Here is a 68462-nt window from a genome sequence, read left to right as displayed (position 1 = left end):
TGGCCCCAGCTCAAGAAGAAGCCATGACCCACACCAAAACCTGGTACTCACTCTATTACGTGCCTCCTTCCCCCCAGGTCTAAGCAACGTTCTTTTTTCTGGAACTTAGTTTCTGTAGTGGGTTGAATGATGGAAACCAAAAAGGAATGTCCATGTCTTAACCCCGAGCCCTCCAGAACCTGTGAATATGGCCTCACTTAGAAAGGGGGTCTTGAAAATGTAATTAAGGATGTCTGGACGAGATCAACCCAGATTACTGGGTGGACTGTGAAGCCATTGGCAAGTGGCCTTATAAGAGACAGAGAGGAGGGGTGATGTGCAGCTGAGGTAGAGGAATGCCTGGGGTCACTAGAAGCTGAAGAGGCAAGGAAGGTACTTCCCCCTAGAGCCTTCTGGGGAGCCCAGCCCCACAAACACCATAGTTTTGGGCTTCTGGCATCCATGAATGTAGGAGAGTACACTTCTGTGCTTTAAACCATCAAGTCTATGGAAACTTGTTATGGCAACCTGAGGAAACTAATTCAGTTTCCCATTCTGTGAAGTCACTAGGAGTCCTGAGAGTCTCCAAACTGAACTTCATTCAGCAAGAAGGGGAATTCTAGATTCGACCAAAAGGTATGTTTTTTAACTCACCACTGCCTCCTTCCAGGTCAAGGATAAATCCTTTCATGGGGGTGGGGGCAGCCAAACTTGTCACCTCCTGCCCCTCAGAGGGGTATAAGAAGGGAATCTCCTGTCCATCATCCCTTTCTCCTTTGCCCAAAGCTAAGCCACTCCATCCCCAGTTACAGGCAGGTCCAAAAGGCCAAAGCTGACCCAGACCATATCACTAAAAGCAAGGAGCTTTTTAAATTCAGGGAGCCTGCCTTTCCCAATTCCTCCTACAAACATCATCCCTTCAGACCCAGTGCCTCCCTTCCTCCTTTCCTGTATTCTTGGGGGTCAAGATGGATACCTCTGAAACACCGAGGAATGGAAGGCACTCTCCCACCCTCCTTCCTCCTTCCAATGACACAGCTGGAGGGGGGAGGGGAGGTCAGCAGGGTTCATAAAGGCCAGATGTTAAAAGAGCAGTGCCCACCCCACGCCCACCCACCCCACCCCCACCCTGACCCCCAGGGAAAGAAAAATGAAAGGAGACAGCTTTGAAAACACACACAATTTTGTGGTCCAAAACACTTTTTCTCAAGAATCTGCTCTATGCAAACAATAAAAACTTTTTACAAAGCATTTTCACAGAAAAGGAGACAAGTCCTTCCCCAGTGTTGTATGTGGGAATTATTCCCCCTTCACCCTGGTTTTGGGGGAAGAGGGAGCGCTATTCACCAGCGCAATATGGGCAGAAGGGTCCCACAACTGCCCCTCACCTCAGCCAGGAATCACCCTGAGACCTGGACTCCTCTGACCTCACCTGGGTGGAGGGGAAAGCGTTCATTCCATCCCTCTACGACTCCAGGGAACCCTCGGGGCTGGGGCGTGGCCCAGGCCTATCTCTCCCCTCCGCCTGGAAAACAGAACCTCTGACCTCAAACCTAATCCCCTGGCCCTGCCCCCTTCGGATCCATCAGATCCCTGACAACTCCCGAAATGCCTGATGCTAGAGGAGGAAGAAAGTACCTCAGCCCAGGTCCCATCCAAACCCAAACTTTCCCCTTCGAACCGCAGGAGACCCTAGGGGTTAGGCCAAGAGCCCTTTCATTTAGCACTCTGTAAAAAACTGCTTGTTTTGTCTCCATCCTTTAGGGGGCTGTTTGGATGTTCAAAGAACGGAATCAGGCCAGCCCTCTACTTCAATCCCCCTCCCATCCATGAATTTGTGGAGTGGACCTCGAAAGGCAACTTGTTTGGTCTGACTTTATTGATTTCTTCCACCTTCCATTGCTTTCCCTGGGACAGTCCCCAGCCCCTTCCCCAGGCAAACTCCTCAATGGGGCGTGGTCCCTCAGCACTGCCCCTCTTCCTATGAAGAGCAACTTGGGGAGAAGGCCAATTTACCAAGGTGGGGGGGTGCTCTTTCACCATCAGAGTTTATGAACAAAAAGCAAAGAAAAACTGAAGAAACTCCAAAAGTGGATAAAAGGGAAAGGCTGGTGGCTGATATTGAAGATTTCACCAATTAAGGGGTCACTCCAACTTAGGGGGCCCTAGGAAGGAAACAGGAAGGAGGTGATTTGCCCCCCTTTCCCTATCACAGATCTGGTGGCTTGGGAAGGCCGGTAGGGAGTGAAGGGTTAAAGGCCTGGGCGATGGGGGTGGGGATGCCCCCGGGGCGCTGCCAATCACCTTCCCACCCCTATCACAGAACCCACACCCCCAGGCTAGCCCTCCAACGCCGAAACAACCGGTTTGTCCATCACCAAGGTCTCCCCCACCACCCCCCTTTTTTCCCAGTCCAGAGCCAGCCTCCTTCTCTCCCCCCTGGGGTGTGAAGGCCCTGCCCCAGAGAGCCGAGGTGGAGGAGGGATTGGAATCTGTGTCATTCAGCCTTAAGGGGTCAAGCCTTCTCCCGACTCCAGCCCTCGGTTCCTCTGCAAAAATGAGTTGGAGGGAATCTCACCCCGACCTCTTAGGTGCTTAAAGCTCACTGTCATTTGAGGTCTCTCTGCCCACAGCCCAAGAAACCTAAAGGAAGGGAACAGGCAAATGTGGGAAATGAGGCGGTCTCCTCAAGCCCGCAGTTTGGCAGTAGCCCCAATTTCCCAAACTTGGCAGAACAGATCCCACGCTTAGAGTTCTTCCAGGTTTACCCCCCAGAATTTGAGGCTAGGAGGCTCAGGAACGGCGGGTCCCCCTATCTGCCACCTCCATAAGGGGTGGGCAGGCGGGGGCTTAGCGTCTCCTTGTAGGCGAAGCGAAGATGCAGGCCCTAAGTCTCCGTCCTCCCCCACCACCAGGGCCGGAGGGCAGGGAAAGGCGTCCAGAAGGCTGAAGGTGCTGTTGGTGGGGAGTGTTGGTGCAGGGCGGCGGGGCTGCGCGCTGCGCTGGGGCGGAGGTGGCCGCCGGCGTTTCTTGGCTGCTCCCCGGGCCGACCCTTTCGCTGGCGGCCGCTCGGGACCCCGGCGCAAACTCGGAGTGTCCAGGGCGAAGCCCTTCGCATAACACCAAAGTTTCGACCGGCGGATCAGACGATCGAAATGTTCCTGGCGGAGATCGCCTGGCGCGGCCGGAGCTGCGCTGGCCGTCGAGGGACTAACGGCTGATGCCTCGGGGGCCGCCAGCGGGGGGTTTTCATCCACTGCAGCCTCCTGGCCTTGCAGGGATGGCTCGGGAGCCGCCCCGGGACATGCGGGCTCGGTGGAGAGGCCCGCAGGTGGCGGCGGAGGCCGGGAGCCAGGATCCTGAGGCGGGCAGGCGGCTGGATCAGGCTGGGACTCGAGACCCTGGTCTGGCCCAGGCGGAGCCGAGGCGGAGCTGGTCGAAGATTCCCGAGGACGCCGGGGCTCCGGGCAGCGACCCGGAGGTGCGTCGGAGCGAGCGCCGAAGTGCGGGAAGCTGCCTCCTCCCTCTTCCTCCTCTCCGCCGCCCGGGCACACCGCGACACCGGCATCCTCGCCCGCCGGGTATTTTGGATCGCTGAACTGCCCGGCCTGTGCCCCGAGGTACTTCAGACCATCCGGGGCCCAGCCGCCGGTGCACAGGGAGGCTCGAGGGCCCCGCACCACCGGGGCCCGTGGCGCCAGCTCCCCAGGCCCCAGGCCCAGAGAGGACGCCCGGGGTTTGGCAAGGGCGCAGAAGGCAAGGGCACGCAAGCACAGCGGAGAGAACTCCTGTGTCCCCCGACGCGGCTTCCGGGGTGTAGGGGAGCAGGGCGACCCTCGCGGGGACGCCGGCACTGCCAGGCGGGGAGGGGGACACAGAGTCTCCATGGAGCAGCCTGAGGGGGTGCCCACTGAGGGGGCCCTGGTCCCAGTGGCGGGATGCCCTGGCTGCCCGAAGAGCCCACGGGCGAGGGGAACATCGCCCCCCCTCGACGGGGAGGTCTGTGCTCACGGGCGCCCCGAGCCCGCTACCCCGGCCCGCGGCGCTCTGACTCCCTCCTCGATCTCGTCACGCGGCCCTCCCGGCGGCCGGACTCCTGGGTCCCTGCGAGTCCCGGCGCGGTCAGCCGCCCTTCCTGCCGCAGCGTTCTCTGCGCAGCCCGGGCGAGAGCCCTCCCAAGTCGCCCGAAGCGCTGAGGCGGGGAAAACAAAGCGGCCGGCGGTCGCCGGAGGCGGGAAGGACCCCGGCCCGGCACCCGGTGCCCGGGCCCAGGCGGCGGGGAGGGCGCCTTCCGCCCGCTCGGCTTCTTTCTTCCCCGCTGGCTCCCGGAGACCGCGTTATAGAGAACTGCCCCCTCGCTGCCCCAATACCAGCGCCGGGGCCGCGAGCCCGCCGCTGATTGGGTAGCACTGTCCGTGACGTTAGCCTCGACCCCACCCCTCCGGCGGCACCGCCCCCGTCCCCATTCCGCACACAGACACACACACGTGGACCCGGCGCGGCGGCGGCAGGGAGGGAAAGAGCGAGCGTGCGCGGGTGGGATCGCGAGGGGCCAGATGCGCTGCTGCACGTGGCCCAGTGGCGTCCTGGCATTTAGTCATCGCAAAGCAACTCGGGTTTTTTTCCCTTAGCAGTCATACTTTTCGCATCTGCAAAATGGGAACGTTCATTTCTGCCTTCTTGGGACTGATGGAGAGCTATGTGAGTCAACAGATATGAAACTCACATACAATGTTAAGGGAAGAGATAAATGAGGCGATGGTGGTTTATAAACTGAGCAGTAAGGATTCCTATAGGCAGAGAATTTCCAGCAGCAAGGACAGTGCCTGGCACACAGTGGACTCAAAAAATGTTGAGGCCAGACGTCGTAGTGCACGTCTGTAATCCTGAGGCAAGAGGATCCCAAGTTCGAGGCCAATCTTGGTACATTGGTGAGACTGTCTCAAAACATTAAAATGGCAGTGGGTGTAGCTCAGTGGTAAAGCGACACTGAGTTCAGTCACAATACTGGAAAAAATAAATGTTTGTAGAATGAATTCAGTATGCACAAGCAAGATGCATAAAGGAAAAAATTAATTTGTGGGGTGTTATTACACTCATGGAAGATGATAAATAGGTTTTCTCAGTACCTGTTTCCATTTCTCTAATGCAGTATCTTAAGTATACCCCACCTCTTAACAGAATTACAAAGGGCTTGCTCTGTAGCCACCCCTAAAGTTATACTCTGAGTCCTGAACTGCCAAAATGAATTGAAGAGGTGGCTGAAGGGACACAGACCCTCACTCTCAGCTCCCTCAAAGAGTGTAAAACAAGGAAAAAGTGAATTCCCACTAAATACTTTGATCATTCAGCACACAAACCTCAGCACATTCCATCCTTTTACCCTTCTTTAGTGTCTGCACAGCTTACTATTATAGGAAAGTCTGTGAATGTGTTTGTTCCTTGGTGTGTCTCTCCCATTAGTCTGGAACTGAGCTGATGCCCTGGCTGCCCGGAAGAGCCCACATATGAGGGAAACACTTTGTCTTGATCACTCTATATCCCTACTGCCTAGATCTGTGCGCAGATGTAAGAGGAACTCAATGAATATTCGTGAATGAATAAATGAGTGAGTGAATGGAATCTCTCTCTCTTGATAAAAATCAGGTTGTTTGCATATGGCTGTTCCCATCTGCAGAAAAGAGAAATTGGTGTGTTATGGGTTGGAGGAAGAGGGTGGGAAGATGCTGGGGGAAGGGGGGACTTAAGGAAAAATATCTCATTCTGGAGCCAGGACAAAAAAGAGTTTCTGTCAAATGATGCAGAGTGCATCCTGGCCTTCCCAGCAGTGACCATGGGGGCATAATTTTCCTATATGACATCAAATAACATCTGAGAAGAAAGGGATAAGATGAGTCTAATTCCCCCACCTCCCTTTATCAGGATCTAGAGGTGAAAGGGAGGCCAGGGTTAGAGGGATGAGGCGGTGTGGTGTTTTATTGCTCAAAACAGTCATCCCCTAAGTCCTCTGCAGAAGACATCTCCAGGGCAGCTGTCATGAGGGAAATCCATGGGTCCTGCCAGGTTACTTGGCTAAATTTGATCTAGTCTCCAGAATTCCTGACTACCTCAAGAACCGTGACCCAAACACATACATACATACACACACACACACACACACACACACACACACACACACACACCACTACTTGAGGAAAGTTCTGGAAGGAAAGATGATGATATTCACAGCTTGGGGGGGTCGGAGCAGAGCAGAGACAGACAGCAGTGCCAGATTTCTTTTGCTTGTGGGGCAAAGGGCACCTGCTTTGATCCAGCTCTTCTCTATTCTCTGGCTGAGATGCCAGAAGAGGATTGGGCCCATATTCAGGCCCCTGGACTCCAGAGTCCCCCTGTCCCCAGGAGTCTTTCATATTTGCATTCCCGCACCTAGCACAATGTTGACACAGGCAAGAACACCCAAGAAAATCTTCTGTATGAATAAATAGTGAATATTACATAACAGTGAAGATCTTCCTTCTCCCACTCCAAAAGCTGCCAGCGCTCCAAATTTGAAGTTAGCAGCTTTGGCTTTTAACAAGGGACCAGTGCTATTGAGAGTCCTTCCATAGAGGATGAATCCCCTCCGCTTCTACTTTCCCTTCGTTCCCTTCCTTTAATCAGGCACCCCAGCATATGGTCAGAGGGCACTGAAGCAGGAGTCAGAGTGAGTTTCTCTAGCTGCAATGGCCTGGGGTCATCAATCCACCTTTCGCAGAAGCCTTGAACTGGGGACCAGCTGTGTACTACTGGGCAGATCATGTAGATACTCTGAATTGCAGCATCCCTCCCAGTGAAAGGGACAACTGCGGCTTCCTCACAATGTTTAGGAGGGCTGAAACACGAAGTGAGTGGTCACCATTACCCAGGCGGACCAGCTCACCGGATGCAATTCCCACTGCCTACAGTAGAGGACACTCGACCCCGTTCTCAGCCTATGAGATGAGGAGGGCCACCACCTTCTCACACACCAAAAAAAATGACAGACACAGCTTTTTGCTGGGTCCTCTATGAAACCTCCAGAATAGAGGCAGAAAGGGACCCTGGGAACCTGGATGCCAGCCCTTCCCCTTCTTTGGTCCATCAAGGATTTGGAAGCAAAGGACCTGCCTAGCTGCACTTTTCCCATAGAAGGCACCTCAGGGAACTGCTGCAGAAGTCAGTTCTATAATAATAACATTTGCTGCACTTTCTGCATGCCAGTCTCTGTTCTAAAACCTCTGATATTTAACCCCCATACCAATCCTATAAGATGCTGTTTTTTAAATGGACATACCATACTTAACCCACTGTCCAATTCAGCAATTTTAAGTAGATTTAGACTTATGCAACCATCTTAATAACTCACCTTTAGAACTTTTCTTATGAGATTCCTCATCCCCATTTGCAGTCAACTTGTGTTCCCAATCCCATCCCCTGAGACTAATCTACTTTCTGTCTGTATAGAGATCCCTTTTCTGCACATTTCATATAAATGAAATCATGCAATATGTAGTCTTTTGTACTTCTTTCACACAAGCTAACTTTTTTGAGGTTTATTTGTGTTCTGATATGGATTAATAGTTTGTTTCTTTTTATTGCTCAATAATATCATATTGTATGGATATACCACATTTTGTTTATTCAGTCACATTTGAATTGTATTCACTTTTTGGTTATTATGAATAATGCTATTATGAGCATTTTTGGGGGTGGGTAGTGGGGATTGAATTCAGGGACACTTGACCACTGAGCCACATCCCCAGCCCTGTTTCGTATTTTTTTTTTTTTTTTTTTTAGTTATCAGCAGACACAACATCTTTGTTGGTATGTGGTGCTGAGGATCGAACCCAGACCGCACGCATGCCAGACGAGCGCGCTACCGCTTGAGCCACATCCCCAGCCCCCTGTTTCATATTTTTATTTAGAGACAGGGTCTCACTGAGTTGCTTAGCACTTCCAGTTGCTGAGGCTGGCTTTGAACTTGTGATCCTCCTGTCTCCTATTGAGCTGCTAGGATTACAGGTGTGTGCCACTGTGCCTGGCTGCTATTATGAATTTTGACAGACCATTCTTTGTGTGGGGCTGGGAGTGTAGCTCAGTGGTAAAGTAGTTGCCTAGCATGTCTGAAGTCCTGGGTTAAATCCCCAGTACCACAAAAATGCCCGAAAACACCAAGTCTTTGCAGGGACATAGGGGATATTTTTAAGTGCTCGTTTTTATTTTCAGCACTGGGGATTGAACCCAAGGGCATTTTACCACTGAGCTACATCCCCATCCCTTTTTATTTTTATTTTATTTTTTAAACTATTTTTAAAGATGTTGATGGACTTTTATTTTATTCATTTACTTATATGCTGTGCTGAGAATTTAACCCAGTGCCTCACTCATGCTAAGCAAGCACTTTACCACTGAGCCACAACTACAGCCCCCCTTTTTATTTTGTTTTATTTTTGGTACTGGGAATTGAACCTAGGGGTGCTTAACCACCCTAGCCCTTTTTAATATTTTATTTCGAGACAGGATTTCACTGAGTTGCTTAGGACCTCACTAAATTGCTGAGGCTATCTTTGAACTCACTATTCTCCTGCCTCAGCCTCCCAAACCATTGGGATTACAGGCATGCACCCCCCCCCTCACTCCCGGCTTATCTGGGTTCTAAATAAAGATACTAAGGGAGAGAAATGACCTGCCTGAGTCATGCTGCTACCAAGTGGAAGAGCCAGTACTCAAATCAGGACAATCAGGTACTAAGTTCATGCTGGTAGCCACAAGTTAACCTGCAAGGAGGAATCTAAGAAGGAAGACATTTCTTGACCCCATCACACCCTGGCCACCACCTTGTTACCTCTTCTTGCTTCCAGAATTCCCTGTCAGACTCTGCTCAGGTCCAGCAGGGCTGCTTTGCCCCCTAGCACAAGCCCACACACTGCTCTCTTCCCCTGGGAAACTGGCCCCATGGTTAATAGCTTAAGTTCTGGACTCTGGGTTGTCCACATTCCAGACTCATCACTTTACCAGCTGTGTGATTTCAGAGCAAGTTACTTAACCTCTGGAACTTTTAGTTTCCTCATCTGTAAAACAGAAATAGCATCTTCCTTCATGCAATTAAAAATGTGTTTTATTATGGAAAATTTCAAACCCACACAAAACCAAACAATAGAGCATAATAAACCACCACGTACCCAACACCCAGCTTCAATTCTTACCAATTCATGGCCAATGTTTTTTCATTCCTACCCCAACCAGCCCCTCCCCTGTCCCATTGTAAAAAAAATAAAACAAAATAAAAATCAAACTTCAGGCTGGGGGTATAGCTTAGCAATAGAGCACATGCTTATTTGTAGGAGTCCTTTGGGTTTGATTCCTGACAGCACATTTTCATTACTTCTTAAAGGCATAGACAGGGGTTTGTTTAGGAAAGTAGATATACACTCAAGGGAGAAAGGGATGGGGGGCAGTCTCTAAAGAGAGATGCCTTTTGGGTAAAGCAAGGAATACACACTCAAGGGAAAATGCAAGCCATCCCCAGAGGGAGAGACAGTCCCCAGCAATTGAGATATGATGTATATTCAATAAAATACACATTATTATTATTATTTCATTTTTTTAATTTTATTTTTGGTATTAGGTGCACTTAACCACTGAGGCACATCCAAAGCCCTCTTTATTTTTATTTTTGGGTACTGAGGATTGAACTCAGGGGCACTTGACACTGAGCCACATCCCCAGCCCTATTTTATATTTTATTTAGAGACAGGGTCTCACTGACTTGTTTAGCGCCTCACTAAATTGCTAAGGCTGGCTTTGAACTAACAATCCTCCTGCCTCAACTTCTTGAGCCACTGGGATTACAGGTGTCCTGGGCCTTATTTTTTAATTTAAGACAGGGTCTTGCCAATTTGCTTAGGGCCTTGCTAAATTGCCGATCCTGGCTGTGAACTTACAATCGTCCTGCCTCGTCCTCCACAGACACTGGAATTACAGGCATAACTGTGCCCAGCTAGAATGCACATTTCAGGTATACAGTTTGAATAGTTTTTGTTTGTTTGCAGTGCTGGGGATGAAACCTAGGGTCTTGCACAAGTACTGTATGCTGAGCTACACTCCCAGAATTTTGAGTAGTTTTGATAAAGGAATGCACCCCACAATTAAGGCAGAGCACTTACCCCATATTTTTTAAAATATATTTTTAGTTGTAGATGAACATAATATCTTTATTTATTTTTAAGTGGTGCTGAGGATCGAACCCAGTGCCTCACACGTGCTAGGCGAGCGCTCTACCACTGAGCCACAACCCCAGCCCTATTTGTTCTTTTTAGATACACATGACCCTGCACTGTTTTGAAGCAAATCCCAGACATCATATAATTACATTCCCAAATCCTTCAATATATATTTCTGCAAGATGAGGACTCTTATTTTATTTTATTTTTAAACAATTGACTTTATTTATTTATTTTTTAATATTTGGCAGACACAACATCTTTGTTTGTATGTGGTGCTGAGGATCAAACCCGGGCCGCACGCATGCCAGGCGAGCGCGCTACCGCTTGAGCCACATCTCCAGCCCCTCTTGTTTTATTTTTATTTTTTGGTATTAGGGATTGCCCAAAGTCACTTTACCACTGAGTCACATCCCCAGACCATTTATTATTATTATTATTTTGAGACAGAGTCTAATTAAGTTGCTGACACTGACCTTGAATTAGCAATCCTTCTGCCTCAGTCTTCAGAGCTACTGGAATTACAGGTGTGTGCCACCCTTGGATGAGAACTCTAAAAGTAAACATAACCCCAAGCTTATTACTAAGCCTAAGGAAAGTCCTTTAACATCACCAAGAAGCCAGGCAGTGTACACACTTCTAAGTATATCATAATAGTTTTTCTTTACAATTTATTCAGTTTATTTGAATTAGAATCCAAAAAAAGAACTCAAATGGTTAGTAGGTCTCTTAAGTCTCTTTTAGTCTATAAATTTTTCCTTTATGGGATGGGATATGGCTCAGTGGTAGGGGATTTGCCCAGCATACAAGAGTTGGATTCCCATCACTGAAAAACAAACAAACCAACCCTCTTTTATCTTTTTAAAGAATCTTTTCCTTTTAACTTATTCATTGAAGATATTAGATTGTCTCCTCCATTTCCGTCTTGAATTTACTGATTGCATCTCCTTGGTATCTTTTAATCAAGCAATGTTATTCCACACTATTTATTAAGTACCTACTATGTGCAGGACTGCCAAGAGTAGCACAAAGAATGCAAAACATACCTATACTAGGCTGGGGGTGTGGCTCAGTGGCAGAGTGCTTGCCTTGCATGTATGAGGTACTGGGTTCGATTCTCTGCATATAAATAAATGAATAAAATAAAGGTCTCTCAGGGCTGGGGATATAGCTCAGTTGGTAAAGTGCTCTCCTCACATGCACAAAGCCCTTGGTTTAATCCCCAGCACCACCAAAATAATAATAATAATAATAATAATAATAATAATAATAACCTCTTAACAAAACACACTTATATTAGACAACTTGTTTATTGTTTTCTGTAATTCAAACTCAACTGGTTTGTAATTCAAACTCAATTGCCTTTTGTCTGGCAACCCTTCATGCCAGTGCTATTTTAGAATTGGAGGCACAGAAGTGAGCAAGACAGATAACCTCACCTCCGAGATCACATTCTGGTAAAATTGGGGATCCAGGTCATACACAAGAGGACCAGGGGTATCCTTCTGGGGATATGGAAGCCCCTGGTCCACAGAGGCCCTTGATACAGTGTCTTGGCAGTAGCTTAGGACCCCTTTCCCCTTTTCCTGGGATTCTCCTCTTTCCCCACATTCCTCAGAAATTATTCCCAGCTTGTCCTCCTCTATACTCCTCCATTAGTCTGAAATAGTTCATTCATCTATTCACCCAACAGCTTCCGAACGCCCACCGCAGAGCAAGGCTCAGGCAGGTCCTGGGGACACTGGAGTGATGGATGTAGTCTAGTAGGGAGATGGACAGTACAGGATAATCTGAGAAGCAGCATCAGAGGTCTGAGTGTGGTCCTGGGAACCTTAGAGCAAAGGTCCCTAGAGGAAGGATGTCTTTTTCAAGAAGGTAATTATCCATCTGGGTTCTGAAGGATGAGTAGGAGTACACAAAGGAAGAATTTCAACCCAGGAAACAGTGTGAGCAAGAAACAGAGGCAAGCAAGCCCCTGTCCTGAGCGCCCACAGCTCCCAAACGAACATCTTGGCCTCCTGTTATGTAGAAGGGTGCCCTGGCTTTGGCCCTTCCCAGCCACCCTTGAAGAATCATCTCTGATTTCTCTTGCAGAGCCAACAAATCTCCCCATGAGCATTCAAAGACCAAATCTGGGCTGGGGAGTAGCTTGGTGGTAGAGCACATGCTTATCATGCCTGGATTCAAGCCCCAACACACAGACAGACACATACACAGACAGACACATACATACACACACACACACACACACGTTAAGTACACAAAAGAGGCAACTCTTCCCTTGACCCCAGAGGCTTAGCCCCATCCCTCTCTCCTCTTCACAGCCAAACTTCCCTCAAGAGCTGTCTGCACACGTGGTCTTCCTTTTCTCACTTCCCACTTACTCCTCAACCCACTTCCATCTGCTTCTTCCCCCACCTGCCACCAAAATAGCTCTTGCCGAAATCCCAGTGGCCTCCATCTCATCGAAACCAGCAGGCTTTTGTCCCTCCTCTTGACCTCTCGGCAGCAGTCTGCAGTGTCCGCCTCTTCCTCTTTCTAGAAAATTCCAGTCACTGGCCTTCTAGGCTTCCATGGCCCTGCTGTCCTGCCTCGCTGGCTGCTGTCTCTTGGTTTTAAGTGCAGGTTGATTCTCCTCTCCTCAGCCCACAATATTAAGGGTCCTCAAGGCTCATCCCAGAACTCTCTTCTTTCTGTCGATCCTCTTCCATGACCACTTTGCAATCACCATCAGTCCACCAGAGCTCACGCTGTCCTCAGTTCCCACACATCCCACTGCCCACTCAGCTACCCTGGGCATTTCCAAAGCCTTCACACTAAACCTGTCCCAAACCATTAGTGACCACCATCCTGCCACTGCCATGAGTTGCACACCTAGGGACAGCTGTCTCAATGTATGGTTCCCCTATCCATCCACCTCCACAGCCAGAAACCAGTCACTGTCCTGACACCTGAGTCAGTACCTCAGGAAGTCACAACATTGTTAACAACCCAGGTATCTTCTCAGAGCCACAGACTGGTGTGTGTTATACCTCTTCTCAAAAATCTTTCTTCTTCTTAAAATTTATTTTCATTTATTTTTTTACGGTACTGGAGTCACATCCCAGGGCCTTGCATGTGCTAGGCAAGTGCTTGACTACTGAGCTATAGCCCCAGCTCTGAAAAATCATTTAATGGTCACCTAAATTTTCTTTTTTTTTTTTTTTTTTTCAAAGAGTGAGAGAGAGTGAGAGATTGGGAGAGAGAGAGAGAATTTTAATATTTATTTTTTAGTATTTGGCGGACACAACATCTTTGTTTGTATGTGGTGCTGAGGATCGAACCCGGGCTGCACGCATGCCAGGCGAGCGCGCTATGGCTTGAGCCACATCCCCAGCCCTCACCTAAATTTTCTTATTTATTAAAATAAGATTGTTCGTAATAATTTTTCAATAAAATCTAATGGTTCCCCATCTCTCCCAGCCAAGTAGGATTACCTAATGACAACTTTATACACAGTTCTTCCTGGGAGGGACAGGGGTTCCCCCACCAACCTTTTCTCCTGAGATGTTCTCTTTCCTTTCAACCACTTGGTCCTTCTTTAGTGTCTAAAGCAACAGGCTTCCTCCTTTCTTCCCTCCACGCCGCCGGCTCTCCCTTCTTCTCCTTTTCTCTGGCCAGTGTCTGCTCCTACCCAGAGCATCGTTGAGTCATCCCTTCCTTGAAGAAAAGTTTTCCCCACCCTCCCCTCCCAGTCCTGGTCAGTTTCAGCCATGTCCCATCCTTTGAGAACTGTGTACATTCCCTTCAAAGCATTTTCACCTGCTTCCCTTCCCTCCCACCACACTGTTTCATGGAGACAGAGACCATATTCAGTGTTGCCTTAGCTCTGTGATTGGCACATAGTTGGTACTCAAATACTTTTTTTTATGGGCTGGGGTTGTTGCTCAGTGTTAGAGCTCTTGCCTAGCAAGTGTGAGGCACTGGATTTGATTCTCAGCAACATATAAAAAATAAATAAATAAAATAAGGGCATTATGTCCATCTACAACTAAAAATATTTTTTAAAAATCATTTTTACAGGACTGAGGTTGTGGCTCAGCAGTAGAGCACTCACCTAGCACGTGCAAGGCACTGGGTTCGATCCTTAGCACCACATAAAAATAAATAAATAAAATAAAGGTATCGTGTCCAACTACAACTTAAAAAAAAATCAAAAAATCATTTATACAAGTCTGGCACAGTGGTGCACACCTGTAATCCCAGGGCTCAGGAGGCTGAGGCAGGAGGATAGAGAGTTCAAAGCCAGCCTCCGCAATTTAACAAGGCGGTAAGCAACTCAGTGAGACCCTGTCTCTAAAAAAAATACAAAATAGGACTGGGGATGTGTCTCAGTGGTCAAGTGCCCCTGAGCTCAATCCCCAGTACCAAAAAAAAAAAAAAAAACAAACCATCTCACTTTTACTATGCACATTTTTAAACCTAAAAAGAAATAGCCAAATCAGATATACTGGCTCATGCCTGCATGCTGGCAGCTCAGGAGGCTGAGGCAGAAGGATTGCAAATTCAAAGCCAGTCTCAGCAACTGAGCAAGGCCCTAAGCAACTTAGTGATACCCCAACTTAAAATAAAAATCAAAAGGGCTGGCTCAGTGGTATAGGAGAACCCTTGGTTTCAATCCCCACTACCAATATACACACAAAAGTACTCTATAGCAAAATGAATTCCCCTATATGCTCATTACCTAGATTTACTAATTAATATTTTAGTATACTTTTCATTTTTGATGAGATATTTTGAAGTGATTTAGAGTTTGCAAGGCAGTTCACCCATACATACTGCAGATAATTTGCTCACTACAATATTATAATCCTAACTCACAATGTTAACAATTCTTCCTTAGTATCATCTAATACCCTGCATACTCAAATTTAACTACTTGTCCCCATAATGTGAGCTCCAGCCCCAGAATATGCTTTTTTATTCCATTTGGTTAGTTCCAACCAGGATTTAAATAAGATCTCACACTGCATTGTGTTATGTCTCTGAAGTCTCATTGAAATCTAGGATAGGGGCTGGAGATGTGGCTCAAGCGGTAGCACGCTCGCCTGGCATGCGTGCGGCCCGGGTTCGATCCTCAGCACCACATACAAACAAAGATGTTGTGTCTGCCAAATATTAAAAAATAAATAAATAAAGTCAATTGTTTAAAAAAAAAAAAGAAATCTAGGATAATCTTCACTGACCCATGCCATTGATTTGTTCAATTGCTGAATATTTTTTTTAAATTTTTATACCTTTATTTATTTATTATTATGTGGTGCTGAGGATTGAACCTAGGGCCTCACACGTGCTAGGCGAGCACTAGCCACTGAGCCACAACTCCAGCCCCAATTGCTAAGGAATTTTAAGTAAATTACAGACATCATGTCCCACCTTCCAGATTTCTCTGATTGCTTCTGTGGGATGTTGTTTATCCTGTAAACTGAAACTTCCAGCTTCGGGCTTCATTAGATTGAAGTTCACTATGGACAAGAACACTGCAAACACTTCATAGGCAATGCTCCCACTGCATCTTGCACTAAGATGACCTCAGGATGTCTTCAATGCCTGAGTCCCAAGGGTGACAGCCAATCCCTCCATCAAGAAGTTGCACTTTCTTCCTTCACAGTCTTTGGCATGACTGTGCTTTAAAGAAATGTATAAAGGAGGCTAGTGTAGCTGAACCACAGGAAGGAGGACAGGCAGGAACTAGAACTCAAAAGGCAGAAAGAAGGCTTTTTTTTTTTTTTTTTTTTAACCTTTTTTGTAGTTGTAGATGGACAGCATGCCTTTATTTTATTTGTTTATTTCTTTTTTTTTAAATATTTTTTAGTTGTCAATGGATCTTTATTTATTTATATGTGGTGCTGAGAATCGAACCCTGTGCCTTATACATGCCAGGCAAGTGCTCTACCACTGAGCCACATCCCCAGCCCTTATTTGTTTATTTCTATGTGGTGCTGAAGATGGAATCCAGTGTCTCACACATGCTAGGCAAGTGCTCTGTCATAACCCCAGCCCGGCAGAAGGCTTTGTTAAGAAATTTGGACTTTGTCTTGTAGGATGGAGAGTTACGGACCATTTTGAAGCGATGGAAGTGGTTGGATCAGACTTGGCAAGGGGAGAAATTAAGGAGAGGGAGTGAGAAGGGAATGGGGACCAGCACTTGCTAGTTTGAACTCCTCACTAGGCTTATTTGGCACACTCCATCTCAGCTAAATCTCCACTGTCTCTAAATAAAATACAAGGTAGTACTGGGGATGTGTCTCTGTGGTCAAGTACCCCTGAGTTCAATCCCCAGTACCATCACCCCCCCCCAAAAAAAAAGAAGAATCCAGTTTTTCCATAAAACAGAGGCTCTGACTTGTTCAGTCACTCACCCAAGGCTGCAGCCACAGATGGTAAAGTCCTCACACAGCAGGTACTGGCCAAGGATTGGATAGGTATTTGAGGGAGAATCATTATACCTGTAGCCTGTTAGCTTTGGGGGGGGGAGCAGACTCCTGGCTCAGGCCAAAGTTTCCCCCACATCTTGGGTGGGACAAGAAGACAGAGCCAGTTGGAGGGGAAGATAATGAGCTCGGCTCCCTCCCAGCTGCCCAGATGTCTTCAAGCAGCTCTCTGGAGAAATGGTGTTTATAACATGACAATGTCTATAATTTGGCTTCCGGCATGACTTGATAATTAGCTTAAGTTGTCCCTCATTGGCGTTTCATTCAAAGCAAGGACACTCTCCCATTCATTCTGAGGAGGCCTGCGTTCTGTGAGTGTGAAAGGGTAAGTGTGAACCTGGACTGTACTTCTCTCTCTCTGGCTGAAGTGGGCCAGACATTTAAGTCAGGGGCCCGTGAATTCTCTGAGCTGCCTGAGGAGGGGGTCCTGGGGCCTGCACATTCAATGCTCAAAGGAAATGTGATCCAGAGGTCAGTTTAAGTTGCTGCTTGGAGGAGGCGGTGACAAGGACAATGGGAGACAGCTGCAGAGGTCTGTGACAATAATGATTGGGCTGAATGAGGGTTGTGCTTAGGGAAAGCAGGGCCACTTTCAGATTGAAGCAGGGACAAGGGAGATTCTATGGGACTTAGTGGCTAGTTAGGAGGAGTGAGAAGAAGAGTTGGGAAGGACCCCGTGGTTTTTGTCTTGGGAGGCCATGAAGACAGGTGGGACCAACAAGAGGAAGGGAGGGGGGAGGTACACAGTCAGTGGTGGACTCAGGGCTGTGGCCTGTAGAGACCCAGGAAAGGGGGTCTGGAACTGAAGAGCAGTCAGGACCAGGTCACAGGCATCCAGATCAAGGCCAAGGGGTCAGGTATGGAGAAACTCTTCCAGGGAAAGCTATGTAGACCCAGAAGAGGCCCCTGAGGGATGGGCAGGGAGAGAGGACCCTCACAGGGCAGAGGAGAAATGTGAGCAAGGAAGGCTGTGAGGGAAGAGGAGCAAGTCTGCAGGGGAAACAAGCATCCTGGGGACAAGGGCCATGGAGAGCTCAGGGCGGACAGTGATTGAGGAGTGAGCAGCCTGAGTGGTTCTGAGACTCAGAAGACCCTGGATGGGTAGCAAAAGCAGAGATATGAGAGAAATCACCTAGACCTGCAGCCCGGGGGCGGGGGGCAAGAAGCAAAAAGGACAGGAATAGGTGCAGGACAAGTCACTCATGGGGTGCTATCAGCAAAGCCATCAAGAGTGACTCCCAGCCAGGCTGCACACAAGCCCATGTCTATAATCCCAGCAATTTGGAAGGCTGAGGCAGGAGGATCACAAGTTCAAGGCCAACCTCAGCAACTTAGTGAGACCATGTCTCAAAATAAGATGTGAGCAAGGGATGTGGCCCAGTGGTAAGGCACCCCTGGGTTCAATCCCCAGTACCAAAAAAAAAAAAAAAAGAAGAAGAAGAAGAATATGCTCCCCTGCCCCATCAAGAGAGCAGAGCACAGAGGCTTAGATGAGCCCAGCTTGTGTCACATGCCCACCTTTTGGGCATGTGTTCAGGGGATGAGCTCAGAATTCCTTAAGTCCTTTCTGTAAACATTTATTGAGAACCTACTATGTGCCAGGCACAGTCCTAGGCCCTTGAACACAGCAATAAAATCCATAAAGATCCCTGACTTCATGGCAGTTACAGGTGCCAGGTAAGAATAATAAAAAGACATACATACATGAATACTGTGGAAGATTAAGGACAAAGAAAAAGTACAATGAAGATGGAACATGTGGGAGTGGGGGCAGGGTGCACTTTTAAATAGGCTGGACCAAGAGAGCCTAATCAAGAAGGCAGGTGTATGGTGGGGAACTGCCAGGAAGCCAGGTGTCTGCAGCCTCGTGGGTGGGGAATGGAGGAGCCCTAGTTTGAAGTAGGACCTTGTAGGCCCTGTAAGGACTTGGGCTTCCCTGTGAATGCAATGGAACCCCTGGAGAACTTTGAACCTTGGTGGACATGGGGAACCTGATCATCTCACAGTGGAAGAGGATCAGAGTAGCCATGGTGTGGGGATTGATGGACAGAGGCAGGGAGGGCAGCTAGGAGGCTACCACAGTAATCAAGCAGCAAAAACAAGGGTGGAGATGGTGGGAGCCATCTAATCTGTACATATCTTGAAGGCAGAGTTCACAGGATACACTGACTTGAGTGAATTTGGGAAGGGAAGCAGGAATGAATCCAAGGTTTTCAGTCAGATCAACTGGTGAGATCAAGTTGCCATCAAGTGAGATGGAGAAGGCTGTGAAGCAGCTGGTGTGGGGTGAAAGGGGGAAGAATGAGTAGATGGAGATCTAGGGCAGCAGGCATGGTGGTTCACACCTATAATCCCAGCTACCAAGGAGGCTGAGATAAGAGGATGGCAAGTTCAAGACCAGCCTCAGCAACTTAGTGAGACACCGTCTCAAAATATTAGAAAAGTTCAAAAGAGTTGGGGATGTAGGTCAGTGGTGGAGCACTCCTGGATTCAATCTCCGTATCACAGAAAAAAAGGAGAGAGGAGAGATCTAGGTTACACCATCCAATGGTGCATTCTCCTGAAATATGACAGGGGCCACTGGACAGCCACATCCTCTAGAACATGTCCCTGACAGGGGGTTACTGGTGACTTCTGGAACAATTTCACAGAAGTGAGGTAGAGTCAGAGGCTGAACTGTGCATGTGGTTAAGAAAGCAGAAAAGGGATGGGACAGAGGTCTGGGGGACCAGACCAAGGGGGATGGTGGCCTGAGTCTATCTGCAGGCTGAGGGGAAGAGCAAGAGAAGAGGCTGCACATCAGGACCACAGGCTCCATGAGAGGGAGAGGAGAGGGAGAGGAGATGGATCCCAGCTGAGGCTTGGCTAGAAAAGCAGAGGGTCGGGATCAAGGCACTGAAGGCCTGGACCAGAGTCAGAGAACACAGGGAAGTTTCCAGAGATATTCCACCAGAGGAGACAGGCAACCATGACTGCAGTGTGGGAGGATTTTGAATCCCAACTCCGATCTTCATCCTGAAGACTCTCTGTGTCCACCTCTGGGTCCTGGCCTCCTTATCTCCACAGCACTGAGGGGTACAGGGCCCAGCCTGGCCTTGCCATAACCAAGGCTTGCTGTATCTTGGGATCCTCAGCCCTTTGAGCTCAGCCTTATCCTTGATTCCCAAATCCACCTGGCTGTATTCTGCTTCTGCTAAAGGCCAAAATCAAGGACACTGTTCATTTGCTGTCTCTGTCCTGCCTGGTCCCTCTTATCCCACAACCCTGTGGGGTTCCCTCCACTGCCCTCCTATGGAGTCCCCATCTCAGCCATGGTTTTGTTTCCTGTTTTACAGAGAAATTACATGGCTGAGCAAGAGATGTCAAACACAGAAGAGCATATATCATATATTCTTATGAAGTTCTAGGACCAGAAATCTCACCTATTGTGCAGTAAGAGAAATCAGATCAATATCTTCTGGGGCTGAGTAACTAGTTGCAATGGGATTTAAAGGAACTTCCCAGACAGATGGAAGTGCTCTATATTTCTATCAGGGTGGTGGTTACATGGCTGTATAATTTGTTAAAAGTTACTACCTATATGCTTAAAATGTGTGCATTTCAAGGAGTGGGTGGTATAGCTCAGTGCTAGAACACTTACCTAGCATGGGAGAGGCCCTGGGTTCATTGCCAGCACCACACACACACACACAAATATAAAATATTTTACTGTGTATAAATTATACCATAATAAAGTCAATATTAAAAAATAGAGAATTAGCCAGTTGTGGTGACTCACACCTCTCACCTCAGCAACTTGGGAGACTGAGGCAGGAGGATCACAAGAATGTGGCCAGCCTCAGTAACTTAGCAAGACCTTATCTCAAAATAAAAAATAATACGGGTTGGGGATGTGGCTCAGTGGTAGAGAGCCCTTGGGTTCAATCCCCAGTACCAAAATAAAATAAGTAAAAAAACAGTACTTTTTTTTTTTTTGGTACTGGGAATTGAATGTAGGGGCCCTTTACCATTCAGCCACATCATCAGTCCTTTTTATTTTTTATTTTGAGCCAGAATCTCACTAAATTGCTGAGGCTGACCTTGAACTCTTGGCCTTCCTGCCTTAGCCTCCAGAATTGCTGGGATTACAGGTGTGATATGGTTTAGATATGAGGTGTTCCCTAAAAGCTCAGGTAAGACAATGAAAGGTGAAATGATTGGGTTATGACAGGTTTAACCCAACCAGTGAATTAATCCCCTGGTAGGGATTAACTGGGTAGAGACTGCAGGTAGGTGGGATGTGGCTGGAGGTAGGTCACTGGGGACATGCCTTTGGGATATATATTTTGTATCTGGCGAGTAGAATCTCTCTCTGCTTCCTGGTGGCCATGTCCTGAACTGCTTTTCTCTGCCACATTCTTCTACCATGATCTTCTGCCTCACCTCAAGCCCCAAATAATGGAGTCGGCCATCTATGGTCTAAGACCTCTGAAACCATGAGTCCCCAAATTAACTTTTCCTCCTCTAATTCTTGTCAGGTATTTTGGTCACAGCAGTGAATAAGCTGATAAAATAAGGAGTGTGCCACTGCGCCTGGCTTAGAGAAGTGGTTTTTTAAAAAGAGAAAATATAGACCATCAAGCAGAAAAGACACACACACACACACACACACACACACAGACATTCTGCATCCATCCTTCCCTCTGGGGAAGCAGGCTGCCCACTGTGGTCCTCAGCCTGAGACTATTCCCACTAAAAATGCATGCCATGCTTCCTTTGACCTCCCCGCCACCCACCCCCGCCCGCTGTCCCCTCTGGGATGGACTGTGCACCCCACCACCACGAAGCAGCTGCATCTGTCAGCTGAGCCACCTGCCCTGTGGGGCCACTCCCTCCTTCTTTTCTTTCCTCTGGGGTTCCCAGGACCTTAGTCTCTCTGGGTTCTTCCTCCATCTCTCCATGCTCCTTCTTCATGCTCCTTGCTTGGCTTCTCTCCCTCTTCCCCTCTTCAATGCCAGGATCCCTGGGCCACTGGCCTTGGCCTTGTGTTCTCTGCACCTGCAGAGCCTCTCAGCATGATCTCACCCATCTCAGGGCTTCATTTACCATCTATTGCTGACAGTGTTCAAAGATATCCTCGGCTATTTTTTTCAGAGTATCGAGGATATGTGAGAAGAGGTAGACAGAATATGACACACACCTCAAAGGCATTTTACAATTTCTAATGCTACACACACACACACACACACACACACACACACACACACAGGGTCCTCTTCGAGGTCAATCCACTACAGCACAAACTCAGTAAGCCCCAACCTGAATTAATCAACTCTCTGCCAATTGCTGCTTCAGGATTCCAGTTAAGATCCACACCCAGGACTCAATCTCCAACTCTAGGGCTCAGTTGGTAGAGTACTTGCCTTGCATGCACAAAGTCCTGGGTTCAATCCCCAGAACCACACACACACACACACACACACACAAAAAAAAAAAAAAAAAAAAAAAAAAAAAAGAAGAACCTCCAATTCTCTCACTACCAACAATTATCCTCTTCTCTTGACTTTACCCACTATGGATTCTCTCTCCATCCCTATCAACACTCCCAGAAGTACAGAGCTTCTTCCTCACTCTCAGAGATATTCAATCAGTCACTCACTCATTTACCTGACAAGAATTATCTGAATACCTACTATGTGCCAGATGCTGACCCAGGTGCTTGAATATAACACATAAAACTACTACCCTATGGAACTTACATTCTAGCACTAATTTACATAAAGCATAATTTCAAGTCACTCTGCCTTTTGCCTTAACCCCCTGGGCACCAACTCTGGGCAGCCATGGTGAACTTCACAACATAAGCATCTGCTCAGTATCTTCCAAGGGACCTCATCTTCCTTGGGTCAAGTCTGGGCCAGGTGTGAGATGCCCTGATCCCTTCCCTCCTGTCTGTTCTCACCTCCCCTTCCTCACACTGGGCATGTGCACCCCCTGAGCATGGTGGGGCTCTCATGCTGGCCTCATGTCCTGGTCTCAGCCTGCTAGACTCTCTCTCCACCAGTTATCCAGCAAATTCTGGTCACCTTCATGTCGCAATTGACACTGCCTCCTCCAGGAAGCCTTAGCTAATGTTCCAGGCAGAGTCTAGAGTTCCTTCCCCAGGGCTCCCTCTGGACCTGCCATTCCCATAGAATGGAACACACCACACAGCATGGTGTGCCTTGAAGCAGGCAAGGACTCTGTTGTCCCCCACACCTGCTCTTATCCCTGGTGTTCATCCTTGCCTCTCTGTTCTCCCATTGCCTTAGGGCTGCTTCCCACTGTTTCTTTCTTTCTCACCTCCTAATTTGTCAGGATGCACCCACCAGTGCCAGAAACTTTCCAGGCTGAGGTCACTAGGCTTCCTCCTTAGTAGAACACTTCCCTCCCCTTGACCTCTCGATGGCATGTGACCCTGCTGCTACTTCCTTTTTTTTAAACCAGAGGTGCTTAACCACTGAGCCACAATCCCAGCCCCACCCCCTACCTTTTTTTTTTTTTTTTTTGATTTTGAGACTGGGTCTTGCTAAGTTGCTGAGAGCCTAGCTGAGTTGCTAAGGCTGCTTTGACCATGTGATCCTCCTGCTTCAGCCTTCAGAGCACTGGGATTACAGTCGGGCTCCAAGGCACCTGGCTGCCTCCTTCCTAATGCCCCTCTCTTGATTTCCATGACCACATCCCTGCTTCCCAGGACAACCTGCTGGCCCTCACTCTTGGTTTGGAGCCCACACTGTCTGCTGAGCCAGTAAGTCACTGTCTCCAGAGCATTATCACCTCAGCTGCCACATGTGGCCAATGTCAGCATATCCAAAGTGGCTCCATAACTAGCTCCCCCCACAACCCTAGGTTCTACCACTGAGAGTATAGGTGAGAACCAATCATCAAATCCCCTTGATTGCACCCCTGGGAGTCACTCATTCTCTTTGTGTTGCCTTGCCAAGCAGCCCCAGTCCCATTCCTAACATCCCACCTTCTTGGGCTGAGGATGTGGCTCAAGGGTTGAGTGAATGCTTGCCTGGCATGCATGAGGCCCGGCACTGGGGGGGTGGGGAGACAATATCCCTCTTTTTTCCTCTCTCTCTCTTGTTTCTGGGGATTGAACCAATGAACCCTTTACCACTGAGCCACATCCTCAGCCTTTTTTATTTTTTATTTTGAGACAGGGTCTCCTTAAATTGCTTAGGGCCTCGCTAAATCTCTAAGGCTAGCCTTGAATTTGCAATTCTCCTGCCTCAGCCTCCAGAGTCTATGGGATTATAGGTACATGCCAACCTTTGTGGTGGGCACATCCCACCTTCTTCTTCTTCTTCTTCTTCTTTTTTTTTTTTTTTGGTGCTGGGGATTGAACCCAGGGCCTTGTGCATGCAAGGCAAGCAGTCTACCAACTGAGCTATATCTGCAGCTCCCTACCTTTTTTTTGGGGGTGGGGGTACCGGGTTTTAAACTCAGGGGCACTTGACCACTGAGCAACATCCCTAGCCCTATTTGCTGAGGTTGGCTTTGAACTCGTGATCCTCCTGCCTCAGCCTCCTGAGCTGCTGGGATTACACAGTACATCATGCACCAGCTATATGCCACCTTCTTAATATCCTCACACCCAAACTTCCTTTCACCTGCTGCCACTAGAGTTGAGCCCTCATTTTGCACATGAACCCTAAGAGGCTAACCCCATGCCCTCTTTGGATCAGCCACACAGCCTCATGTGGGGGCTTTTTAAAAATAATGGTTCTCAGACCCCACCCCAGACCTGCTGGATTAGAATCTGCATTTGAACCAGACTGCCAAGGACTTAAAAGGTTTGAGAATTGCTGTCCTATCATCTCCCAACCCCAAGCCTATCCCAACCCTATCCAACCCCTCATTTGACGACCCATGTGTTAGTGGGACCACGCACCCTTTACTTAAAAGTCCCACAGCTCCCCATTTCCCTAAGGATTAAGCCCAAACTCCTTGGCAAGACATCCAAGGCCCCTCACTGTCACCTTCCTGCCATTCCCCCATCCTTTCTCCTGCCACTCAGACTGCCATGTGGTTGCCACAATACAAAACTCTAGCACACTAACTTTATGGTTCCTGCCCCTGTGCCTTTGACTATGCTGTTCTCCTCCACCGGATGTTCTTCTTCCCCACATCTGCCAGTAAACCCTTGTCACCCACTGGGTCCTAGCTCAAGCCTTTCCTGATCCCACAAATACAGTTACTCTACTCCCTGACCATGTGGGCACTGTTCATAGCCCTTACCATCTTAGTTATTTCTCTATGTCTGATACCCCCACTAGCCTGGGTGTTATCTGTGTATCTTGCATGGTCAGTCCAGTGAAGTAATTACTAAAAGACAGTAATATAACTTTTTCAACTTCTGTCCTGATGGTTAATTATAACAAGAGGAAAGATGATTAGATGTCAGGAAGAACTGGTAGAAAAAGAGGAACACGGCAAGGCAAATGCACACTAGTCATCTGTCCCCCGCCCCACCCCCCAAACTTCCCCAGGAGCACAGTCATCACAGTTAACTCCAAGAGGGCTTTCGAGATTTTGTCACCCAATCAAATATCAGAGAGGGTAATTGCTTTTCTCAAGATCATATTGCTGGGAGCTTTGAAGTTTAGGTAGACGGCTATCTCCTCTCTAGCCCTTCTTCCTCTCCTGCCCAACCTAACTCCCTAGAAGTCTCTGATGCTTTCACAAGATCAAGGGAACTACTGGGCCTCACTGGAAGCTATTAAAGCACCTGCTGGGACCCTGGCAGGAGTTGCCATAGTCCTACAGATTGGAGGAGGGTATCCAATGGCCCCCATTTTACAGTTTGGCAAACCAAGACTGCTAGCTAATGGCAGAGGCAGGATTTGAAACTAAGTATGGTGTTCTTCCTGTTGAGGAATCTGTGAAAAGCCAGAAACCCCACATGTGCAGAGTCACTACAGTAATCATGACTATGGACCGCCTAATGCCTGGGGAATCCCCTCACTCCCACTAGTTCCTCTTTAGATCAGCCTTTATCTACCATGAACTGGGGGGTTTAACTTAGGAAAAAACCTCTACGTCACCCATGCAAGCAGACCAGGCCTACTAGATGGACTGGACCGTCACCAGTCATAACCTTTAAGGGGAAATCACCTTTCCCTGGGCCGGCACTTGACAGTCAAGGTGGCCATGTCACCGCTGATTGGTACTAATAGCCTCAGATGGGGAAACTGAGGGTCCTTGATAAGGCATTAGGGTAGGTTATAATCAGTAAGTGACAGGGCTAGGACTGGAACCTAGGTCTGTCTGATAGTAGAGCGACCTTCCTGGCTAGCGGTTCCTCCAGGTCACGCCAGGTTCCCACCCAACCACCTGAAGCCTCTCAATGGCTGGATTACCTCGGGAAAGGAACTTAACCTCTCCCAACGCCCCCAAGGTCAGAAGCTTCACTTTGAGGGCAAAGGAAACGATATGCAAAGGAAACGCAAACCCGCGGGCGCCGGCGCAGTCTCTTCTTCGAGCCTGGGGCTGTCTAATGGCCCAGAGGAGAGGTCGCACCCCCGGCCCCCGGGACCGGCGAAACCAAACGCCAGGCTGGCTAGAAGAAGCGAAACCGCAACACACTCCGGCCTTCCCCGCTCGGTTCCGGGAACCAGCGAGCCAGACTTCGCGGAAACGCGCCCGGCAGTAGGCGCCTCCGCCCCAGGACCGCCCCGACCTCAGCCGGCAGCCCCGGCAGGGAGGTGCGGGGGCCGGCGCGGTCGGGCCCGAGCAGCAGCACGAAGCGCGCTTCCGCCCCGCTCGGCTCCGGCGGCGGCCGCGGCGGCCCCACAATCCCCTTCTGGCTCCGGGGACGGGCGGGGCGGGGCGGGGCGGGCCGAGCGGGCGGAAATAATTTTCTGTTTGGTCGTCTCTGCCCCAGTCCCTTTGCCGCCGGACGCGCGGGGCGGGAAGCGGGAACGCGAACGCGCTGCTCTGGCCAGCTTAGCTCCGCGGGGCGGGGAGGGGATCTTCAGGAACTGAGCACCTACTGTGTGTCCTAGCGCTTTGCAGAGGATTTTCGTTCAGTTTTCCCTACAGCCCTTGCCAGAGGTTATCAATACTCCACTTTCAGAGAGACAGGCTGAGACTAGGAGAGGTGAAGTCACTCGCCGAAAACTGCACAGCCAGGATCTGCGTGACACCTCAAATCGTGATCCCTCACACCCCAAATAGCACAATGAACTAGAAACCACTTTTCCTAGTCTTGCTCTTGCCCCACATTCGTGAGTCGGCGCATAGTGGGTACTCAGGAAAATAAATGTTGGCAACTGAAGAATGAGCTTGACAGTTCAGCCTCGAGTACCTGCGGCGAATGTAGCCCACCCGGGGGGCGGGGGGCGCTGGCCTGCCCCGGACCTCGGAGGGAAACCGTGGTGGATGCGCACATAGAGGAGAATTGGGCACCCCCCGCTCTGCACAGGCACAGGAACAATACGTGGTGTTGGAGCCCCAGCCCTAGCCGAAGACACAGCGGGTTCGAATCCTGACTGCTCGGCTGCTTTCAGGCTGTGTGTTGTTGAGCAAGTCATTTTATAACGTGGAAACCTTAGTTGCTCCGTCCACAAAGTGGAGCCATTAAAGCCCATCCTAAAGGATTAAACGAAACAATATTCCTAAAACATTAAACGTGTAAGTGTCGTCAGCCGTCCATCCCACAAGCTTCAGGGGCACACCGGGCACCGAGCTGATCCAGGACAAAAAGGCCTCCCGGCCCTGTCCCCAGGTCGCCCATCCCTGGTCGCAGGGACCAATGAGTCTTCAAATGACTCCAGTTTGGCGAAACCCGAATGTGACTACCATGGCAGTGGTGAATCCCGAAAGCAAATATTCAAATATTCTGAAACTGGCGCATGGTTAACACTGGCATTTTCGCGTTTTTCTTGCAATTTTATTCTTGCTAGTAAAGATAATTCGTTAGAAACTCCTAAATAAGGTTTCTCCTCTGAGTCTTGTTTGACTTTTCGTATGAGCGAAGTTCACAAAACTGACCAAGAAACGGGAGTGCAAACGTCCTGGCTGGGATCCCGGCCCTCGGACAGGCGTTGGATAATACCGGGGCTCTCGGCTCCTTCCCTCAGGCACGGAAGCCGCCGAAAAGATAGACGGCTCTTCGTCCCGGCAGCCCTCCGAGATTCCCCGTATCCACGCTGGAGCGAGCAGGGGTTGGGGGCTGCAGCCTGGAACTCAGCTTCCCGGATCTCCCCAAACTCCCGCCTGGCCAGGATTAAGGGAGTAAATCCCTGACGCCACCGACCAGGTCAAGGACAAGTTCTCCCCCGGCAAGCCCTCCCCTCCTGGGCGGGGATTCGCTCCCCCCTTGGCCCGGATGAAAGGTACTAAAGAGAGCGGAGGGGGGAGCGGCGGCCCCGGCCCCTTGATGTTCCGGTTGAACAGGTGCTGGTGAAAAGGAGGCGGACCCGGCGGAAGAGTCTGCCAGGGGGGCAGTGCGCTGAAGGGGGGCGGCCTACTCCATCCCCAATCCCCTGGCCGGCCTTCCCCTCTTCCCTCTCTCGACCCCTCCCCCTCAGGAAGCATTCCCGGCCGAGAAGTCTTTGAAGTGTCGCTGAAGCCCCCAGGGCTGCCTCCTCCCCTCCACCACCCCACCTCCTGCTGTGGGGGAGGGTGACCTTTAGTCCCCCCGGGCGCCGACCCCCCTTTAGGAAATGTGTGGGAGTCAGATCTCGTCCTCTTTCCCCACACTAGTCTTGGGGAAGAAATCTTCGGGCTAATGTCCCCTCACTTCTGACCCGAGACCCAGTGTTGGGAACTTTAGCCCTTTGGAGGGAGCTGTGTGCGTGCCATTGTGTTTGTGTGCGTGCTTAGCGGTCAAGGGTAACTTGTTCGTGACAACCTCCGTGGTTGCGGTCTCTAGCGCGCGTGAGTCTCTCCGGCGCGCCAGCGGAACTGGAGCTGGGCTTGGGTCTCCAGCAGGGTCAGGTGGTGTTCCTGGATGAAAGTTGCGCGTGCCTCTGTGCGCCTTGGAGGTCTGGGTCCCGGTGTGTGCGCGTGTGTCCGTGACAACGAAAAGCTCCTCGAGGGCTTGTTCGCTACTCTCCTGGCGGCTGGCACATACTAAGCGTTCAATAAATATCTGTTTAATGAATAAGTGACTGCACGTGCAAAAATGTCTACCCTCCAGAGTGGCCTCGGAGGAAAGGGCCCGTGCGCTACCGTCCAAAGAGACCCCCAAACACTTAGAAGCGAGCAGCCCGCGTCGCTCCTATTCCTTTCCGCGTCCCTGGTCTTCACCTCCAAATTTGAGGTTGAAGAAGTGACGCAGAGACTGATACCCGGGCGTAGCGGGTTGGGAATCGGACACCCCCGCACGAGATGGAAGGCAGGCAGAGGGAGGGCTCGGGAGCGACAACCAAGAGCCAAAAAACGAAAAAGAAAGAAGGAAAAGAAGCACGGAGCGAAGGAGCGAAAAGCTCCCTACCAAGCCAGGCTTTGTTCCCTGAACCTAAGACTTTACCCGGCGGCGGGCGGCGGGCGGGCCGGGAGCGAGCGAGCGAGTGAGCGGAGGCGCGCGGCCATGGCTGCCGCGGCGGGGCAGGGGGGCCGGGGGGGCGGCGCGTGAGCGGGCGGCGCGGGGCGGGCGGGCACCCGCGATGTGCCACTCGGCGCCTCCCCCGCCGGGCCCTGGCTGCGCGGCGGCCGGGTAGCCGTGGTAGCCGGGCGAGCGGCGCGGAGGGGGCGAGCCCGGCGCGCGAGTCTCATTGTTGGGGGGGGGCCGTCGGGGCATGAGGGCGAGAGCACGGCGGGGGGGGCGGCCAGACAGAGCGAGCGAGGAGGAGGAGGAGGACGCCGAGGAGGAGGAAGGAGGAGGCAAAGAAAAGAAGCGGCGGCGGCGGAGGAGGGGGCGAGGAGGCGCGCGGCCCCCCGCTCCCTCCCTCCCCCCCTGACCCCCGACCCCCGCCGGCCGGCCCCCCGCCCCAGCCCCGGAGGGAGCTCATGGGAGTATGAAGGAGATGGTAGGAGGCTGCTGCGTATGTTCGGACGAGAGGGGCTGGGCCGAGAACCCGCTGGTCTACTGCGATGGGCACGCGTGCAGCGTGGCCGTCCACCAAGGTACGGGGGTAGCCCGCGGGGGGGCGGCGGGACCCCGGGGGCGGCGCGCTCGGGGCGCCCCCGGCCGCGCCCTCCGGAGCCCTCCCGGGGCTCGCGCTCCCCTCCCCCACCCCACCTGAAGGGAAGGGAGGCGTGGGGACTCCCCCCGCCCGGTCCTCCAGGACCGGGTCAGGCATTGTTTTCTTGCCTATTGTTCCAGTCCCGCGCCCCCCACCCCAAGTTGAGGGAGTTTGGGGAGAGTCCAGGGAGCGACGAGTGAACTCCCTGCGCCCCGCGCCGCCCTTGTCGGGGCTGCCGGGGGAATGTTTACCTGCGAGGTGTCCCCTCCCGCCCTGTTATTTTGGTCCGGGGCTCCGAGAGGAAGAGGTCAAGGGGGGGTCATCCCCCCTCGCTTCCGGATACTGGGAGGAGCGGAATTGGGAAGGGACGAGAAGGGTCCCAGGGGAGAAGGGACTCCTAAAATCCTCCGGGGAAGAGCTGAAGATAGGAGAGCGGTTGTGCAGGGGGCCGGAATGGAGAAGGGAGGTTTGGAGTTTCCCCCAGCAGCACATGGTTCGGGAGTTAACTCCTTGAGGAATCTTGCCGAGGGCGCAGGCTGGCATCTCCCGCCTGTCTGGCACAGCCAGTTGGGCCCCCACTTCCTGGGACAACCCTTAGTACTGTGGCTGCGGGCAGTTCCCGCCACTCTCCTCTCCTTTACCTGCACTGCACCTGCCCTTAGCCTTGACTTTTGACCTGTACCTGTGATAGTTAGAAGCTGAAGATGAGGTTCCTGGACCCCCGACTTCCCTGCTTGGTCCCTTACTGGCCCTTTAAGAAGCACCCCCCCCCCATAACAACAAAACGTGTTTGACTATCGCGACTGTTGTTTCTTGTTACTGATGCCAGGGGACTAGTCCGGGACTGGAGCTGGGAAATGAGTCCAGAAAGGGCGTGGGGTGGGGAGGATCTTTCAGAAGTTTAAGGTCAAGGACTCAAGACTTCCCGCCCCTGTTTGTAGTGCTTGGTTGTGTGATCAAAGGCTGGCCTTGTGCTGTTGGGCATTCCTTGTGGTTCTGCTGTTTAGAGAGTGACCCCCAGACAGGGGGAGCAGCCCCCCCCCTGCTGGAACCAGCTCTGGTTCTTCAGAGTCACACTCCCTTCCCCCTGTTACTCTGGGGAAAAGCGCTGGCTGACAGCTTTCCTCAATGACTCCTCCCCCACCTCTAGCTTGCTATGGCATCGTCCAGGTGCCAACTGGACCCTGGTTCTGCCGAAAATGTGAATCTCAGGAGCGAGCAGCCAGGGTGGTGAGTTCCAGCCTCCTCCTCCTGGCTCCCCTCCCCCTTTGCACACACCTGAGCATCTCCTCTGGTTGAGTTTAGGGACTCTGAGGCTGAGGCTAGGGTGGGACTTAGTTCTGTCATGCAGGACTTCCTGTTTCCTGCATACCTATCACCAACCCCATCTCTCCCTCAGCTCATCCCTCACTGTGCCCCACCTCAAGCATGGAGACTTTGTTTGTTTGAACTTTTTATTATGAAAAGTTTTCAAGGCTACAAAAGCTGGGAGAATTCAATAATAGACCCCAGGTCCCCATCATCACTCAGTCTTCAACAATTATCAGCTAGTGGCCAAACTTCTTTCCTCTACACCACCCCACAATGGATCTTATCATTTCATCTTGGGGCCCTTTGAATGTGTTCAGGGAGGGCCTGGCTCAGCAGATCCCCCAACTCCCTGTGCCCCTTGCATTGGCAGAGGTGTGAGCTGTGCCCACACAAAGACGGGGCATTGAAGAGGACTGACAATGGAGGTGAGGGGGAGCCCTGAGCCCCTGAGGTCAGCAAGTCCCCCAGAACAGGTCTGGGAAGGCAAGAGTGGGTGGGGTGGAGGCTGGGTTTCCTTTCCCTGGCTGGCACTGGAATCAGATGGGAAGGCTGTGAAAAAGGGGACAGTCTGCAGCCTGGGGATGGGAGGGATGGGAGGGATGAGGTGTCAGGCTCACCATCCCCCTGAGGCTGGCCCCTACACTCTCCCAGGCTGGGCCCACGTGGTATGTGCCCTCTACATCCCCGAGGTGCAGTTTGCCAATGTGCTCACCATGGAGCCCATCGTGCTGCAGTATGTGCCTCATGATCGCTTCAATAAGGTCAGCAGTCCTACTGTGCCCCATACTGTCCGTTCCCTGGCCACCCATACTTGTGTCCCTACAATGCTTTCTTATTCTGGTGTAGCTTGATTCTGTCCAATGAACACTTTCAGGGAACTTGAAGATGGGTAGGTACCTACCACTGTTAGATACACACTCATGCTCTGGAACTCAGTGAAGTAGCACTGTCAGAGGGGAGTTTTTAGCTAGTAGTTCATTCATTCATTACTGGGACACATTTTATTGACTGCCTACTACGTGATAGACCTGATGAAAGGTACTGGGCATACAGTATTCTGTGTTGATCAAGACAGATGTGCTGTTTGCCAGTGGAGTTCATGCTCTTGTGTGGGAAGACTGTAGAAATCAATAAACAGGCAAATAAAGTAAATGTAATTTGTGATAAGTGCTGTGAAGAAAATAAAAAAGGAATTTAAATAAAGAGTACCTAGTGGGGTGCTTACTTTAGATAATGTGGTCAATGAAGAAGACATTTAGGTAGAAACCAAAGCATGAGACAGTCAGCTTTGAGAATGTTGGGGTCTTAGGTTCCAGTTACAGATTGCATGTGCAGAGGCTCAGAGGTGGGAATAGGCTCACCAGGGAGCAAGATAGATAGTCAGCAGCCTTTCGGAGCTCACCAAGGATAGTCCTTTCCAATATAACCACTAGCTACATGTGGCTTTGCAAAATTAAAATTATATAGGATTTAGGATTCAAGTCCTCAGTCACACTAGCCATACTTTAAGTATTCCATGTGACTGCAGGCTACTCTCTTGGACAGTCTAGGTTATAGAAGATCTGCATCACTGCAGAAAGATGTTAGCATTAATATGGGATGGTGAGGAGAGGATGGAATTAAAGGGAGGCCAAAGGATCCCTCAGCTTGCAGGACAGGGGCTCTGTGGAAGACAGGACGAGTGTGCTGTGTCCTACAGACGTGTTACATCTGCGAGGAGCAGGGCCGGGAGAGCAAGGCAGCCTCAGGAGCCTGTATGACCTGTAATCGTCATGGATGTCGACAAGCTTTCCATGTCACCTGGTAAGATCCCTGTTCCCAACCCCTTCTCTGAGGTTTACATGGGTGGCTGCCGAGTGGGCTCATTCTAGCTTCTGTTTCTTGGGTGATGGTGGCAGTGGCTTCCTCGGATAGTCTTGGCTTCACTTAAGTAGGGGTCTAGGAAGGGAAGAGGAGGTGGCTGCTCTGGTCTGTGGCCACTCCCTTCTCACCTGACCTCCCTCGGTTAGTGCCCAAATGGCAGGCCTGCTGTGTGAGGAAGAAGTGCTGGAGGTCGACAATGTCAAATACTGTGGCTACTGCAAATATCACTTCAGCAAGATGGTGAGTCCCATCTGGTCTGCCAGCACACAAGTTGGTCTGTCAATGGAGGTTTAGAGGGTGTGGGCTCTGGGCCAGGCCCCTGCGTGGTGCTGGGAGGTGGAAAGAACCCAGTCTCTGCCTTTGAGGAGCTCCTCTTTTGATAGGGAATAATTTACAGTTGAAGGGGTATGAACCAGAGCTGAACCAAGTAGTCCATTCTAGAAGACAGAGTTCAAACCTTGCCTATCCACCTGGGTGGCTTCAAAGACAAGGGAGCCTTTAAGCTGAGTGGAGCTAGAAATAAAAATAAGAGCCACAGATTGTGTGGGAGTGAATATCTACTGTGCCTGAGCCTCTGTACCAAGTTCTCCACATGGGATATTGTTTGTGGTCCTCCCAACATCTCTAAGTACTAGGCATGCTGTATTGTCCCTATTTCACAGATGCATAAACCAAGGCTCCCCAAAGTCATGTAACTTACCTCATAGCTGGTGGATAGATTTCAGAACAGGTAGTCTGATCTAAAAGCTCCTTCAAGAACCTGTCAAACAAGCACAGGAAGAAATGAGGCCCAGGCAGAGGGCCTGGTGTGGACAGAGGTCTGAGATGAGACAGAGCATGTATGAACAGCAGAACAGAGTGCTGGATGGGACCAGAGCAGGAGATGAGAGCTGAGTCTGCTTCTGCCCCAGGCTGGAAGGGTACTATTGCATGTCTATGGAGAGATTTGCATGTTCCAGAAGCTGTGAGGTGTCTGCAGAGCCAGGCTGCTGCTTGGGCCACTCCTCCCCCCAGGCCACAGGCTTGGAAAGCTTGTAAGTGGAGAGTAACATGATCAGATTTGTTTTTTAGGAAGATTACCCTGGCAGCTACCTAGAAGCTGGATTGGAAGGGCCAAAGCTGGAGGCAGGGAGACAGCTGCGAGGAGGGGGGATGGAGGGATGAACCTGGAAGCTAGAGCCATTCTAGGTAGACTCCCCTAAATGTGGGGGTGGCTAAGAAGCAGGAAGTAAGGTTGACACAGGATCCAGGCTCTAGACATTCAGTAGCTAGAGGCACCTGGGGGTACCTTGAAGGTGGGATTCATCTGGCCTTTGTAGAGTGAGTGTGTGTCCTGGTTTGCTCCAGCCAGTTTTGGTTTATGCCTGTGTTCTAGTATAATGATTAATAGCTACCCTTGTTCATTTCTAGAAATGTCCTTATTTGGGACATAAATTATATGGTCACCTTGTTTTCAGAGTTTAATGATGACTTAGGACAAGGTAGGTTGGTTTTGTTTGCACAGGTGTTAAGTGGAGACATTCAGGTTTGCTGGCTGTCAGACCCCCAGCAAGATAGTAGAGACAGCCTGGGTTTATAAGGCTGGGGCTAGAATTTCCAAGTTATCCGTGGGAAGAGTAGACCAAGATGTGAAGGGAGCCACAGGGGAGGGTACAGAGTTTGGCAGGAGAGGAGCCATGCCTAGTGCTGGGGAGCATCGAGCAGGACTGGTGAGGCCTGAAGTTAGCCCTAGGATTTGGCCATTGGGAGGTAATTTGTGACTTTAGAGGGAGCAGCTGCAAGCCTGGGACCAGGCAAATGAGAGTGCATTAGTAGGGAAGGGAGGGAAAGGCACCCCTGGCTATGAGGAGAGGCAACATGAATGTTGTTTGGGTTTTGTTATTTTGGGGGAATGCATATCTGGGATTGAACTCAGGGACACTCAACCACTGAGCCACATCCCCAGCCCTATTTTGTGTTTTATTTAGAGACAGGTCTCACTGAGTTGCTTAACACCTTGCTTTTACTGAGACTGGCTTTGAACTCATGATCCTCCTGCGCCACCACTCCAGCTAGTTTGGGTTTTGCTGTTGATATTTTACAGATTAAAGCAGCATATCCCTTGCACAGGAGCAAACCCTGTGTTTGGTGGAGGGGAAGGGCTAGGAGCAAGGGAGGAGAGGCGATGGCTAGAATGAAGTATGAGGAGGGGAGGATGGGATGTGGAGTGCAGGGGAGCAGAGGTTTCCCACAAGGGTCCCTGCACAGCTTCTACTCAGGGGAAAATAGAAGTGGCCTGGGGCTCAGTTTGTCCAAGACAGGATGAGAGGGTGCCAGGAAGGAGGTGGGTAGAAAGCATGAGGTCCTATGTTCTGGGCCCCAGGCCACCCCCACCAGGCCCAGCCAAGGAATCCCTGCCTTTTTGGAATCTCAATTGTTGAATCTATATGTTGGATGAGCCAGCCGGGAAAGTTCTAGGATTTCCAGACTGAGCAGAGCAGCACGGAGGACATCAGGTCCTCTTAGTGATGACAGAGCAGATGGGACTGGCCCTGGATCATGTGACCTCCAAGAACCTTTTCCTAAGCTACTAAGAGGAGAGTTTGACAGTTATTCTCAATTTTCTCCCCCAGAAGACATCCAGGCACATCAGTGGTGGAGGAGGAGGAGCAGGAGCAGGAGGAGGAGGAGGAGGAGGAGGAGCAGGAGCAGGAGGAGGAGGAGGAGGAGGAGGAGGTGGCAGCGGTGGTGGTGGCAGTGGAGGTGGCACAGGGGGAGGCAGCAGTGGCTTCATCTCTGGCAGGAGAAGCCGGTCAGCCTCACCATCCACCCAGCAGGAGAAGCACCCTGCTCACCACGAGAGGGGCCAGAAGAAGGTGAAGTCTTCCCCTCCACTATTTCACCATACACATTCACAAACACATGCCTCTTTCCAGAAGCTACCACAGGTGTCCCCAGTTCTTGGATCCTGCTCCCTTCCTTCCTCTGAGGCCACTGAGGGGGCTGAGGAAGTAAAACGTGAGGGCCAGAGAGAGCGAGATGGGACCTGGCTTCCTTGTGCTTTTTGTGTTTGTATGATTCTTCCTTGTCCTTCCCATGACATGACTGTGACCCCAAAGCCCCAGGCATGTGGCCCTGCACATTTGCACATTTCCACAGTCTAGCCATGTGCTAGCCCAGTTAGTAAGTACACATGCCTGTGTCCCCTCATGCCACATATTACAGGGCACCCGTCCCTCTGCACAGCTTTGTGTCCCTGGTAGACACCCTTGCATGAGCATGCTTTTATATGTACATGGTGCTCTGTGTCACTGGCGTGATAATGGGACAAGCTATTTTTAGCAGGCAGGGAGCTTGAGGGGGAGGGGCTCCAAGCACTTAGAGAACCTTGCTCAAGTCACTCCTGTCCATCCAGAATGCCCTATTCCTCCACAGGGGAAGTTGACTCCCAATAAGTCCCATCCTTGAGAGGAGATCTGTTCCCCACACACACAAGTCATGTTTATCCTCCCCCAGGTGATTCCCCAGCATCAATATCTGATTACTTTTCCCTCCCCAGAGTCGAAAGGACAAAGAACGCCTTAAACAGAAGCACAAGAAGCGGCCTGAGTCCCCTCCCAGCATCCTTGCCCCGCCTGTGGTCCCCACTGCTGACAAGGTACTGCTGTCCACATTCAGCAGGGATGGCATGCTGCTCTTGGATGGCAGTGAGTGGGAGGGCAAATGTGAGGACTCAGGGTGAGCCAGGGACCTGCCTGGGTACCTTCTCCTAACTTCTGGTTAAAATCCCATCCCTCCACTCCCTCTCTAGACTAGAAGGGACCTGAACTCCTGCTCCCCAAGCACTGACCAACCATGAGGGTGAGGTTAGGTTCATGTCTGCTTCAGTCCAGAAAGAGAGCCTCAGCACTGGGCTCTTATATACAGAGAATCAGGGTACAACACTCAGGTCCATTCTACAAGTTCTGGGACCCACCCCTCCAGAGGTAGGCAGAGGGCCCCTCTACCATTGGAAGGGCACCCAAAACCTTTTGCTTCACCCAGATTCCACTCCATGCAGGTTAGAAGGGCTGAAAGCGCCGACTGTGGGGACAAGGAGGGCAGGCCCCAGGAGAACGCCCTGAGATCCTCATTCATCCCACCCTTCCCAGCAGGGGCGTGGTATTCAGGCCTGTCTCCAGAAATGGACAACATCTGGATAAGCAACAGGCAGATCCTACTCTAAGCCAGGGAGTTGCTAATCCAAGCCAGAACAGCCCTCCTGGCTCTCCCTCCAATCTGCCCTTCCCATGAAAGGAGAACTCTGGGGGTCTGGAGAAACTGCTTCTTCCTGTCCCATTATTGCCAGTCATCTCCACCCTACCTCACATGGTTGGCAGAGCTCTGGGCATCTTAGCAGGAGGCTCAGGTATCAGGTTTCCAGGGTGATGTTGCTGTAGTAACTGCCCCAGTAACCCTCTCCCCTCCTGCTTCCCAGTGCTCACCTGGAAAAGCTTGTCATTCATACCCTCTGACCTTTCCAGGGGCCCGCAGGCAGGTGGAAAGATCTGGGGAGTTCCTCCAGTAACTGGGTGTCCCTTGGACATGCCAGAGATTTTTGCCCATCCCCCTCTACCCGCCCCAACATTTCATTTCCCCTTCCCCCCAGCCCCTCTCTTCCCTTACTCTCAGAACCACATCTGGCTCCCTTCAGAACTCCAGCTGCTGAAAAGAACAAAGAAGACAGAGACCAGGGCTCCACCCAGGGAGGGGCAGTGCAGGGCGGCTCTCATTTTCCCATCAATTCTCCCTCTAGCATTTGTTCATTTAGCACTGTTTACTGAGTATACCTGGTCTCTATCTGGGAGGAAAAGTACCTTCCCCAGCAATAATACAGAACATGAACTCAGACATGCCAGGTACTCTTCTAGAACTGGGAGATGGAAGGGATACATGGGAGTGCTTCATTTAATTTAATCCTCAAGTAGTCCAAAGAAGTAGGTAACTTGCCTAAAAACACACAGTGAGTAAGTGTCAGAGTCAGGTTTTGAACCCAGGAAGTCTGATGTGGAGGCCCATGCTCTTACCCACCACATAGCACTGTCTGTGCAAGATATTAATAGCAGCTGCCATGGTCATTTATTGACCCCCATCATGTCTCTGGCATGGAGTCCCTCATAACTCTCCAAGTATGCATAATTTTGCCCTGTGAGGGCACTAGAGCTCAGCGAGGTTGAGAGACTGAATGACATAACGTGGCAGTAAAGGGCAGAGCCTGCCAGGCTCACCCCCCCCCCCTACTCCAGGGCCCACGCTCTTCCGGTTGCCATCCTGCTGCCCTCTGAGGTTACTGGAGCCTCAGACATTGGATAGCTATCTCAGTGCAAAATGGCAACTGTTGACATGTGAATGTAGGCACGCAGTGCCCTGGAAATAAGGAAGCAGAGTGACTTGTTCCACCTGTGTGTTAGGGAGATTTTATAGAAGTAGGAGCTTCTGAGCTGGAGTTTGAAGGAAGAGCAGTTTCCTGTGAAGAGTGAGGATAGGCTCTCAGGGAGAGGGTTCTGTCTGCAAGCTCAAGTTGTCTTGTAAGAACATGAAATTGTCAAGAGAATGGGGCAAAAACCAGGTGACTGACTTGTGGGGGACAGGGAGGGAATAATAGCAACTGGAGCACCTAAGGCTGGGTCCAGAGAGGTCTAATCTCCTTGACCTCTTCCCTGCCTATACCACTTCCAAGCCTGGGCAAGTCCTCTCAGGCCCCAAAGTATTTGCATGAGTGAACCTCCAGTTGAGCTGGCCAGTGTAACCACAAATCCGTTCTCTCCTTTGCCCCGTCTTCCTGCCTGAAGTGAAGGACAGAAACCTTCTTGAGGTCACAGTGCTCTCCTCTATCTCTTGGGAAATTCCACAGCTGCCTCCCCTCTCCCTGGTTCAGGGGTACCTTGAAGTCCTTCCTGAGGTTGACTCTGGGATCTCTCAGCTGAGCTCAGAACCTGTCCCTCCTGCCTCACTCCCAAGTCAGGGTGAGCCCAACTGGGCGGCTGGCATTGAGTCTTCCTCTCTCCTCCCCTCCCTCAGGTTTCTTCCTCAGCTTCCTCTTCCCACCATGAGGCCAGCACGCAGGAGACCTCCGAGAGCAGCAGGGACTCAAAGGGGAAAAAGTCTTCCAGCCATAGTCTGAGTCATAAGGGGAAGAAGCTGAGCAGTGGGAAGGGTGTGAGCAGTTTTACCTCCACCTCCTCTTCCTCCTCCTCCTCTTCCTCCTCTGGGGGGCCCTTCCAGCCTGCAGGTGAGTGTGGTGTCCTGGAGCAGGCTAGGAGTGGGGACAGCTTCTTGCCCCACACTTTTCTAGAGAGGGCCTTTGTACTGGTATAGTTTTAGAAACTGGTGGTAGGGGACCCCTACCCAGTGACTCCTCACCCAGCCATCCATCCCTCTCACCTTCCCTATAGAAATGGAGCTCTCCTTCCCTTCCTCAGGGAAAGGCTGCCCTCCAACCCCACAATACTCAATATCCCCCACACTTGTGCTGCAAGGGGCTATTTTTTAAAGCACCAATATTCGTATTATTTCCTGAAAACTGCGGGTATCCAGTGAGGTCATTGGGGTGGGAGTTCCTCCCCTCCCGTTGTGCTATCAAGGGGAAGGCTGGAGGGTGGGGACGCTCATCTCAGAACACAGAGATGGGCTGAGCTCTGCCAAGTAGCTAGACTTTCCCCATTCCCCAGTCAGAGCTCTCCTCACAGTGTGAGGTGCATGTGGAGCAGGAGGGAGAGGAGAGCTACAATCCAGCCATAACTCCCTTTCCCTCTACTCACAGGTTCATCCCTGCAGAGCTCCCCTGACTTCTCCACATTCCCCAAACTGGAGCAGTCAGAGGATGACAAGTACTCCAAACCCACAGCCCCTACCCCGTCAGCCCCTCCCTCACCTTCAGCTCCTGAACCCCCCAAGGCTGACCTCTTTGAGCAGAAGGTGGTCTTCTCTGGCTTTGGGCCCATCATGCGCTTCTCCACCACCACCTCCAGCTCAGGCCGAGCCCGGGCTCCCTCCCCTGGGGACTATAAATCTCCCCACATTTCGGGGTCCGGGACCTCAGCAGGTACCCACAAGCGGATGCCCACATTGAACGCTACCCCTGCACCTGCTGAGGAAACCCCTGATACAGGCCTGAAGGAGAAGAAGCACAAAGCCAGCAAGAGGAGCCGACACGGGCCAGGCCGTCCCAAGGGCAGCCGGAACAAGGAGGGTGCTGGGGGCCTGGCTACCCCCTCCTTACCTGGTGCCCAGCTGGCTGGCTTTACCGCCACTGCTGCCTCACCCTTCTCCGGAGGCTCCCTAGTCAGCTCTGGCCTGGGGGGTCTGGCCTCCCGCACCTTTGGGCCTTCCGGGAGTTTGCCCAGCCTGAGCCTCGAATCCCCACTGCTGGGAGCAGGTTAGTGTGACCCCTGGCGACCGAGAGTATCTCAGGGCTGAGCCAGTCTTGTGAGGGGACAGAGGCATAAAGATGTAATTAGAAGAAATATGATAAAAACTGCTCCAAAGAACAGAGATAAAAGATAGAGATGATAGTCACCTCTAAGACACTCCCCATACCAGTCTTCTCTATGGTTATGGTGGGAGAGATTGGGGTGGATTGCCCCAGTAGGGCTCACATTTTGGGAGGGAATTAGAAGGCTTAGCATTGCCCAGACCTGGGCAGGTCAGCCTGGTAAGGTGTCATAGCAAGCACCACACAAGAGGGTTAGACTGGAGTGTGTGGCCAAATCCTGGGAATTTACTGTCTAGAGAGACCTCTTCCAGCCACTTGACTGAAGAGCAGTCTGGGGTGGAAGGTAACTGTAGCCTTTCCTTTGTGTCTCTTTAGGCATCTACACCAGTAATAAGGACCCCATCTCCCATGGTGGTGGGATGCTGCGGGCTGTCTGCAGTACACCCCTCTCCTCCAGCTTGCTGGGGCCCCCAGGGACCTCAGCCCTGCCCCGCCTCAGCCGCTCCCCATTCACCAGCACCCTCACCTCCTCCTCTGCTTCCATCTCCACCACTCAGGTGAGGCCTTACTCCTGGCTCCTTCCCTGGGTAGGTGGGGGACAGACTGCCAGGACCCAGCCCTATGTGGGAATTCAAGAAGTTGGGCTTGATTGCCACCAGAACTTCCCCTCTCTCTGATCTTCCTTCCTCCCAGTATGCCTCATCCCCCACCACCCCAGCACACAATTGTGCCCTAGATCCAAAAATAACCACCAGGCTGGATTTTCCCTCCTTCCCTCAGGTGTTTTCTCTGGCTGGCTCTACCTTCAGCCTCCCTTCTGCCCACATCTTTGGAACCTCTATGGGCGCTGTTAACCCCCTTCTCACCCCAGCTGAGAGCAGCCATACAGGTAAATGAGTCTCAAACTGTTCCCTTTTCTTCCCAAAGGCCTGAGGGAATGTGAACCCAAAAAGGATGTGAAGGCTTGCTGGCTGCCCCCTCCCTCTGCCACTGCTCACTCTGCAGAAAACAAAACAAAAAACTTCTCACAAACAAACCGAGGGACACTTTTCCAGTGAAGGGGCAAGGCAAGGCAGAATTACCATTCCATCTCACAAAAGAAAAAGGCAGAGAGAAATGATGCTCAAGGTGGAGAGGATAGGAAATGACAGAGCCAGAGTGCAAAGACGGAGCTCCTGACTCCAAGCTCAGTGCTCTTACACTGAGGCGTTTTTTTCTTCCCTGCTTCTTAGTGCTGCTTGGGATTGGCGGTTAGGAGGCCCCAACAGCTGGGCTCCCTGCTCTCCCAGCTTTGAGGAGTTAAGGGGCCCAGCTGCAAGCTCCCAGGGCTCCCTGGAGAGTGAGCTCAGCCCCAGAAAGATGATTGGTCTGCAGAGATACCACCTGTCAGCCTAGGGGATGGGGCTTATCTCTAGGTGGCCTGTTAAGGTAATCCTTAAAGGGGCCAAAGTTGATACATTTTTTTAGACCCAACAGAGTAGAGTGATTATTATTTCCAAGATCCAAAGCAGGATTCTGTGATGTAACAAAGTTTTGCCTTTTAACTTCAGAGTTCATAGTAAGTCATCCAAGCCAGGCATGGTGGTGGATGCTTGTACTCCTCGCAACTCTGTAGACTGAGGCAAAAGGATTGCAAGGCCAGCCTAGGCAACTTGGCAGACATCCTGTCTCAAAAAAAAGGACAGGATGTAACTTAATGGTAGAGCACCTCTGGGTTCAATTCTCAATACCAAAAAAAAAAAAAAAAAAAAAAACAGACCCAAGGGCTAGGGATTGTGTTCAGTGATAGAACACTTACCTAATGTGCACATGGCCCTGGGTCTGATGATTCCTGTCATCGGGTGGGGTCTATGTGTTTGGGGATGTCATACAAGGCTAATTATAATAATGCCAGCTAAACCACTCCAGCCAAACACTTCTTATTTTTTCACATTTCTTATTTTAATCCTAATTAACAATCACTTCAAAGAGGTTAGTTAGGAGCCCAAGGCCACCCAAAAAGTAGTGTTGGGTTCAAATTCAACCTACATTGCAAATGTCTAACTCCAAAGCTCACTGGAAAGAAATTGGGAGGTGGATCTGGAAGTAGGCAGCAGGAGCCCTAGAGAAAGGGGAAGAGAACCTCCTACAAGACAGGGTTTCCAAGCCAGGACTCTCAGCGTCTTAGCAACTTGAACTGCCAGTCTGGGATTGGGGATCCTGGGGAAAGGGGTCTTAAATGACGTTCCAAATCCTGCACCCACTTTCCTGGGCGGGGACCCAGAGGCTGACGGTTCCCCTTCGCTGATTCCTCCCCTCCCTTCTCCTTCCAAGAGCCAGACCTGGAGGACTGCAGCTTCCGGTGTCGGGGGACCTCCCCGCAGGAGAGTCTGTCTTCCATGTGAGGGAGGGGGCGGCGGCTTGGGAGGAGGCGGATGGGAGCGGGGAAGGAGGGGCGCTGGAGGGAGGGCGGAGGGACTGACTGGGGAGAGGGCGGAAACCGAAGGGCCAAGTGGAAGTCCTGAGGGGGGAGGGGGAGCCCGAAGTAGGGGCAAGAGGTAAGCCTGAACCCAGTTTCTCTTACGACCCCAGGTCCCCCATCAGCAGCCTCCCTGCACTCTTCGATCAAACAGCGTCCGCACCTTGCGGGGGCGTCCAGCTAGACCCTGCAGCCCCGGGAACGACTAATATGGAGCAGCTGCTGGAGAAGCAGGGCGACGGGGAGGCCGGCGTCAACAGTGAGGAGGGGCGGCGCGGGGCTGAGAGACCTGCCCGAGGGCTCCCGCCTCACCTTTCTCTCCGAGGGCCCCAACTTCTTTTGGGTTCCACCTCTAGGCCCCGCCCCGCCTTGACTTACGGCCAACCCCAGGCCTCACATGTAACCCTGGTCGGTCCCGGCCCCGCCTCCTTTGCGTGCGGCCTTTGACCCTCGCGGCCTCTTGGCCCAGATCTTCCCAAACTCCAACTTCCTCTAGCTCCTCGTCCAGTCTTGTGGGTATCAGGTCCCGCCCTGGCGCTCACAGCTCTGGTCCCCATTCTCTCCTCCGAGCTCACCTGTGTTGCTCGCTAGGCTGGCGCAGCCTCCTGGAGGTCTCCGGCCCCGCCCCAGGCTCCGCCTCGCCCCCGCCCACCCAGCCCCGCCTACCCAGCCCCGCCTCAGGCTCCCTCGCCCTCTCCGCAGTCGTGGAGATGCTGAAGGCGCTGCACGCGCTGCAGAAGGAAAACCAGCGGCTGCAGGAGCAGATCCTGAGCCTGACGGCCAAGAAGGAGCGGCTGCAGATTCTCAACGTGCAGCTCTCTGTGCCCTTCCCCGCCCTGCCTGCAGCCTTGCCTGCCGCCAACGGCCCTGTCCCTGGACCCTATGGCCTGCCTCCCCAAGGTAAGGGCGTCCAGCCCAACCCGGGAGTGGAGGTCCTTGCCTGGTGGTTCCAAGTGGGGCGACTCCACTTCAGTCCCTGACTGCCCTTCCTCCTTCAGCCGGCAGCAGCGACTCCTTGAGCACCAGCAAGAGCCCTCCAGGGAAGAACAGTCTTGGCTTGGACAACTCGCTGTCCACATCCTCCGAGGTGGGTACCATGAGGAGGGGTCAGGGAGGAGTGGGGCTGGTGGAGACTCAATGTCCTCCCGGTCACATCTTTACCCTGCCGCTATAGGAGGCTGAGGAGTGAAGTGATTTGCTGAGCAGTTAATCGATTGGTTCATTCATTCCTTTAACAAGTAATATTTATGAGGCGCCTACTTAGTGCCAAGCACTTGCTTAGCAATCAATGAGCAAAACCTACACAATCATCTGAAGATAGGACAAATCCAAGAAAACAATAAATAATTACAAACCAGGAGAAGTGCTAAGATGGAAGTAAATTGAGGGCTGTGAGAAAGAATAGGGGAGGGATTCTTGGATATAAAGTGGTTAGGGAAGGCCTTTGAGAAGTGTTTGAAGAGTTTATTATAGTGCCTCACACAAAATAATCCCTACATAATTGGTGGTGGTTGGAATAGCAGTTGCTATTGTTATATTGTGGTTATTATTGGAACCAACAAACTGGGTTCTTATTCTCTGTCACTTACTGACTGTGTGACTTGGGCAGTCATAATCATAAAAATAACCAACATTAATTGTATACTTGCCCTTGTCATGCCTTGAAATTTTTAAAGCGTTGGTTTATTTAGTCTTCATAATAGTCCTATGGAGTCAATGCTACTGTTATCTGCAGGTAATAAATAAGTAAACTAAAGTTGAACCCAAGGCCACCCAAGCCATTGCATTTCAGACGTAGATTTGAACCTGAGCCTCTTTGTCCAGCTATAGCACTCTCCTGCAGAATTACTTAACCTAACAGTCAGTGGCTTCATTCATATAATGGGAATAGCAAGGTAGCAAAGGTCAAGCACTAGCCTTTAGATATGGTTCGCTGGAAGGTCACTATCATTACTATTGTTCATTATTCAGCAAACATGATAAGGGGTGCCAGGCCCCCAGGAAATGGTCAGTAAACATGAATTATGAAGACTGGATTCATAGCTTTCATCCCTGGGCCTTGTATCTTAGGCCAGGGTTCTTGGGGTGAGGTGGGGTGGCTGTACTCTGAGAATGCTGGTGGGTGCTGGGCTGGGGGCCAGAAGGTTCATGCTGGCCCTCTGCCCTCTGACCACTGCCTTCCCCCTCCCTCCCCAGGACCCACACTCAGGCTGCCCAAGCCGCAGCAGCTCGTCGCTGTCCTTCCACAGCACGCCCCCACCGCTGCCCCTGCTCCAGCAGAGCCCTGCCACTCTGCCCTTGGCCCTGCCTGGGGCCCCTGCCCCACTCCCGCCACAGCCACAGAATGGGTTGGGCCGAGCATCTGGGGCAGCAGGGCTGGGGGCCATGCCCATGGCTGAAGGACTGTTGGGGGGGCTTGCAGGCAGTGGGGGCCTGCCCCTCAATGGGCTCCTGGGGGGGTTGAATGGGGCTGCTGCTCCCAACCCTACGGGCTTGAGCCAGGCTGGTGGGGCCCCCACGCTGCAGCTGCCAGGTTGTCTCAACAGGTGAGGGAGAGTTCAGCCCTGGGGAAGGGAGTGGGGAGGCTGGCTCTGGGAGGGATTCCCCCACAACACCCAAATCCCCCAAAGGGTATATAGTCTTTGTCATCTCTTGGTCTCTAGGGACTTCTTAGACTATCATCTCTGAGTGTAAGTGGCCCAGGACCAAGAATCTTTCTCACCCATCAGCCACTCTAGGTCTTCCCTCTGGGGCAGTCCTTCAGTCTTACAGTGTCCCTCTCCCCTTACCCTCTGAACTTAGTTCTCTAAACCTGCACCTCCCTGCCTCTCCTCACCTGGGTCTGAGGGAGTCTGAGAGCTTGTAGGGGTAGGGAGGAATGCTTCCTTGCACCTTCCCCATGGTCCCTGTGTCCCCTGCTTCAGCCTGACCGAGCAGCAAAGACACCTCCTTCAGCAGCAAGAGCAGCAGCTCCAGCAGCTCCAGCAGCTCCTCGCCTCCCCACAGCTCACTCCGGTAATGTTCCTCCCTTCCCTGGCTCCTCAGCAGCCCTGTGCTTCCCCTTTTCCCAGATCTCAGAGGACCTGGATCAACCCAGGGAGGGCAGCAGTGGAGGGGGGGGGCTTCAGGCTGAGTGGATATTGAGCCTGTAGGACTGTTGAGGGGCAAGGGGACAAGAGTATTCTCAAGGTCACCAGGCATTGGGAAAGGGATGCTGCCATGGCCCCAGATCATGTCCCAGTAAAGGGTGTATAGGGTGGCAGGTTGAGTAACAATAGCATTCTGATCCCAGCCCCAAGGATCTTTAGGGGGCGGGAACTACAGGGTCTTAGTGGAAAGGTGACTGAGCAGGGGACACTGTCCCCAGAGCTGGTTCTTTTGGGTGTATCTCATGTTGGGTTCCGCTAAGGTTTGCTTTGGAGGCAGGAGTTTCACTTTTAAAAATGAGGAAGTTGGGCTGGGGGTGTGGCCCAGTGGTAGAGCACATGCTTAGCACCCAGGCCTTGGGTTCCCTCGCAGCATCAAAGTACCTAAATAAATCACAGTAAGAATGCTGGAGTTGAGAAAATGGGAAAAATAAATATTTTCATATAAAGAAACATTGGAAAGATAGAGGGAATAGGATAAGATTTTTTTTAATTCTTTAAAGCAACATTTCTTTTTATTTATTTTACTTGCGTTTTTGGTGTTGTAGATAGACAGCGTGCCTTTGTTTTTTGTTTTTTGTTTTTTTTTTTAATGTGGTGTTAAAGATCAAACCCGGTGCCTCATGTGCTAAGCAAGCACTCTGCCACTGAACTACAGCCCCTGCCCAGAAGCAACATTTCTTAATGTAAATTTTTATATAATTATTTTAGTTTTGGAACACTAAGAATGCTTTGCCTATTCAAAACAAAAACAATCAATTTTTTAAAACAAAAAAGAGGAGTTGAAAACTGTTGACCTCATTTATTGTTTCTTGCCTTGGGGTGATACCACTCCTGGGAGCATTTGTGGTTGTCATAGTAACTGAGGAACTGATTGAGAGGGCTGGTCCAGAGATATTTGTTCTGCACATGGTCCACAGTGCCCAGCTTATGGACACTGAGGCTGTGCAACCATTTTCTTATCCAAATGGGAAGAGTTAGGTCCAGAGTAGGAAGTTAGAGACAGAACCTTGATCATCTCCCCTGTCTCCTGCCTCATGGTTCTGGTGATACGGATAGAGCCCAGGACCCAGGCAGGCAGCAAGGAGAGACAGCGGGGACCTTGGCCATAAGCAGCCTGACCTCCTTGCAGGAGCACCAGACGGTTGTCTACCAGATGATCCAACAGATCCAGCAGAAGCGGGAGCTGCAGAGGCTGCAGATGGCTGGGGGCTCCCAACTTCCCATGGCCAGCCTGTTGGCAGGAAGCTCCACCCCACTGCTATCAGCAGGCACCCCTGGCCTGCTGCCTGCGGCATCTGCCCCACCTCTGCTGCCCGCTGGAGCCCTTGTGGCCCCTTCACTCAGCAACAACACCAGTCTCATGGCGGCAGCGGCTGCAGCTGCAGCAGTCGCAGCTGCAGGCGGACCTCCAGTCCTCACTGCCCAGACCAACCCCTTCCTCAGCTTGTCGGGGACGGACAACAGTGGCAGTTGCCCCAAAGGAGGGGTGAGTAAGGGGTCCAAACCTTCCTATCTCCCTTCTGAGGGATGGGCAGAGATGGACCATCAGAATATACATCACCATATGCATCAGCAGGGGAATGTCAGCAACCCCCAGGTTAGACAGGTGCCCTGCTCCAGATCTAGGCCTCTGCTCCACATGGGTGCCCTCCTGCAGAGCCAAGAAGGGTCCACTCTGAGCAAGAGCTAATAGTAAAAGGATCAGTTAGAAAGCAGCCTTCCTCTGGAAGACCAATTAGGAAATGCCATTTCCTTTCTGAGTGACCAGTTAGAGGAAGGTGCCCCTCTAGGAGGGCCATTGAAAAAGAGGCTCTTCTCCTTCTGAGGGGACACAACCCGAGCCCAGGAAGCCAGTCTTACTGGCATATGTGTTCACAACTCCCTCATTCCTGCACCTCCCAGAGCCCAGGCAGGACCCTTCTGATGGCCTCCCTTTCAGCACTTGGGGCAGCTTTCTTGTCCCAGGAAGCTGGTCGTAGGTAGGCTTTAAGGCCAGACAACTCCAAAATCCCCAGCCTCCCTTCCTTTCTTTCCAGACCGCTGACAAAGGAGCCTCAGCCAACCAGGAAAAAGGCTAAATCTACCTGTACCCCTCCTGACCCCTAAATGGAGGGGACAGATCCTGGCTTAAGGGGTCCTATCCTGGAGCAGGCATCTGGGCCCAGACACTGGAAGAACCCTGACCCAGAGCCTGTGCTGAGGCCCAGGGAGTGTTGGGGGCTCCTGGTGCAAGGACTGAGATTGGGAGGGGAGCCCCTTCCATCTGCATCCCCACCCCCTGTCTGCACTGTCTGCTTTGTGAGAAGCTCAGAGGGAGGACAGGCTCTAAGCCTGCCTAGGAGCCCCCACCCTCAGCAAATGTTTTGAGGTCCCCCAGAGGGCAAAGTGGGCCATGACATAAGTGGGGGGTTGGTTGGACCCACCACATAAAACAGATCAGCACTTGAAAGGGGAGCAGTGGAGGGTAGACCTAGGCTTATCCCTGCATGGAAGTCTTCATGGAAGAAGGGCTGGCCCCACTTGACCTGCAGTTTCTTCCCAATCTGAGCAAATGGCAGAAGGGATCCCTTTGACTGTTTCTCACTGTCCCTCTCCCTCACCAAGGGTCACAAGCTGAGCTTGTAAAAGCCCACAGATGTAGGGGGAGTGAGGAAGGGCAAGACAGCATCAAACCCAGGCCAGGCCTCCTGCACCTCTTGTGACCCCACTAGTGGGGCATAGGGAGGCCCTCACCGTCCTTGGTGCCCTGCCCCTTGTTTGCACTATTGGCTTGAGGAGTGCGGAGGGTGGGGAGACCGAGCTGGCTGACTCAACAGTGTGAGTGTGTCTGTGTGTGCATGTGTATGTGTGTGTGTGTTTCTGTCTGTCTGTCTTCCCCTGGACCTGGGGCCGCAAGGGCAGAAACAGGCGCAGTGGTTAGCACCAGAGGGGGGGAGCTCCCAGCTCTTGTTTGTACCCTCCCCCCTCACCAACTTTGGCCCCTTTCAGGGGCATGAATGGTTAACAAAAAACCAGAAAAGTACTCCAGTTTTGGAGAGTAACGGGGCTAGGGGTTTTGAATCAGGGTAATATCCTGCCTTCCCTCCTCCAGACCCACTTGGTCTCAGGGCCCCCTGGGCCCCCTTCCCCTACTGGTAGTTTGGTCCATTTTCCCTAACACAAGGGGGACCCCAGGGATTGGGAGAGGGAACAAGGGAGGTGAAGTGCCGCTTTTTCAGTAAAAGTCTCCCTCCCAGAATTAGCCAGCCTGCCCTTGTGCACTCTACCCCACCCCCACCAACTAGGGGAGCCACTGAAGCTGACCTAACAGCTGTCTCCTCACCCACCAGCTATTTCCCTGGGGTGTTGTGGGCAGTTCTCACCGTAAAGCAGTCCCCATCTGCCCAGGGCCTTTGGCAGCAAAGGCTGAGTGGGTCACTGGAAGACTGGAGACCCGTGTCCCTGTCTCACTTGCACTGGGGTGGAGCTGTTGGTCCTTTGGCATTTCCAGCTTTCCCTGAAGCTCAAGTCCTGTTGGTCTCTTTGCATGTGTGCATTTTTGTGTGTGTGTTTCTGTTTGGGTTTTTGTTGTTGTTGGGATTTTTTTGTTGGTTTTTTTAAATAAAGAAAAGAAGATGTGTATATTTTTGGCAATGACAGAAACGTAGTGCAGATATATTTTTGCCTGTGCTGCTCAACTGTTTTTTTTTTCTGATATGGAAAATAATATTAATATTCCTGTTGATAAGACTTTGTAAGATGTTAGGGAGCTAATGATGGGGTGGGTGGGAATTCTTCAGAGGCAATTTCTTAGGCACTTGCAAGGGCTTGGGGGTGGGGGGGGTTGGGGGCAGTTGTGATGACCTCAGAAATACTCACTTTTTATTAATGCTAAATATCAGTTAGAAAGACATGATAGAATTCAGCATTTTATTCATCTTAATCTATTAAGCTCTTTAACGCCCTGCCCCAAGCCACTAAAAAACAAAGTAACCTTAAGAGATTCTTAGGAGAGTCACCGATTCACATCCATGCCCTGGCTGAAGGCTGGCTATCAGAGCTGAAGTCTATTTCTATTCTGATGGAAGGGAAGGACATCCACACCAAGATCACTGTGTGGAAGTGAGGTCCAAATGACTTAGTGCACTGGAACCTAGACACTTCCTGCATACCACTCTGCCCTCCCCAGCCCCACTTCCTTCACCTCCACAAATCTGTTCTCCAGTTTTCCCAAGTTCATATTCCCCAGGCTGGAATGTTGCAACAAGTAGTTGGGTTAGATTTGAAGAAGGGCTTCCCTGGTCATGGACTGGTGCTGCTGTCCACCTCCACACCCCCACCCCAGGGGGCATGAGACTGGTGGCAGCACTTTCTTCTGACCAGGCATGATAGGAAGCTCTGAAGAGCCTCATGGGGAGCAGTGTACCAGTGCAAGAGGATGGCCACGATGACCTCACCCTCTTCCAGCCTCAGTCTATTCTTTGAGAATGGATGGACGTGGGAGGAGGTGCAGATTTGTGGAGCTCTCAGTCTAGGGGTTAGGAAGGATGTGGTTTGTAGAGCAGAAGTGGAGTTTGAAAATGCATGAGTGGAGTTTTGTGTGTTGCCACCCTCAGCAAAGAGACATGAGTGGGTGTGCATGCTGAGCCAGTGCCAGCCAAGGGGTCACAGCTGGTGGATGTTGGAGCTTGAAGGGACCTGTCTTTGGGGGTCATTGGAGTTGACTCCTGGCTTCACAGGTGATAGTTCCAAATCTAGGAGGGGCAGGTGTTCAGTGTAGAGCCAGGACTAGCTTCAGGACCTGGCCTCCTTGTCCTCAGCTTCCCTGCCCCACTGTATGGCCTCTCTGGCTCAGTGTCCTTATATGGTGTGAGTGCAGGGCTGTGCCCAGGGTGGGAAGGTATCTGTGTAGCACTGACAGTCCTAGTTCAGAGCTGATGGATCCTTTCCATAGACAATGACACTTTAAGGGTTGCCTTTAAACAAAACAAAACAAAAAAAATTTCCTGTTTGTGAGGTTTTTCCCTCAGGCTCCTGGGTCCACTGCTTCCTCCAAGTGCCCTGACCTTGAGGCTGATCATGGGGCCTTGCCCTTTCTTATGCTGAGACCTGGAGAAGTTCTAACTCCAGGACTAATGGGAAGGGCCTAGACAAATGAGGAGAGCTTCGGGTGGGACCGCTTCCAAGGAGTAACCTTCACACTTCCCTTTCCCAAACTGGAAATGCTGACAGGTTTTCAAACACAGGCTCCTGCCAGCTTCCAGCACTTCCTTGGTGTGGAGTGGGCCAGAGTGAGGGGTAGGTAGCTTGTTCCCAGTTCTCCTTTATCCCAATTTATTTTCCTGGGGAGAGGTGCCTAGAGGGATGGAGGTAGCTTCAACTGGGAATTTGGAGGAAGATGGGGCTGAACTGCCCTGGCTCCCTCCCAGCCACATCTGTCTACTCAGATTAAAAGCATGTCCAGCTCCCTCAGACCAGTTGGTCTTGATCTACTAAAAGGGGCTAAAGGGTGCCCTCACTCTCTTTTGTTCACTTTCTCCAGCCCAACTTGGGACTTGGGTAGTGGGACTGGAGATCCAAACCCTGCCTCCCCCACCCCTTCCATCCCAGCCTGTTTCCATGTAGCTGACCCTTCCTAGGGGAGCAGGGAGGGGAAGCCACAAATTGCAAACCCAGGGGCTCCTTTTTCATTCTTTTTAAAACCTCCTTTGTATCCTCAGCCCAAAGGCAATGCTCCCCGTGCCACCTCCAAGCCTGGAATTGTGCATAACCCGGATCTTGTATCTTTGTATAACGGATGTTATTTGTACGAAGGGCAGTTCGTAAACAGCACTTGTTCTTTTAATAAAAGAATGTTTTACAAAAAAAAAAAAAAAAAAATTCTTCAAAGAGACCCCGCTCTGGCTTTACAGAAGGGAAGGGGGAGTGGGGTGCCAATTGTGGGGGCCTGCAGGGAGGAGGGCGGGGGTATGGTCTGTGACACTTTCAGAATTTGGATGCCCGGTGTATACACAAATGTAGATAACAGCCCATGTAACCTACAGGGCCCGGCAGCGGGACTGTGTTTAACAAGCTGGCTGGCTGATGTGGTGTCCCCACATTATGCTTTTGGAAACTGCCTTAGAGTCTTCGGCCCCCGCGAAGAAGTCCGGCTCGTCTGGGGCGCTCTCTGCGCACCGCATCCGCAGATGCGTCCTACCCCAGGAGTGTGGAGGAGGTCTGGGCGCACCCCAGGGCAGCCGCGGGGGGCTGCGGGCGGGCACCTGCCGAACTTCGGGCCGCGGGGCCCAGCTCCACCCGCACGCAGCGGGGTGGTGTCTTCCGGGCTGCGGCGTTGCCGGGCAGGCCGGAGGCGGAGCAGAGCAGGAAGGTGACCCGGACGGGGCGGAGTCAGCGCGGCCTGAGCGGCAGCCTTACACGACATGGGAGGGATGTTGCGGCCAGTAGCGCTCCGCACCTGGGTGAGCAGCCTTCGCTCCGTGCTCGCTTCCGCCTAGACCTCGGGCCGCCAGGCCCTGCCTCTCCGGGCCCACTGTCCCCGGAGTCCAGGCCAGGCCCTGCCCTTTCCCAAGCCCCGCTTCTCAGCGAAGGGTCCCGAGTCCCCAGGCCGCCTTTTGCTTTGCAGCCCTTCACTGAGCGCCTTCCTCCGCAGTCCACCCAAAAGAGTGCCAAAGTGCGGGACCTGCCCCGCAAGGCTCCTTCTCCTGTGGCCCCATTTTTCTTTCCCTCTTGTTTCTCCCATGCCCCTTTGGCCTATCCGGTCTTCACTCCCACAGGGCTTCCCTCGACTCCCCTCTCCACTGATTTTTATTTTTGTTTCCACATCTCTAATGCCTGTACCAGAGGCGGGACATCTCCTCCTGGCTGGTGAGTATCCCTAGCGTCCTCCTCCTCCCTTGTTCCAGAGACCTTCAGGGCAGAGTCCAGGGAATGGAACCAGGAAGGGACGGCCCTGCTCCCATCTTCCAGTACTTTTTTCCTGTTGCCCACTGGCTCTAAAAGAGGTGGGGTGGATCGGATAGCACAGGGTTGGGAACCAAGCGCCCCACTGACAAACCAAGCTGTAGGTGTAGGTGGCCCTGCCAAAGGCTGGCAAGATCCTGGCCCTGGGCCAGCACTTAAGTGGAAGCCAGGATTTGAGGTAAAACTGGAATGCCTGCATGGCATTGAAATCCCTTCTCTGGAAGTTATGGACCTTAGCACATCCTGGGGGGAATGCTCTTGCCAGGTGGTAGTTGGAAAGCAGGAAATTGGACACTGTGCTTACAGGGCTTGAGCTGATCCCCACCCCCACCCCCCCAATCTTCTTCCCTGAACACAGGACCGATGGTTCCCTAAAGCCCCAGCCAAGTCTGTGGTAGCCCTAAAGACACCTATCAAGGTGAATCTGGTGGCTGGAAAAACCTACAGGTGGTGTGTATGTGGCCGCAGCAAGAAGCAGGTGAGACTCCTGCCACCCTTCCCACCCACATGCCACCGCTGGCAGGGGATAATACAGTGTCTTCTGAAAGCTCTCACCTGCTCCTCCTCTTCCTGCATATACCTGAAGAACAGGGGGATTGAGGGGCAACAGTAGCTCCCTGTGCAGTACTACCAGCGAGTGGCCTGGAGCTGGCTGGTCTGCATGCTCCCCTTGAAATGAAGCTCTCAACAACAGCTTAGCACACAGCCAGAACGCTGGAGTCCAAGTGTCCCAATCCTGTGTCCTTCCTCTGGGCACATATCTGCACTCCAGCTCTACTTCCCCCCTCTCCTTCCTGGGCAAAGTTTCCCAAGCTTTGGATCCCCACATGGGAAGATTCTGCCCTGTCTTTTCTGCCTTAAACCCAGCCTTCCCCTGACTCCTGCTCCTCTTTTTCAGAACACCCTCCCCTTTTGCTGCAGCTGTGACTTTCCTAGTTGCTTGCCACAGCCTGCCTTCTTCTTAGCCTGTGGCCTGTTCGTATCCTCTCTTCTCCTGCCCAGGAGCCTTTCATTCCTGGAGGAATCTGACCCATATTCTTGACCTCGGTCCCTTTCCTTCCTCTGGTGCAGAACTTATAACTGTTTCTCAAAGCCATGTTGGTAATGTCAGCAACCCAGGGTCCGGAGAACCACTTTACCACTGATATGCTGTGGCCTTTAAGCAGGTATTTGTGAGGTGGATCAATGCCAAGGGCATGCCAGCCAGAGGAATGTGGCCTGTGTGGGTGGATTGGCACATGTGCCTCTGCCCATGCCCTTTGAGACAGGTTGCTGATTTTTATTCGCTCACTTCTTTCTTTGCTCTTATCCTACCCTGGTCCCAAGGTCAAGAGGTCTTGGCTCCAGTTCTGGTCTAACAAAGTGAGTCCCCTCTTTGGGCCTCAGTTTCCATTACTCAGTCTGCTCAGAGGGTTTCTGGGATATTCTTATTTCTGCACCAGGCAGGCAGGTACCCTGGGGCATCCTTTCCTCCCTAACATGCCTGATTGTTTACTGGAGCCAAAACGAACTGCTCCTGCTGTATTAAAGCACTGTGAAGCGCTTCTCCAATATAGAGGTTTTTACCCTGGGAACATGGGAAAGGAAATGAATTTCATGAAGAAACAGGCTCAGTGTAGATGCAGAGCCTAACAAAACCTTAGTATAACATTGTAAATACCTGAGGTTTCCTTTGATCTTAACTCTTGTGTCCTGGCCCTCTGGGTTCCCCACTTCCCTGCAGACTAACAGTTGTAAATACTTATTTTTTTCCAATATGGGGAATTGAAAACCAGGACACTGTACCATGTGTTACATCCCCAGCATCCCCCTACCCCGTTTTTTTTTTTTTTTTTTTAATTTCGAGACAGGGCCTCACTAAGTTGCTGAGGCTGGCCACCACACCCAGCATGCTGTAAATACTGAACTTACTATGGGCAAAGGACATAATGACCATTTGTTTTTATTTCCTCATGACAGACTTACTCTTATCAGTAAAGCTGTTCTGGAGCCTGAACCCTAACTACTGGGCTAGCTCTGCCTGGCCTCCGCAGGGGGGCTCAGGTCTCATGACTCTTTTTTCCCCTCCACCAGCCTTTCTGTGATGGCTCCCACTTCTTTCAACGAACCGGCTTATCCCCACTCAAGTTCAAGGCCCAGGAGACCCGAACGGTGGCCCTCTGTACCTGCAAGGCCACCCAGAGGCCCCCATACTGTGATGGCACCCACAGGAGTGAGCAGGTGCAGAAGGCAGAAGTAGGCTCCCCACTCTGAGGGGGTGGCTACTTGATTCCAGGACTCTGACAGGCACCCCCTTTGTGGGGAAAGAAACCGAGTGCCAAGCCCAAGAAGGAACCATCTGGGGGTCCCTGGTTCAGGGTCTGCTGGTGGAGAAGGTGGCATTAAACAAGCATGACTCCCTGGAGTGGTGTTCTGTGGTCACTGAGGTGAGGACAGGTACGTTCCTGTATCACATTTTAACCTGTGTGGGAGCTGAGGCTGCCTGGCAGGCTACAGGGGAGCACCTCAGATTAATTCCACATAAGCATGGTAAGGTCAGGAGAGCCACCCATCCTATCCCTTGTACCCTTCCCCAAAGAACTACAGGCTCCAGGGAGGATGCAGCATTTATTACAAAGCCAAGAAATACAAATGTCCCAGTGCAAGAGGAGGGTACAGTCACAGGACCTCAAACAGGACAAGGTACAGACAAAGCCATGGGGGCTCCCAACCCCACACACCTCCTTGTGACAGTCTGGCCTCCTCCCAGATCTATGTACATTGGAGGAAAACCAGGTGGGCAGGGGTCTGCTGGGGCCTGCCCCTGAGGGGGCGCTCTTTTGACCTCTCAGAGTTGTGCTTCTAGATGCCTCTGTCACTGTCCTGACTCGGCCTCAGCTGGGGGTGAGGAGGAGGGCTGGAGGACTATTTGCCTTTGGCAGAACCTGGGGTCTGTGCTTGTCTGAGGTTAACCTCATCCCTGCCCCTCCGTTCTGGGTCTCCAAGTGAGGCTTCACCACCAGTCTTGAAAGTAAGGGTCCTGGGCCAGGGTAGGGGCAGGAAGGGGCAAAGCAGTTCATGTCGCTAAAGCCACACATGGACTTTCCAGGGCTGGGATCCCCCATGCCTGAATCTTCTCTTCCACAAGATAAATGATGCAAAGGCCACACACACAGGGAAAAAGGGCTGAACTATCTAGTCTTTGCACAAGATTTCCACTGCATGAGGAGGTGAGGGAGATGCCTTCTCGCTGCCCACTTGCTCCTCAGATCCAGGGGACAAACTGCACTTGTAAAAGGCACTGTCTTCAAAAATCTCTGGACATTCAGCAATGGGGGGCTGGGCAGGGGCAGCACAGCAGCCAAGATGGGTAGAGAAACATGGTGGACCCCATACCGGGCCAGATAGAGCTGTGTCTAAAGCTTTGGGGGCTGGTGGGATCCCTCAATACCCCATCTGCCTTGGGAAACAGGGAGAAATGGAGTAGGGCTTTACCCAACTTCCAGTGGCCCCTTGAGTTCACCTCCAGGCAACCCCCAAAGAGCAGAGCAAACTACACAAGACCCCCTAAAAATGAAACACACACACACACACACATACACACACACACACACACACTTCTTCCCACCACCCCATGGCATTTAAATTAATCTGGTTGGTCCATAGAAAATAAGTATGTATATTTGGTCTTTCCTATGTACATATATATATATAGATTTATTTATAAAACCCACCTCCCACTTCTACGGTGGGAGGAGCTGGGTAAAGTAGAAGAGGTGGAAAAAAGGCCCAGAAAAAGTGAAAGGAGGGAGAGGTGGCTGCAAAGGAGGGAAAGGACCCCTTTCCTCAAGTTAAAGGGGGCACAGGAGCTCCGTTGACAGTCATCTTCCGCCCCCTGCTGGTGGAGGATGGTGTCTGGAGGCAGTTCGAGGCACCCCCGTTGGCAGCTGTGGTGGCCCCACTGGCTGTCGAAGGGGGAGTGGGGGAGGTAGGGTGGGTGGCTGGGGGGCCATGGGAGCTGGGAGAGCCATGGGAGGGAGTGGCAGGGCTGGGTAGGGAGGAGGAAGTGGCCGGCAGGGTGGCAGGGCTAGGAGCCTTGTCGCTGACTGACTCACACTCGGATGCCCCGCTGGTGTTGGTGCCCTCTGAAGGAGTGGGCACTGTGGGCAAGGTGAGTCGCTTGCAGGCTGGCTGAACCCGGTACTTTAGAGGGAGAGGGCCATTCTGTGGTGAGAGGGAGATGGAAAAAGGCAGGGACAGAGGGTATCAGGAGAAAGGCTAACCAGGGAGCCACCAGCCCCACCCCAAAGTGCCCACACAAGAACAAAGAGAAGGTATGGGCCTTTCAGAGGGGAGACCAGCAGAGCAGAGGAGGCAAACAAAGCAAGAGGCAGAGACAGAGGGACACACAAAGACCCAGAGAGATGGGGGCTTGGAAAGAAAAAGAGGAGACAGGAAACAGAATTCAGAAAGCAATATTTGCTCCTGGCAGCCACCTATTTCTGACCCCAAATTAGCACAAAATGGGCCAGAAGAGCCCTTTCTCCTGAGTGTGGGAGTTTAATCAGTAAGAGATGCCAGAGGCTGACCTGGTATGACAGACAACCCCAGACAGGCGCAGCTCCCAAGACAAGGGATGGACACAAGGGAGGATTGAAGAGGATAGCCCTAGTGGTCACTGTGGTCACAAACTAATGCCTGCCTCCACCCTCCACCCTGCACCCTGCCCAGCTCACCCGTCGCCAGGGGTAGATGTAGGCGATATCCATGAGGGTGTAGTATTCCTTTAGGGGCTCATCCTCATAAAGAACCTCCACCTGGGAAGGGAAGGGGTGGATACTGTGAGCCTGGCCAGGTGCAGGACTGGGAGGTGGGGCAAAGTGGAGGGTGGATTGCAGGTGGCCTTCGCTACTGAGGGCGGTCATGTGGGTTTGACTTCCCCATCAGAGCCGTCCCCACGTAACACCTGACCACAGGTGGGATGGAATCCAGAAAAGTTGCTGTTCAGCCCCAGCCATCCACATAGCTGTCAGTCCCCTCCTCTCTGGCAGGCGTCCCCGAAGACCTAACAAGGCTGGAAGGAACTCCTGGCCACTGGCTGTCACTCTTGGATTCACAATGGACTGGCCAGGGGAGCTTAAAAAAATCATCAAAGCCTGTATCCCAGCCCCGGAGACGCTGACCTAACATGAATCCAGAGGCGGCTCACTATAGACACAGGACTAGATACAGCAGCCTTTAGGATTCACCATCTGAGCCTTGCTACTCAAAGCGCAGTCCTGGTGGTCCGTTTACCTTCCACATTGGCAGCACTTAGAAGCTCACTAGAAATGTAGAACTGAATGCACCAGAACTTGCCTTTCAACAAGATGTCCGGCCATCATGTACACATTCAAGTCTGGGGAAGCCCTGTCCTAGAGCTGGCCCTCCCACAGCCATCTGGCCCTATATTTTTACCTGTACACCTCTTCCACAATTCTGAGTGTGTAAGTGTGAGTGCACATATACCCTCACCCAGGCACCTCTGTATAATGACTTCAACAGACACAGACTATGCCACCCTAATCCTGGGTTCAACCACCCTTCTCTATAGGCTGTTACACAGTCACACCAGCCCTCAATGACTCCTAGCCAGCCCTGAGCAATAGTTGGGGTGCAGACTGTCAGACCTTCTCACAAAGACACTCCTGTTTTGAGAAGGCCCAGGACTCACCTTGTACTTGCTGGGTACATCCATCTTGTTGCGAAGGAACTTGGCAAGGTGCATGACGGTCATGGCTGCTGGGCATCGCAGGAAGCGCACCCCTGTCTGCTGGGGAGAGATGCCTGTGAGGGGCCCCCCAGGCACAGCCTCACAGCCCACAGCCCACTCCTGGGCAGGCCCCAGCATTCACCTTCTCCTTATCCCCATCCCCATTCTCCAGGGGGCCCTTCTTCTCCTCCCGGTCCCTGGAGAAGGAGAAAGAAGAAAGCTAGAGCGACCCTGGAGCAGGCAGGATCCCTCACCCACACACATTGAGGGCTCCCACCAGATGGGGCCAGCCCAGGCCTGGACTGGACTTGCCTGACACCTTCGTAGAACTCAATGGAGAGGCTGACAATCTCGTCATCACTCAGCGCCCCCTTCTCCTGCTCCAAGACCTCACCGCGGTCCTCATTGGAGCCATTAGGGACTGCAGAAAGAGCTTGGGGGGTGAGTGGGAGGTAGGGGGGAGGAAGCTCACCAGGGACAGAGGGTCACAAAGCTCAGTCAGGTGAGCCCGGCCACCCTCTCAGCAGGGGAGTGGGGTGCCCTGTGGGAGGATGCATGGGGGTAGGCAACCATACCTCCTGGCACAGGCCCAGGAATAGGCATGCGCACACTCACCCTCTGTCAAGGGGTACGCTGCGTAGAAATCTCGTCGCCGTTTCATCTCATCTGGAAGAAGGAAGAAGCAGGGTAAGAGTGCAGGAGACTAGGAGATGACAGGAGGTGGGGAGGGGAGAAGGGGACACAAATACCTTTGAAAAGCCCAGGGACCAATTTGTAGACTATGTCTTGGAGGGTTTTGTCAGATCTGGGAAAAAAGTTCAGGGACTATCAATAGTCACATCATCCTACTATCCCCAGCCTGGGACCCTCTTCCAACCCTTCCCTACACCCGGTGCCCAGGCCTCGGACTTCCTAGTATTTCTTAGCCTATAAGCTAGGAGTAACCAAGAGGGAGGGGAGGGACAGAGTCCAGGCCCTACTTCTCCTGACCAGCTGCCCTGGCTGCAGGAAGCAAAGAGGATGAGGGGACAGAGGTAGGCTGACCTAGCAGCTGGGTAGTGGCAGGGGGAGCAATGCCAGGCCCACCTGATACTCAGCAGCGGTCGGGTTTTATGGACCTGCACATCACACATGGGGCAGTATTTGTTGGTCTCCAGGTAACGCACGATGCAAGTTTTGCAGACTTGGGGGGTATGGACAGAGAGAGGACAGTCAGCGCCCCTTTCCTACCCCAGGACCAGTCCCCATTCCCTCTGCTCAGATTCAGGCATCTTCTCTTCTCCACCTTGTCCCAGCAGTTCAGGGCTGTTCAGAGGCCGGACATGGTAATACATGTTCTGTACTTTCCCTTGTCCATCCTTGGGAAAAGATGGGTCTTGTGTGTTTTGTGTATGAGACAGGTTGGTGTCCTACACAACATATAAAGTGAGCTTCAATGGGGGCTGGGGTTGTGGCTCAGCAGTAGAGCGCTCACCTCGAACGTGCAAGGCTCAGCACCACAAAAACATAAATAAAGATGTTGTGTTCAACTATAACTAACTAAATAAATAAATATTTAAAAGTGAGCTTCCAGTTCCAGACCCCCTGATGGAGTACAAAACAAGAGTCAGCCTGTTAAGAGCCCTCCTAATTTTTGACCTCTTGCAACCAAGACCATGTGCAAACAAGGGACACCTGCACCTTGAGAGTATGAAATTTCAGCCACACAGATTCAAGAAACCTGAGATTCCAGATGCCAGTTCCTGAAACGAACTTCTGGGAAGAGACAATCCCTGCCCCAAGTTATCCCTCCCAGGCTTGTCCATGACCTAGGGCTTCCCAGTAGGCACATGGGCGTCAGCTCTCCAGGGTAAGAGCTTATTGTCCATCTTCTCTGCGGCGCCCCCCAACCTGGGCCCAGAGGCTGCCCACCCTGCACCCAACTCACAGGAATGCAAGCACTCCACAATAGTGGTTGCATCAATGAAGTATCCCCCACAGAGGGCACACATGAGGTGAGGGTTCAGCTCCGTGATTTTGATCCGTGTGGTCCGATGCATGATGCCAGGTCGGGGGCTGGGGGGACTGGGGGGGCTTGGGAGCTTCACTCTGGAAAATGGAAAATGAATCAGAAACCTGGAGATCCAACACCCCCTCTCTAACAGCTCTCCCGGAGCCCAAGCCCCTCTTTGCCTTCAAGGTAGGACTGGGTGTGTTCATGTGGCTGGTTCTCTCTTGTCCTCTGAGTGTTCACTGGGTACCTAGGGGCTCAGGAGATTCATGTGACCTTGAGCAACAAGGTCATGCTCCATCTTAGAAGCAACAGGAAAGATTAAAGTTAAATCATAAGAAGTACTACTCAACTCCTCAGAGGATGTGTGGAGTCAGGAAAATGGAAGACAGCAGGGTTTTTACTTTTATTCTTTATTTTTAATTTTGCAGTGCTAGGGATTGAAGTTAGGGCATTGCACATGCTAGTTAACAGCTCTACCACTGACCTATACCCCCAGCCTGAGCAGGGGTTTTAAAAATCTCTCCAATCCTGCCAGGTGCAGTGGCACACACCTGTAATCCCAATGGCTGAGGCAGGAGGATCATAAGTCTGAGGTCAGCCTGGGCAATTTAGAGATGCTGTCTTTAAAAAAAAGGAGGGGAGGGGAGCTGGGGGATGTGGCTCAGTGGTAAAGCACCCCTGGGTTTAATCCCCAGCACTGCAAAAAATAATTAAAAAAAAATCTTCCTGATTCTGATCCATATCCACTCAAGTGGTCAAACATACAGAGTACTAGGAGCTATGAGGAAACTCAGGTAAATAAGCCATTTCCCTGAACTTCAAGGAATGTAAGAAGGGAAGAATAAATTATTCCCATCTCTCTATCCCTCCACCCACTGCAAGGCCTCTCTGCTCCTCTCCAGGAAGCCTGCCCTGGAAACACCACAGCATAGGCTGCCCTATTTGGTGGTGACATCTATCACTGGTCCTGGCTGTGTGGCTAAATTAGGCCCCAGAGCACCCCCTGCCCAAAGTCACCTGATATAGACAGCTCCCTGGAAATTCCCTCTACGCTGACCGTTTGGCTTCCAGGCCTGGTACTCAGGGAACATTGAGGATAGTCCCTCCATGCCCCAAGTTGGGAAAGAGGTCCAGCCTAACCCCAGGTCCAACCCTGGACTCTACAGGTGACAGCAGTCAAAGAGCCTGGGCAAGATTGCTACTGTCCCCAGCACAGGAATCCCCCCACTGGACCCAACCAATAAGCCACTGTACACGTGGATACATTCGTATTCTAGATCCACCCTTTCATGCACACCCAGGAATTTCCCCATGTGGCCACTGTCACTCCACCGTCTCCCACCCTGGAGACATCTCTGCTGCCTGTCCACAGTTGTTCAGCATCAGACCCACAGGTTCTCCTAGATGCCTGTCAAAGCTGGGCAGAAAGTTATCTGCCCTTAGCTCCCTGGCGGGGCCTGGAGGTCAGTCCGGGGCTGGCTCTGGACTGGCTGCCATACTTTCTCAGTACATAAACCAAACCTGCTCCTAGAAGGGCTGGGCCCCTTCCCGTCCTCCTCTTTCCCAGAGTGAAAGCCCAGGGGTGGGGCGTGGGAGGGTGGCCAAGCCCCAGCAGTTCCTTTACAATAGGCTCACACCCATTTCTCTTTTCCAGAAAGAGTTCTTTTAAAGCCACCACACTGAGTTTTCTAGGACAAGACATTCACAGCCAGGATCACCAGTTTCTATAGAGACCCTAGGATGAGTCTGGCCAGGACCCAAACAGCCACCAGAGGCCCAGGGCACCTGGCCAGAGACCAAAAGAGATGGAAGGACACAAAGGCCACATGTCAGGGGAGAGACACTAAGGTACAGAGCAGACAGAAAGGAACAAGCTGGCCTCAGAGCTGGTCCAAAGGACCCTGGGGCCTACAGACCAGCCTGAGGAAGGAAAGGGGTTTCCACTCCACATAGGGTGGCCTCAGCCAGCCCTCCCTACATGGGTCCCCTTCACAATTACGCAGAAGGCTGCTGGCTACTCAACTGTTTAGCTGTTTCCATAGTAACCCTGTACCTGGCAAGATGCCCAAATATTATTACAACCATCCAGAGGAGAGAACAAACTCCGAGTGGCTGTCTCTCTGAGCATGTGTAACATCTATCCTATGTGTACGTGCCATCTGGGCCTCCAAAGGTACTTGGTGGACTGGTTGTCCTGTGTATGTCGGTGTCCAGATGTATCAACATATGTGTGCATGCACAGCCAGAAACTAAACACAGTAGGACTCGATCATGCTGGGGGTCCAGACAGTCAGAGGTAATCCTGCTCCCATCTTTCTCTCTCTCACCCACACCTGCATACACCTACAAACAGGTAGGCTCTACACACTGCTTTAGCCCCTCATTCACACACTTGCTGTGTTTCTGAAACAGACACTTGCTCTTAAGAACTCTAGGAATAGCCAGGCACAGTGGTACATGCCTGTAGTCTTCAAGGCCAGCCTCAGCAACTTAGCCAGGCCCTACGCAATTAAGTGAGATCCTGCCTGTCTCAAAAAGAAACAAGACAAAAATCTGCAAGAAAAAAACAAAAGCCAGACGCTACAAACAGCCACACCCCTCACCATCTCCAACCAGTGGTTAGTGAGAATTCAGACCAAGACTGTCCCCCAGGCCCCTTTCTGGACCAAGAGAAAAGTGAGAGAAAGAACTGAGGTGCTTACAGAGTGAAATGCTCCTCTTGCCACCCCGTCCCCAGAGCCTCAGAATGCCACCTCTGGGGCTGGGGGTGGGGAGAAGCACTGATTGGCTCCTCACCTGATTGCCATGGTTACCTGCAGGGCCCTGCCAGCAGGTGCCAAGAGCAACTGTAAACAGGAGGTCTGTTTCCACAGAGAATCCCCTCCCCATCACCCCAGCCCCAGGACTGGGCCCCACATTCCTGACACCCAGTTCCTCCCCAGATACAAATGGTGGTGTTCTATGGGCAGCAGAGTGAGGGAAGAGGGTGACGTCCAGCTGTCATCACTGTAGGGGAAGAGCCTGAAGATGAAAGTGGGAGACAGAAGAAGGGGGACAGAGATATTAGGAAATGGAGCTGTTGGGGGGCTTTAACAGCCAATCCCAACTATGTTCCCCCAGGGGACCTGCACACTGACACCCCAACACACCCTTCCCCTAACCAGAGACGAGGTCCTTTGTTAACTTCTGTCCTCAACCCCACTGTCTTGGCAAGGGTGTGCTCCTTAAGAGGCCCCAGTTCCTTGTCCTGGAGGCGACTAATGGGCACACAGCACCCAATCGGAACCCTTGTCATTCAAGCCTGGCAGTGTCTTTCCTCAGAGCCTCCTAACAGACCCTACACCTCTCCATTTTCACAGTCCACCGTGGAAGCCGGCCCACAATCAGTCCTCTCCCTGCCAGTTTCTTCATGTCCCTTCTGCAGAAGAAGCTGGCTTCTGATAACCCAGAGGTCCCTGCTGCTCCTGGGACAGCAGCTGCAGTACTCTTTGCCCTTCCTCTCCTCTAAATGAGATCAGCCTGACTACTTCACTATTGTCTCCTGGTCTTGGGAAAAGTCATTCAAGGTCACATCCAGATGTGACTAGCAAAGATGGAAGGTATCTTAGAAAGCATCTTGTTAATCCTCTCATTTTACAGATGAAGAAACTCAGAGTGAAGTGACTTGTCTAAGGTCACACAGCAAACCAGTAGCAGTCCTGGACAAGAAATCTGCCTGCCTCCTGCGCCAGTACTCTGTACACACTGGCACTCAGTGGGGCTCCCTGCTCATCTAAAGAAGCCTGCTTAACCCCATTCAAGCTTAAGGAAGGGCAGGAGAACCACCCAACAGGCCTTCTGGGAGGAAGTCAAAGCCGGCTCACAGCAAGACCATCAGCAACATTCTAGTCTTTAAGGAGTTACAGGGAGCAGAGCCTATCCCCTTCCACAGTACAGATAGGGAAACCAAGCTCCATGGAAGCACAGCAAGCCAATAAGACATATACCCTCAATCTTCAGACTCCATTCCTCTCCCAGCCTCGTGGGCCCAACTGTGTAAATCCCGTGTATTTGGGGCCCTAGGGTTCTGCCCTGGGACACTGAATTTCTCAACTTTCCCTGACCCTTGGCAATAGCACAGAGCTCTGCTCCTTTATCTCCCTGCTGCACCCCACTACCTTGGAAAAAGACCTCCATACCCTCCCTCTCTCCCTTCCTTTACCACCTTTGAGTTCCCTAAGATCAAACAAAGACAAAAACCCAAAATACACGCACAAAGCAACACATGTCAGATATATACACAGAGAGCAAGACACACCCCCTCCATCTCTTACACTTACAACACACAAGGTTAGATAGGCTGGAAACCACACACACACACTCTCTCTAGACAGACACTTGGCCAGACCCACCAGGCCAGACACACCCCACCACACATACAGCCAGACTCAACCTGGCCTACACACTTGCCAGATATACAAGTCATCCCCATCAATCCCTTCCCATCCAGAAGCCCACTACCCTGACGTCCCTGCCTGAAACCAAAGCTGCAAACACACACTAACCTTTTGTGCATCCCTTATCCTGCCAGTGTAAATTATAAGTGTTCTAACAACAAAGGCAATTCAGCTCCCAACCCACCTCCAGGGCCAGAGGCTGGAGAGCTGCTGCGGGCATCTAACCTGCACAAAGATGTAACCTCTTCCTGTTCAGGCTCTCTCCATTCCCATGGCAACTGTTCCATCAACCAAGATCTCTCAGGGGAGGCCAGGGGCAGCAAAGTCCCTTTCCTGCACATCTCCTAAGACTTCAACATAAGCTCTACACAATTACACAAGGTCTGGATCCTGAAGTCTGTTTCCTGCCTAATTCCAAATACAGTTCTAAGGCTTTAAGCCCCAACATCAAACCAGGAAACCCCTGGGAAAACCTCCCCACTGAAAAGCTACAACAGAGCTGGCTTTATACTCCTTCTCCAAGTAATAACACCTTGGAGCAGAGTGAAGGGGATGGGAGGAGAGAAATCAGAGTTTCAGGAACAGCACAAACTGCTAGAGGCCCACAGCAGGAGGCAACAGACAGTGGGAGTAACCAGGAGCGCCCCTCCCCCAGCGACAGAGCGTTGGAGAGACTGAGGCAGTATGGGGGAGATGGGGCTCTGAGGGGCAAAACACCCTCCAAAAAGTAAGGGGGAATACTTCTACAATATTTAGAGGCAAATTCGCTCCCAACTCCATGCCTCCTTCTCCCTCAAGCCAATCGGAACAATTCTGGGCAGATGGACGGACGGAGTGCAGGAGGGAGAGGAAGGGATGGTATGCCGAGGCACACCGTGTCTACAAGCTCAGGGTCCCAGTCCCTCCGAGTTAGCAGTAGGAGGAGGGTCTGGGGAGGAAAGGGCCGTGGCTTCTCCAGTGCAAGAGGGGCCAGTTTTCCAAATCCTTCATGCTCCAGTTGGCAAAGGGAAATAAGCGTGATAAATGTCCCCCTATTTTCATTCTAGTCGCTCTGCGCGGGCTTCCCCAGGAGCCGGGGTCAAAGGATCAGGGACCCCAGGGACTGAGCGACCTCTTCCTCCTTCCCTAGGGTCAAACTTTAGTCGGGAGCCCAGAAGAGGTGTTAGTGGAAAGCTCTGCTGAGGTGGTTCAGAGAGGGGGCGGGGCGCCCTGCACTGGGACCCGGGAAGGGACCCTGGTAGGAGGTGCCCGAGAGGACCACGACCCCGGCAGAGAAGGGCGCCCTCCCCCGGCCTCACAGCGATCAGATCCGAAAACCGTGTCCCCTTCCTCCCGGCCTGAAATCCTCACGCGTCCATGATGCCCCACTGCCCTCTGGAGAGGCGACCCCTGCCCAGACCCAAACGAGTAGACTGGCTAAAACCAGGAAAGGCTCTGGTTCCGGGGGAGACCAGGAGGACCAAGATCCATCCCAGCGCGTACCCCCAAAGCCCTCCTAGCTGTCCGGGACCCTCCCCCTCGCTACCTCGGGAGCAGGTCTACCAGGGGGCTGCTGCACAAAGAGGTGGTGGTCGAGGGAGATGCCAGATCGTTAGAGGGGGAATCCACTTCGGCCATCTTGGAAAGGAGGAAAGGGAAAAGGGGACAGAAAAAAGGGAGAAAGAAAGGCGGACGGAGCGAGCTTGGACAGGGGCTGGCGGGGCGGGAGGGGGGACACCAGCAGGCCGGGTTCCTGGCTCCCTCTCCCGTGGGGCTTGCGGGGAAGGATGGACCGGCCCCTATTCCCATCCCCAGACGATTATGGGGCAGGAGAAGGGAAGGAAGCCGGAGTCCGCGTCCGCTTACCTGGGTTCGGGGTCCGGTCTCGGGGAGGGGGGGATGGGAGGGAAGGGAAGGGAGGGAGGGGAGGGGGGCAGCAGCCGTGTCGCTCGCTCGGGCGGCGGGAGGGGAGAAACCTACGCTAAGAAAGGAGTTTGTGAGAGCAGCTTGGGGTGGGAGGGAGAGAGGGGAGGGGAGGGGACAGAGGGGGAGGGGAGGGACCGGAGTTGGGGGGGGAGACAAAATGGCTTTTTTCCTCCAGACAAGAGTAGGTCCCGCCCACCACTCACCCACGTGACCTCATTCCTTCAGGGTGTTTGCCGAGCTGGGAAGAGGAGCGGGAGAGGCTTGCGCGGCTGCTCCTCGGGCGGTGCCCGGCCCCCCAAACCCAGGCGGGACCCCTCTTTCCCAAACAGCCCCCTGAACCTAGAGGATAAACCCTGTTTTGTTACTCTGTAGTTAATCCCTTCGTCCCCCAAATTCGTGCTCCCCCCACTGACCCTGCGATCCCCACCTAGCTGGGGCGCCGGGAAAATGGTGAAATGAGGACCTGGTGGAAATGTGGCTCGCAGCCCCAGCGTGCCTCCACCAAAGGGCGCTCTGGCGGGGGGCGCGGCGCCTCCAGCCAAACGTCCTACTGGTTTCCATTCACTCCAGCTGACACTCCCTTAAAATTACTAACTGCATCTCTGTGAGCGAGTGTGTCTTCCCCACTCCCGATGCCCCTCTGGGCGGCTGGATAGCCGGCTCTGAGACAGGTCACCTGGCCCCAGCCGGTGTGCTTCACAGGGATCCCCGTACTGGGTGCTGGGCTCAGGGGCAACCTGCAGGCAGGTCTCACTGCGGGGGCTCGGTTGCTGTGGCCCAGGAGGGCGCAGCGTCATGAAGAATAAAACAACCTAGGGACGAGACCAGCTCAGACTGGAACTCAGGCGTCTGGCCTGGGACACAATAATCGGCCGAATTCGAGAGTCAGAACGGACTAGAAAACCATGCGCCAGGGCTTGAAAGTGGGCCCGCGCTTTTTCCCTGCTTTGCGCTGATTCCCGCATTTTTCTCCTTGCGCTCTGCGCTTGGCGTGGCTGTGCGCCTCCCCTGTCGCCACGGCGGGAGCGACCAGAGCGTAGGAGATCGGTGCCAGCCCACTCCGACCGTAGCTCTCCGCTCCGGCCAGCGCTCGCTATCGGGTCCCCAGTGGCTCCGGCTCAGGGAGGGAGGCTTGGAAAAGCCGGGAGAACAGGGAGCTGGCGCCAAGGAAGCGAATCGATTCTGCGTTATGGCGACGACCGTGGGTCTCATTAGAGAACGATTTATTAGAGATGGCCACCATGACTGTCCGTCCAAAGAGCTCGATTATCCGGCCAAAAACGTCATTAAGCGTCCTGACAGTGGGTTGGCTGGAGTTAGGAGACGTATCTTGGCTGAGCTTCGGAGCTCTTGCCTCCAGCTCCTTCCTTCCGT

General features: G+C 52.1%; 4 protein-coding genes across 11 annotated transcripts; 2 read left to right on the top strand and 2 right to left on the bottom strand.

Moving 5' to 3' along the window:
• Positions 1-1840: 1840 nt before the first annotated feature.
• Positions 1841-4296, bottom strand: Epop (elongin BC and polycomb repressive complex 2 associated protein). Its single transcript, XM_076870229.1, has one exon. The coding sequence runs from the start codon at positions 3864-3866 to the stop codon at positions 2727-2729; it is 1140 nt and encodes a 379-aa protein (XP_076726344.1). The 5' UTR covers positions 3867-4296; the 3' UTR covers positions 1841-2726.
• Positions 4297-29338: 25042 nt separating this feature from the next.
• Mllt6 (MLLT6, PHD finger containing) lies at positions 29339-49710 on the top strand. 2 transcript variants are annotated; one of them, XM_076870476.1, is made up of 20 exons: positions 29339-29788; positions 30998-31077; positions 31529-31583; positions 31810-31919; positions 32858-32961; positions 33168-33261; positions 35637-35876; positions 36560-36658; positions 39061-39271; positions 39803-40417; positions 40850-41031; positions 41255-41363; positions 42788-42854; positions 43046-43191; positions 43635-43832; positions 43931-44019; positions 45129-45478; positions 45857-45947; positions 47211-47567; positions 48118-49710. In XM_076870476.1, the coding sequence occupies exons 1-20, from the start codon at positions 29680-29682 to the stop codon at positions 48157-48159; spliced, it is 3348 nt and encodes a 1115-aa protein (XP_076726591.1). In that variant the 5' UTR covers positions 29339-29679; the 3' UTR covers positions 48160-49710. The 2 variants fall into 2 exon arrangements, with proteins under 2 accessions (XP_076726591.1, XP_076726590.1); XM_076870475.1 differs by having other exon boundaries at positions 35634-35876.
• A 2722-nt stretch (positions 49711-52432) lies between these two features.
• Cisd3 (CDGSH iron sulfur domain 3) lies at positions 52433-55427 on the top strand. The gene is made up of 4 exons (XM_076870478.1): positions 52433-52521; positions 52904-52927; positions 53382-53501; positions 55097-55427. The coding sequence occupies exons 1-4, from the start codon at positions 52483-52485 to the stop codon at positions 55274-55276; spliced, it is 363 nt and encodes a 120-aa protein (XP_076726593.1). The 5' UTR covers positions 52433-52482; the 3' UTR covers positions 55277-55427.
• A 198-nt stretch (positions 55428-55625) lies between these two features.
• On the bottom strand, positions 55626-67174 carry Pcgf2 (polycomb group ring finger 2). 7 transcript variants are annotated; one of them, XM_077110583.1, is made up of 11 exons: positions 67029-67174; positions 60927-61045; positions 60682-60842; positions 59841-59937; positions 59504-59559; positions 59370-59420; positions 59067-59175; positions 58897-58951; positions 58716-58814; positions 57739-57819; positions 55626-57226 (listed from the first exon to the last, which is right to left on the bottom strand). In XM_077110583.1, exons 3-11 carry the CDS (start codon positions 60791-60793, stop codon positions 56849-56851), a joined length of 1038 nt encoding a protein of 345 aa, XP_076966698.1. In that variant the 5' UTR covers positions 60794-60842; positions 60927-61045; positions 67029-67174; the 3' UTR covers positions 55626-56848. The 7 variants fall into 7 exon arrangements, with proteins under 7 accessions (XP_076966698.1, XP_076966699.1, XP_076966700.1 ...); XM_077110584.1 differs by having other exon boundaries at positions 60927-61020; XM_077110585.1 differs by having other exon boundaries at positions 60927-60994.
• Positions 67175-68462: the final 1288 nt, after the last annotated feature.

The sequence above is a fragment of the Callospermophilus lateralis genome, chromosome 11, assembly GCF_048772815.1.
Source record: "Callospermophilus lateralis isolate mCalLat2 chromosome 11, mCalLat2.hap1, whole genome shotgun sequence".
Lineage (NCBI taxonomy): Eukaryota > Metazoa > Chordata > Mammalia > Rodentia > Sciuridae > Callospermophilus > Callospermophilus lateralis.
Note: the sequence above shows the minus strand (reverse complement) of the source record. Positions and strands in the feature narration are given on the sequence as shown.

What these genes read in the sequence shown, in the direction of transcription:
- Epop (XM_076870229.1), bottom strand. Translation starts at nt 3,866, where the DNA reads ATGGAGACTCTGTGTCCCCCTCCCCGCCTGGCAGTGCCGGCGTCCCCG.
- Mllt6 (XM_076870475.1), top strand. Translation starts at nt 29,680, where the DNA reads ATGAAGGAGATGGTAGGAGGCTGCTGCGTATGTTCGGACGAGAGGGGC. An exon ending in CTTCCATCTCCACCACTCAG is followed by an intron (nt 41,032 to 41,254) that starts GTGAGGCCTTAC and finishes TCCTTCCCTCAG; the next exon opens with GTGTTTTCTCTGGCTGGCTC. An exon ending in CGCTGTCCACATCCTCCGAG is followed by an intron (nt 44,020 to 45,128) that starts GTGGGTACCATG and finishes CTCCCTCCCCAG; the next exon opens with GACCCACACTCAGGCTGCCC.
- Pcgf2 (XM_076870820.2), bottom strand. Translation starts at nt 66,800, where the DNA reads ATGGCCGAAGTGGATTCCCCCTCTAACGATCTGGCATCTCCCTCGACC. An exon ending in TGTGGAGTGCTTGCATTCCT is followed by an intron (nt 59,938 to 60,681) that starts GTGAGTTGGGTG and finishes ATACCCCCCAAG; the next exon opens with TCTGCAAAACTTGCATCGTG. An exon ending in GGGATGGGGATAAGGAGAAG is followed by an intron (nt 58,815 to 58,896) that starts GTGAATGCTGGG and finishes ATCTCTCCCCAG; the next exon opens with CAGACAGGGGTGCGCTTCCT.
- Cisd3 (XM_076870478.1), top strand. Translation starts at nt 52,483, where the DNA reads ATGGGAGGGATGTTGCGGCCAGTAGCGCTCCGCACCTGG. An exon ending in GGGACATCTCCTCCTGGCTG is followed by an intron (nt 52,928 to 53,381) that starts GTGAGTATCCCT and finishes CCCTGAACACAG; the next exon opens with GACCGATGGTTCCCTAAAGC. An exon ending in GTGGCCGCAGCAAGAAGCAG is followed by an intron (nt 53,502 to 55,096) that starts GTGAGACTCCTG and finishes CCCCTCCACCAG; the next exon opens with CCTTTCTGTGATGGCTCCCA.